This window comes from Sapajus apella, unplaced genomic scaffold, assembly GCF_009761245.1.
Source record: "Sapajus apella isolate SASKATOON/1434 unplaced genomic scaffold, GSC_monkey_1.0 scaffold52, whole genome shotgun sequence".
Taxonomy (NCBI): domain Eukaryota; kingdom Metazoa; phylum Chordata; class Mammalia; order Primates; family Cebidae; genus Sapajus; species Sapajus apella.
The window spans coordinates 2,358,108-2,430,196 of NW_022436992.1; positions in this window are offsets into that span (position 1 = coordinate 2,358,108).

A 72,089-nucleotide genomic window follows, 5' to 3' on the forward strand; every position below is an offset into this window, starting at 1 on the left:
GGAAAAAAAAATGCTTAAACTTCAAGCCTCTTGAAGCGTCCTTACTGAAGAACCTAAAATCTGTTCAGATGGTCATGCCAAAATAAGATATTTTAACTGTAAATTACTTAGACGACTGTGTCTTTCCGCCCGGGATTTTCCTACGTAACACTCCTTGTCGTATAGTTTCAGAGTGGCTGTGGGCAATTTTGGGATCTGGCTGACGGGAATTTGACTTGGTTTTACATGGCTAATAAGGAAGTTTCTGAGGGTTTATTGAGACCTGTTTATATGATTTTCAGATACTTCTTCATTCAGTTGAGTTGTCAGTCACTGTTCTGGTACGTAAATGGCTTCCAGGAATACTCCTATTTCTGGACTACCCCAAGAACTAACTCTTCCCCAGGCTTTGACTTGAGTAAAGAAATGAAAAACTGATAATAAGTATAGTGAATTTAAAAATTGTCTAAGTTTAGTCACTGCCCAAGAAAACTTGAGAGAGATTTTCATAAATTTGATAACAATCCTAAAGTTTGCAGAACATTACCATAAAGAATGTGAAGCTAAAATAAGCATTTTATACTATAAAATTTTTGGTCAATCAAATTAGAGAAAGATCAGTTTGTTTATTTTTTTGTACAAAATATAAAATTATTGTCATATGAATAGCTGATCACAGATTAAGCAGCTAATAATATAGAAAAAATACTTTAAAGGTAAAATAATCTTTTTGTGTGTGATTTTGATGGTGTTTTTCAGATTTTTATAACTTTGCGCTTTTTTTTCCTCATTTGAAATAAATAAGCATTTAGGTTATTTATTTATAAAAAAACAAATTTATATATAAAATACTTGTATTTTATTTATATATAAAATACCTCATTTTGTATTCATGGACTTGTATTTTATTTATATATAAAATATCTCATTTTGTATTCACGGACTTGTATTTTTTAAGCAGCTGCTCCCTTCACACACATGCAAAAAATGGAGTAAGCAGGTCATATTACCTGGATCCACTCCTGCACCAAGCTTATGTCCCAAACAAATTCAGAAAAAAATAAAATAATGAAATTATTAGCAATATGTTGAGACAAAAATGTACATGAGACATGTATTTCAAAGCTGAGCTTTACCAAAAGACAATGAAACATAAGACAAATAAATATAAGTACTCTTATTTGTATATAGGTTTATGTCTCTAAGCTAAAATAAATCATTCTTTCATTTATGGTTAATTATTTCCTTCCAACTGCCAAATCAGAATGTAAATGATGCAACTGAAATAATGAGCTGCAGGTATCCCACTGCTGGGGAGCCAGATGCAGTGTTATCCAGAACAAACAAAACAGTATATTGCACACAATATGGATTTATCAGATTAGGCTTCCAGGCAAGGCAAAACAAGGTGACTAGCTTCAAGAGAAAAGATAATTTCATCTCCTATTGTGCTATTTTAAAACAACACTGCTTTCTGTGGTTAATCAGATAATGCTGTACCTATTATAACTTTTATATTTATCAGGTCATTATAATAAAACAAAAACCTCCAGCAGCAGATATTCTACATTCATGCAAATATTCCTACTAATAAAATATGAGCAAAGAAAAATTTTTTAAAAATTCTGTAAGGAGCATTCTCCAAATTAAATAGCATTTAAATAATTCTCATTAACTCTGAAATGTTTTTGTATTTGTTCTTAATTTTTCTTAAATACATGGAATTGTCTTAAATACATGTGGGTGCATCTTCTTTCAGCTACTTTCCCTTTTTTTTTTTTTAGGACTTATTTCACCTTTGAAGTCAAAGAAGTATATTAAAATTGCAAACAAAGTTGATTTTTAGGAGGATGTTGGCAATTAGTTCACTCATTTATATCTCATTTTCTATATTGGCTGTTTTTAAGTTGCATATATCTTCAAATTATCTTTCTAAGGCAAATACTGCTTTCTTTCCTACTCCTTTATAGATCACTCACAAAATTATGTTGGTATAATAAAATAATTTTTTATTATAATTAAAGAGAAATCTTAATCACAACGTAGACAGAGAACTCAATTTTTAGTTGTGAATATCATGGAATAATTCATTACTAAAGATGTGTTTTATGGACTTGGTAGGTAAAAAAATAATATCTTCTTATTTGACAGAATAGTAGAACGTGTTAGTGGATACCAGAACCTCCTATTCTAAGGAAAGCAGGGTACAATAACTTGATTATTTGAATTAGAAAGATAAAAATTATAGAAATATTAAAAAGTGAAATTATCCTCTGTGATGGTTAATATGGAGTGTCAACTTGATTGGATGGAAGGATGCAAAGTTTTGTTCCTGGGTATGTCTGGGAGGGTGCTGCCGAAGGAGATTCACATTTGAGTCAGTGGACTGGGAGAGGCAGACCCACCCTCCATCTGAGTGGGTACCATCTAATCAGTTGCCAGCTTGCCTAGGATAAAAGCAGGCAGAGGAATGTGGAAGAACTAGACTGGCTGAGTCTTCCAGCCTTCATCTTTCTCCTGTGCTGGATGCTTCCCGCCCTGAACATCGGACTCCAAGTTCTTCATCTTTTGGACTCCTGGACCTACACCAGCAGTTTGCCAGAGGTTTTCTGGCCTTTGGCCACAGACTGAAGGCTGCACTGTCAGCTTCTGTACTTTTGAGGTTTTGAGACTCAGACTGGCTTCCTAGCTCTTCAGCTTGCAGGTGGCCTATTATGGGACTTCACCTCGTGATCATGTGAGTCAATACTCCATAATAAACTCTCCTTCATATACACATCTATCTTATTAGTCCTGTCCCTCTAGAGAACTTACTAATGCAAATTTCAAAAGAAATATATTTTCCAGATCTCTCACCAAAGTAGGCTAGCAGCAACTGGCTCAACAAGAGCTTAGGTGGTTTCCTGGGGCCCTAGATACTGGTCTCTGACACACTTTTCTCCACAGATTGTAGATCACTCTGTGTCCTGCACCAATAATGTTAGTGTGTTCTCAGAATATTATAGTGATTCCAGAAGCAAGAATAATTGCAAGATGTTTGGAGGCAATGAGGAAAGAAAAATATATCAGCTATGGAGCTGCCCCATGGCCCTGCTCTGACAATTTTAGCGACATATTATTGAAAATGGAGTGATCAATTTAAACTTGTAAAAAGCTATAATGATGCTGAAACTAGAGGCATTAAAGTGATGTATACAAAGTGACATTAGATGGCTGGGCATCATCCTCCTAATCAAGTGTGCCTGTCAAACTTGTGCTGCGTTCATCCACGGAGATGTCCGTTTTGGAGTTTGTATTTTGCCACTGATCACATTTCTGGTGACATTTCGATTCCTTGAACACATTTCAGAATGTCGTATAGGAAGACTGTCCACGCAACTGTCTTGCTGGCTCTCCATTTCATAGTGTTCTGTTTGTCAAATAATATGTGACAGTGACTACATATTATTAAATGAAAGTTAAATTGAGGCAGGACCATACAATGTGCACCTCACTGCCTATGTTACCGCATGAGATAACATACCAAAATGCCCCTCGGTATGCTTATTTTTATGTCATAGTTTACAAAACCCTTCTACATGCATTACAGAATTTGACTTTGCAACAATCTGGGAAAGGGGGTAGAAATAATAGTCTATCTCTATTTACAATAAAATAAGAATCTAAATGTTTAAACACTAAATCTGGAGGGGCACAGTGGCTTGTGCCTATAATTTCAGCACTTTGGGAGGCCGACGTGGGACGATTCCTTGAGTCCAGGAGTTTGAAATCACTCTGTGAAACATAGGGAGACCCTATCTCTGCAGAAAATTGTAAAAATTAGCCAGGTGTGGAGGCTCATGTCTCAGCTACACGGGAGACTGAGGTGGGAGGATGGCTTGAGCCTGGGTGGTCAAGTCTGCAGTGAGCAGTGATCATACCACTGCACTCTAGCCTGACTGACAGAGTGACACTCTGTTTCTACAAATAAATAAATAAAATACAAAGTATTCGGGGGTTGTACAACTCAGGAATAACCCTTCACTTTCATGTGGGCAGAGATTTAAATTTAGGTATGTTGATGCCAAGCCTGTGTTGTTTCCAAATGCAAACCAGTAGGTGGTTTTCCAGCAAATCCTTTTTTCCCATTTAGTCATGGGATTAGAAAACATACACTAAATACATTAAAAATGTATGTGTTCTAGGATTTCTTAATTTAAAAGAAAGGGGAAGTGTGGCTCTCTAAACACTAGCCTGGTACCAAATTGTTAAAAGACCTTGAGCTCACCTGTTTACTTCTCTCTGTTTGCATCTGCTAGCCTATTACATGACTGGAATAGACTAACTACATGAATACAACTATTTCATTTAGATCTAAAACAAATTCCATCTCTCAGTATAGTCTATGTGTCAGGCCAGTGTTTCCCAATGCCATTTATTCTCTGATATCATCTAGATCAATGATGTGGCCAGATAGAGACATGGAAGAAAAAAGTATAAAATGAGTTATCCAGAAAATGAGGGAAGTTGTGGAGCTTCAGCCATCTCAATAGGCTCTAAAACGTGACCTTATATTGACGAAGCATGCCTCCGTTTTCCTGATTTTGAGAAATAACTCTTATCTCCATACTAATTCCTGCTACTATAATTTTTAGTAATATTTGTCAGCAGATATTTAAGGAGCATTATGCCAGGGTTGTGGAATCTTGCATTTCATTTTAAGCCATTTTTTAAAATCATGTGGGTATAGGAGTCTTTTGGTGCCAGGCTCACATTCTCTCAGCTTGGCTCTGATTTTAGCCAGAGCCACGTAGACACTTTCATGTGGGCTTTAACTCTCTGCTCAACTCTGCTGACAACTGAGCTCACTTTTTGTTGTTTTGTTTTGTTTTCGCCCCCAGGCTTCTCTAGTCTATAGAAACTGGAATTACTGTCAAGCAAACATGGAAACATTAAATGTGGGAGTCTTGCAGTGGAAGGCCATGGTAGGGGGAGCAATTCTCAAACAACAAAGGATGGATCCAAGGTAGAGAATACTTTTCCTAAACTGTTCTTCGGAAGGTAGTTTTCAGAGGGTCACTGTATATTCCTCAAAATGTCCCAGTAGGGATCACACCCCAGTTGCCCTTAAAACTCTCAAACATGCTTTATATTAAATTTTTCTCTTTCTTTTACTCTCGTGTTTCCTACATACCTATTTCCTTGAACTACTTTCAATTAGAGAAACTGAATATATGTCTTTGTTTTAGGTTCTCATTTTGGGGTAACCCAAGCTAAGGTATGGTGGTCCTGACTTTATAGGCTAACTGTAAAACGTGCTTTTAGCTCTGTTCGAATATTTCAGCTTAAGGCCTGTTTTACTCTTATTATCCATTTTCCAAAGACTCATTTCCTTACTCTAAACTTCAGCCTTTTAATTGAAGTCTTGTTGGCTACTGCCTGTAGGTCTACAGTGCCTTCTGAATTTAGCCTCGTTTATTTATGAGTCCAGGGAAAACTTCATAGGCAACCACTAACTGCAGGTTACGTGGCAAATTTTTCATAGACCTGCATCCAAGTGTTAAGGGTGTAGCCCCACGCCCAGCCCCAGTTCAGTGCCTTATGTGAGGGTATAAGCATTCACTTCTAGAGCTTGAGTGGATGCCCATCAGTGCAAATAGGGTGCCAATCTTTTGAGTATTTGGGCTCTGGGCATGCATTTCTTTTGTTTACCCTGAATTGTATATAAGACTCAAAGATTGGCAAGGATCTGCACATTTTTAACAGTTGTCAATTTTGATAATTTAGAATAGTCTCTCAATTTCAGTGACAGTGTGAACAGAAAGATAAAAGAAATAAGACCACTTATTTCCCTATGTGGTATCAAGAGAGGGTAGTGGCAGCAGGTAGATGGTGTTTTCTCTTCTTAGATTGCTTGGGGAAAAAAATCTCAATGGCCATAAAGGCATCCAAGGCAAAATGGAAAATAAGGGTGCCTTTTAGAAGTCTGGAAGCATCCAGGTTTCAGGCATTTGAGAACACTTTATAAGAAGCATAGAAAAAAACACAATAAGAAGTAAGAAAGTCTTTACAATTTGGTATGTTATCACAATAGTTCCTTGGGCTTTGGACATCCAAAACTCAGAGAGAAATGGGATTGGGTTAAAATGAGATCTGATGCTAAAATTTAAAATTTATAAAAAATAAGAAGCAAAAGAGGATCAGATTTAAACTGAACAAAATGAATACCTTCATATGGTAAAAGAGGAAGAAGATCCACTTGCAATTAGTTTGAAAGAAACTAGGGAGCATTAAAGAGAAATGGAAATTGGCTGTAAAGAAATGAAGATTTGAAAAAGAATGACTTTCCTGGCCTTAAGATTCAAAAGCTGAAAAAAGAGTTTGGGAAAGAAGCACATGCCACATGATACAGTGTTTCTTATCAGCTCCTCAAGGATACAATTTCCAGTAGTACCAGAAAATTCCAGCTGGCTAACTTTTGAGAAGGATTTTCTAAGAGGAACAACAACTTGGAAAATAGGAGACAATCAGCCTAAAGACAAAATCCCCAGACTGAAGCAATTCCACGGTAAAAAGCAGACATAATACCCTTCAAGGGAGAAGCATGACAGCACAGAGCTCAAAAAGCCCTCGGATATTTCTAGGGATGAAGAAACAAGGACAGAAAACAGAGATTGTGGGACATTTAATATCATGACATTTGCTTGGAGAATTGCCTGTGATTTGCATGAGGATCCCCATATGCATAGAGATGGGATGTTGCCTCCCTAGCCAAGGCTTATTATTCATCATCAAAGTATAAGAAACAGGGGAGTTCAATTGAAAGTTTATATAGGAAATGGAGGTTTTAAATTTTGCATACAGACATTGAAAGCAAGAAGTGAGCTCCATACAAATTAAGGGGATGAACAATAAAGCCATGTTAATTTCTATAGATTATACACACACAAAATAACAAGTGTATTTAGCATACTTTCTTCGAGAGAAGAGACAGTCTAAGTAGTGAATTGGTTTTTAACCTTAAGATATTGAAAGCATAGTGTCAAATTCATCTTTTGGTAAATTTCTCCCATTAAGTGTTACATTTAGAGATATTGATTGATCTTTGCTAAAGCGGTATGGATTAGTTTACTGCTCATTGGTCAACCTAAAAACAAACACTATTTTTCATTTCTCATTTATTCTCTGTCTACCGCTTTTGTCCCAAATAATACTATTTTCTGCTCTACTCTGGTAATATTACCGTACTTGTAGGTTTTACAGGATTGAATCTTGGGAGCATGAATTTGGTTAGAAAAATGATGTTTAAAACCTGGAAGCTTGGAATGTCACCTGTTATTACTCAGGAACTTTAAAAAACGGAAACAATTTTTATAGATATAAATTAGTTGCTGAAGAGTACAGCCCTGGAGAACAATTCACATACCCTCTGTGATCCCAGGGAGATCCTCTAATTGAGATTAAATCTAATTAGAAAAAGAGGGAGATGGGATGCTTTGTCCATATTTTGTTTCTAAATTTATCTCTAGGGAGAAAGAAGGACAATTAATTTTGTTTTAGATATGATTTATAAGTAGGAACTGAGTGGGCTTATTGATAAGAGAAGTGACATATTGGAATTTTATAGGGTGTAGATAAATTCAAGGCATTGCATATTTTCAGAGCTTTATGATCGAGACTCATGCTCTCAATTGATGCATTTGGATAACCCTGTCTGGAGAACTCTATTTGGGAGCAGAAATAGTTATAATTTGGACAGGAGAGATTTTACAAGAGTATATGCTTAGGGGGAAATTTAATAATTTATTTTGATAGATTTTAGAAGATTTCAGGGCAAAAAATATACATTCATGGAAAGCCTTAAAGATCTGAGAGTTCATATCCATTTTCCTAAGCTCTTAGAGCAGTTGAAAGATTGAACAGAACTTTAAAAGTATATTTTGCTAAGTTTTTCCCTTAATAGGAAGAGCCATACCACTGACTAATAGAGCCTGAACTTCCATTGCTTTTCTTCCAAGGAAAACTCCATGTTTCTCTGCCTTGTCCATAACTCATAAGAATAAGCCTGAATTGATAATGAAGATATGTATTTGGACAAAATATAGTATTCATCCCCTTTTGTTTATTTCTCCCTATTCTTCTAGGCAGATAGTGTAGCGAAATATGTCCATAGTTGCTTCTTATGTAAGAGGTGTGGTCTAGGATGAACAGTTTAGATTGACTTTGCACAATAAAGTTGCTAGATTTAACAAATGAAACCACAGGACATAAATGTGGACATATATTTTCCTATTCCTCCTGCTAAAAAACACTAAATTTCTTAGAAAATATATATCAAACAAACATAAGAAACCCTTGAAAGATGGAAAGAAAAGGGACCTCAGGATCTAAGAAATGGCACAGTGGTAAACTGATTATCTTTTTCTTCCACGTATCTCAAACTTATGGTGGAAGAAGTTGGCAACCCAGAAACACTGATGAATGGGGACAAAAAAGCTCACCCCCACCAAAAACCTGTTATCTCTAGCAAAAATCCCAGAAAGAGGTATCCCAGTAAGACAGAAAACACTTAGATGATAATGAGTCTAACCAAACACCACAGGAAAAACTGTACACCACACCCATCCAAACCAGAAAAGGCTTAGTGGGGAACCTACACTTCTACCATCACAAGGTCACCTCAATACATTTGCTGGAGCAGTGTCAGAGAAGGCCATGTAGGGAGCCAGGATGTTAAATCCTGCCAGCTATTAAGGTGGCTCCCCACTTCTATGGTGTCAATGAAGATCACTTGGGGACATTAGACTTCCACCCCATACAACAGTAGTAAGATACGATTTTCCTCTCTGTTGATGTAAAGGAGACCTAGTGGAGCATGAAGAGTACCATTGCCTAGGGGTAATAAGGCCACCTCTGTTATGGTGTTACATGGGTGTCAACGGAGACCACATGGGAGCTGGAACTCTCATCCTCACCCAACTGCAAGGCACCCCTGTCCAGCAGTAACGAGAAATTGCTCCATCCTAGGTGTCAAAGGATGCCAAGTAGGGAAGCTGAACTTCTACCTCCACCTTGAAATAGTGAGCTACCCACTTTCCCTTGCCAGAATACTATAAAAGCCAACTAAAACAGAAGGTTTAAATAAGCTCCAGAGTCTTACAATACAAAATATTCAGATTTCAATAGAAATTTTCATTTATCATACCAAAAAAACCAGCAAAATCTCAAACGGAATGAAAAAAGAACAACGAGTAGATGTTAAGAGATGTTAGATGTATTTGATGATTTCAAAGAAACCATGATAAAAATGCCCCAAGGAGCAATTACATAATTGAAACAAATACAAAAGAGCCTTAGCAAAGAAATAGAAAGTTTCAGCAAAGAAGGAGAAAATATAAACAAGAATCAAATGGCAATTTTAGAACTGAAAACTGAAATTAAAAGATCAATAGATGAACTTAAAAGTTGAATGAAAGGAAGAAAACAAAGTAAAAGAATCAGTAAACTAGAAGAAAGAATAACATAAATTAATCTGAATGATACAGATAAAATATTAAACAAAAAGGAAAAAAAAAACAGTCTCTTAGGGACATGTGGTATTATAACTGCATATTGTGTCATTGATGCTCCAGAAGGAGAGATGAAATCAGAATTTGGAAAAATAATCAAAGAGATAATGACTGAAAATTTCCCTAATTTTGCAACAGACATAAATATAAAAATTCAAAAACCTGAAAAACATGATAAATCTGAAGAAATCCATGTCAAGGGCTATGTTCTGAATGTTTGTGTCTCCCCAGAATTCGTATTTTGAAATCGAATCACCAATGGGATGGTATTCAGGTGTTGAGCTTTTGGAAGCTGATTAGATCATAAAGGCAAAGCCCAAATAAAAGGGATTGGTGCCCTTATGAAAGAGGCCTGAGAGCTGCCTAGTTTCTTTCCCCATGTGAGAACACAGTGAGAAGGTGTCATCTATGTAACATCTGCCTTCGCCAGACACTGAGCATGCCAGTGCCCTGAACTTAGACACCTGACTCAAGAATTGTGAGAAACAGTTTTTTGTTGTTTATAAGCCAGCCAGTCTGAGGTAATTTGTTATAGCAACCTGAGTGAATAAGATACAAAGACACATTATAATGAAACCCCTAAAAGGTAAAGAATAAAGTTTTGAAAACAGAAATAAATGACACATTATCTATATGGCAAAAGCAAGTTAAGTTACAGTAGGTTTAGTTAACTGTGGAGGCCAGAAGGAAATCACAACATATTTTATATGTTGAAAGAAAAGAACTGTCAACCCAGAATCCTATGCATGGCAAAAATATCTCTCAGGAGTAAAGGATAAGGAAAAACATTCTTAATAATGAAAATCTAAAAGAATGCATAACCAGCAAACCTAAACTAAAAGAATAGCTAAAGGATGTTCTCTAAACAGAACAAAAATAATTAAAGAAAAAAATACTGAAATGTTAGGAATATATAATGTAATATGCAAAAATATGAGTGAATATAATAGACATTTTCCTGAGTTCTCTAAATTATGTTTGATGTTTGAGGAAAAAGTGTAGGACATGGTCTGATATGGTTCTAAGTAATTGTACAGAAAAAATTTAAGACAGTTATATTTGAATAAGAAAGGTAAACAAATGTAAAAGGAGGCACGTTTTCTATACTTCCCTTAAATTGATAAATAACAACACCAGCAGACTGTGATAAGTTATTTGCATATAATATTATAACTATAGCAAACACTACAAATAATGTTAAAAGAAATGCAGTCAAAAATCCTAAAAATAAATCAAAATGAAATTTAAAATATTCTAATGATGTATGAGAAGGCAAAGAGAGAAAAATAAAAATACAGAGAACAAATAGAAAGCAAAATATGAAATAAAGACGTAAGCCCTAATATATTTAGAGTTACAGTAATATAAATGGGCTAAGCATGTAAATTTAAAATTATTATTATTATTATTATTTGAGATGGAATTTCACTCTTGCGGCCCAGGCTAGAGTGTAATGGCAGAATCTCTGCTCACTGTAACCTCTGCCTCCTGTGTTCAAGTGATTCTCCTTCCTCAGCCTCCCAAGTAGCTGGTATTACAGGTGTGTGCCACCACCACCACCAGCTAATTTTGTATTTTTAATAGAGATGGGGTTTCATTATTTTGGTCAGGCAGGTCTCGAACTCCTGACCTCAGGTGATCTTCCCACCTTAAAGTGCTGGGATTACTGGCATAAGCCACCATGCCTGGCCATTAAAAAAAAAATACTGACAGAGTGTATTAAAATCTTGACACAGCTATATGCTCTGTATAAGAAAATTATTTTAAATATAATTATATAGTCAGGTTGAAAGTAAAAATATGGAGCAACCTATATAAACAGTAATTAATAATAACACATAGTAATCTATAGTACATAGAAATGGCTATATTAATATCAACAAAGTGGATGTCAGAGCAAAGAAAATTACCAGAGACAGAAATGAACATTAATTAATGATAAGCAGGTCAGTCTACCAAGAACACGTAGCCATCCTATATAGAGCTACACAAAAACAAGCTGCAAAATATGTGAGGCAAAAACTGATTGAACCAAAAGAAGAAATGGACAATACATAATTATAGTTGTAGACTTTAATACTCCTCTCTAAACAATTGGTAAAATGATGAGATAGAAAATTGGCAAGAGTATAGAATAAGTCAGTAACATTATTAACCAACAGAGTTTAATCAACATTTATAAAATGCTCTACCCCAAAACAAAGAATACTCATTATTTTCAAGAGTCCTCAGTACATATACTAAGAGAGACCACATCCTGAAACTTAAAAAGAAATGTCAACACATTTAAAAGAATTGAATTTAATAACAGAAACAGCAGAAAAATTACAAACACTTGGAAACTAAACAAGGCACACTTCTAAATGACCTATGATTCAAAGTTGAAATGTCAAGGGAAATCAAAAATATATATATTAAACTGAATAAATAATAAAAGCACAACATATCCTAATTTTTAGGACTTAAGTTAAAGGAGTACTATGAGGGTAATTTATAGAATCAAAGGTATATGTTATAAAAGAAGAAAATCTCAAGTAATCTGAGTTCCTACCTCAAGAATATAAAAAAAGAAAAATAGACTCAAAGAAAGCAGAAGAAAGAAAAAAATCAGAAACCAATGAAGTTGAAAACAGTGGTAAAAGTGATAGAGAAAAATCCCATAAACAAAGAGCTTGCTATTTGAAAAGCAGAATAAAATACACAAAAGTCAAGTAAGACTGCAGAAAAATAAGAGAGGACATAAATTACTAACATAAAGAATAAAACAGGAGATAATCACTATAGACCCTGAAGTCATCAAAAAAGGTTATAAGGGAATATTACAAACAACTGTAGGCACAGAAATTTGACAACGTAAGTGAAATAGACAATTCCTTGAAAACCATAAACTACCACAACTCATCTAATGTAAAATAGACCATTTGAAGATAATATGTAACTTAAAAAATTCCCAAGAAAGAAATGATCAGATTCAGATGTATTCACTGGACAATTCTATAAAACATTGAAAGAAAAAGATAACCCATTTGATACTCAGCAAAGCCAACAAACAAGCAATGGGAAAAGAACTTCCTATTCGATAAATAGTGCTGGGATAGCTTGTTAGCCATATGTAGAAGAATGAAACTGGACTCCTATCTTTTACAGTGTAAGAAAAATTAACTCAAAGTGGAGTAAAGATATAAATATAAGACCTCAAACTATACAAATACTAAAAGAAAACCAAGGAAATACCCTTCTCAATACTGGCATTGATGAGGAAGTTTTGGTTAAGTCCCCAAAAGCAATGACAACCAAAACAAAAATAGACATTTGGGACCTAATTAAAATAAAGAGCTTCTGCAAAGCAAAAGAAACTATCAGCAGAATAAATATAAAACCTACATAACAGACGTTGCAAACTATGCATCCCACAAAGTTCTAATATCAAGAATCCATAAGGAAGTTAAACAAATCAACAAGCAACACACAAAAAACACAACTGAAAAATGGGCAAAGGACATGAAGATGCACTTCTCAAAAGAAGACATACAGTTTGTCAACAAACATAGAAAAACACTCATCATCACTAATCATTAGAGAAATGCAAATCAAAGCCACAATAAGATACCATCTCATACTAGTCAGAATGGCTATTACTAAAAATTAAATAAAAAAAAAAAGATGCTGACAAGGCTGTAGAGAAAAGAGAATACTTATATACTGTTGGTGGGAAGGTAAATTAGTTCATCAACTGTGGAAAACAATTTGGAGATTTCTCAAAGAACTTAAAAGAGAGCTACTATTCATCCCACCAATCCCACTACTAAGTATATGCCCCAAAGAAAACAAATTGTTCTGCCAAGAAGACACGTGCTCATATGCTCATCACAATGCTATTCACAATAGGAAAGACGTGGAATCAACCTAGCTCCTCCTCAAAGGTGGATTGGATAAAGAAAATATGAAATACTATGCAGCCATAAAAATGAGTGAAATTTGTCTTTTGCAGCAACATGGATACAGCTGGAGTTCATAACTCTAAGTAAATTAATACAGGAACAGAAAACCAAATACCTCATTCTCATGTATAAGTTGGAGCTAAACATTGCATACACCTTAAACATAAACATAAAGATAGGAACAATAGACACTGTGGCTTACTAGAAAAGGGAGAGAAAAGGGAGGTGTGGTTGAAAAAATACCTATTTGGTACTATGTTCACTACTTGGGTGTCAAGATCCATACCCCGAACTTCAGCATCACACAATATACTCATTTAACAAACCTGTATATGTACCCTCTGTTTCTAAAATAAAAGTTAAAATTATTTTTTAAAGACTCAATAAATAATTACACACACACACAATGACCAAGTGGAATTTATGCCAGGGATGCAAGGTTGCTACAATATTCAAAAGCCAATCATTATAATCCAACAGTATTAACAGGCTGAAGAAGAAAAATATGATCAGATTTCTATAGAAAAATAATTAGATGAAATTTACTGATGATTCATAATAAAAATTGTTGGAAATATAGTACTATAAAGGAACTTACTCAATTTATTAAAGACTCTAAGAAGCCTACAAGTAACATTATGCTTAATGGTGAAACAAATGCTTTCCCCTGAGACTGGGAATAATATAAGGATATCCACTCTCAACCACTCTTATTCAACATAGTGTTGGAAGTTCTAGCCAGTGCAGTAAGGCAACAAAAACAGTTCCTTAAAAAAGATACGGATTGTAAAAAAAAAAAAAAAAAAAACAGAGAGAGAGAGACAAAATTGCCACTATTTGTAGATGACATAATTGCCAAAATAGAAGACCTCAAGTAATTGATACAAAAACTCTTAGAACTAATAAGTTCAGCAACAACACTAGATAGAATATAAAGATGCAAAAAAGGTATTTTTGTGTACTAGTAATGAACATATGAGCAGTAAAATTAAAAATACAATCATTCAATTAAAAAATACTTAGGTGTAAGTCTATCAAAACATTTACACAGAATAATATATGTACTGAAAACTACAAAACATTGATGAAAGAATTTCAAGAAAATCTATATAAATGGAGAGACATACCATATTTATGTATTGGAAGACCCAACATAATACAGATGTCAATTCTTTCAAGATGAATACTCAGGTTTTCTGTGATTTCTATCACATGACAAATAATTTTATTTGCAGTTATATACAAGATTATCTTAAAATTTGCATGTTAAGGCAAATTAACTGCAATAGCTAAACAAATATGAAACAAAGAATAAGGTGGGAAGTATCAGTCTACCCAAGTTTAAGACATTGTACACCTAACAGTAATCAAGACTATGTGGTACTGGTATACAGACAGACATATAGAACAACAGGTTAGGATAGAGAACCGAGAAATAGATACACACAAAAATGCCCAAGAGATTTTAGGTGCTCTTCACACAGGCACACAGTCACACAAGGTAATTATGGAAGGTGATGAATAGGTTGATTTGCTTCACTGAAGTAATGATTTCACTGTTTATGAATATTCAAACATGATGCCATGCACTTTAAATATAAACAATAAAAAAGATTAACCTAAAGGGACATATTTACAGGACAACCTTTGGAAAGGTGTTGGCCAGGCCACTCATTCTGATTTTTTTCTAGAACCTTATGGTTTAGTCTAAATCACCAGAAAACAATTTTGTCACTACAACATGCATTCCCAGTCGGGATGGCAGGGTGCGGGGTAGGGGGAGCAGTCATAGCACCATCAAGGAGCAAAAATTGATTCTTTGCGGGTAGAAAAAATTCTACTTATTTTATGTATAAAACAGTTACACATATACTACACAAACAGTTATGCAGCATATCTGTGTTAAGAAATGTAATGGAAGTGTCATTAAGAGAAAAAAAACTTCTTGAGGAGTGTGATAGAAAAATGGATTGAGAAACATTGCTCTATAGTAATGAACAGAATGAATTGATTTTTTAATATATTTTGCTTTGAATCTGTTGTGGCAATAGGTGGCTGCTGGAGGAGTTATGAATATAGTATGGAGGCCTATTAAAATTCATGTAATCCTAGTCAATACTGGCCCAATATTTGAAAATTATATAGTAAGTGATGACTAATATAGAAGAAAATAAACTTAAAAAATCTATAGCCACAGCAATTAGCTTCAAGATTATACTAGAATCATAAAATGGCTCTATTCAAATAGGGGAGGAAGTTATATTCAAATAGGGAGAGAGAGAATGAGAAAAAGAAAAAGAAAGAGAGAGAAAAGAGGTTCTCTCTCAGATTTCCAAAACTATCATGTAATTTCTAAAATGTTTTGTGTTTTACCTCCACAACATTTGTGATAATAGTTATTTCCCAAAAAGGCCTGCTTTTTTGTTTTGTTTTGTTTGCTTTGTTCTTGTTGAATCACAATTCTTTTTTAACGGAGAATTCAAGCAGATAAGAGGACTCTGAGGTAATAAATCTTGCAGCAAGCTTAGTAGGAAGACATGCTCTTTAGCGACAGGAGCAAGCTATCAGTAACACGTAGATGTGAGTGCCCTGGTTTGTACAGGTAGAGCAGATATTCTTCCCTAATGATTGATGTCACCAGATCCTACAGCCTATTGCTCCTTGGCAAGTCCGTAAGGGATACTATATGTAACCCATTAGCTTCAAATAATAACTTTACAGAGTTTAATTACTTTAAACACTTATTTAAAAAGGTGAAAGGGCTGGTCTCAATATAAATGGACACTAATGTTTTAGAATGTAAGTGAGTGTTTCTCGTGTACGTAACCTTAAGTATCCCATTTAAGTGATCTGTATCTCATTACAAATGGCAGCCTATTTTACCTGAAGGTATTTATGCCCCAAGCTAATAGGCAATCAAGGCTGTGAAAGAAATATATATCAATGTGCGGTGGGACAAATTCAAGGAACCCAAATTACATTTACATTAAACAATCAAGTAAAGCAAATTCCAACAGGGATGCAAAACACAGGGACAGCCTTACATAGAGGCCAACTGCATGAGACAGAGAGTTATTCTGAAATAAGACTCATCTTCAAACTCTCTGAGTATGCTAAATTTTAAAGGATTGTAAATTGTGCATGCCTTACAGAAGATGGTATATGGATACATGCCAAAACAAGATACAATAGTCACAGGAAATAATTATAACCTAAAGAAAGATTATGTGATGCTAAATCACTGAAATTCTCAACCAGAGTTTAGTTTAATACATTTTTTGGTTGCTGGACTCTAGGGTCCTTATAAGCAGTGAGAAAGGAGGAATACGCATACAATGTCAGTGCGATTATAGCAAAGATAAACATTACATCGAGGTCGTGGTCTTGCAGTCAAACCTGCATTCAAAGCCCAGTACAACCTCTTCCAAGCTTTGTGTTCTCGGGTAGGATCCACAAAGCTTTATTGTAAAGGTCAGATAGTAAATATTTTTGACTACGTGAACTGCATATCATCTCTGTTACACATTTTTTGTGTGTATATTTGCAACCCTTTTAAAATGTAAAAAATTACAGCCTGTATAAAAACAGACCATGTGGTGTACTTGGCCTATGGGATGTAGTTTACAAATCGCTGGTCTAAGACAGGTTACTTTTTTCACTATGCCTCAGTTTCTTCACCCTTTTAGTGGGTATAATCCTTTCCTTGCTAAGAAATATTAAATATTAAATTAGCAGATGGTGACAAAGCATTTGAAATGTAGTATTTGGGCCATACACGGTGGTAGCTAAAGTCATTATGGTAGTTGTCACAGTTGGGTAGTTCAGTTTTTTAAATTATTATAAATATTATATAAAACTATTATATTAGTAATTTTAAATAGTAATTTTATAATAATATTCGTATAATAATAATCATAAAATTGCTAGTAATTTTTTTCTCCAAAGTATTGTGAGTATTCTACTGAAGAACACTATGTCCATTCTGGGGGAGAGGAAAGTCTTTGAGAAAGGAATGCTTCAACCCTGTCTAGTAGGTTTAATAAGTAGACACAGAACGAGAAGTCATAGATGGGATAACAAGAACAAAAGCATCAAGTCATGTAAGAGATTTGTGAGGATCAAGGTCCGGGTGGCATTTGTGGCTTGTACATTAATGTGGGATTCATGTAATGGGGCATTGCCAGTGCATGCTCTCAGTGGAGTATCACAAGCAGTTAGGTAGGCCCAAATATCAGAGTACTTTTTAAACACAGTAGAGCAGTGGATGTTACCCTCTGGGGAAAGGACAAAGGAAACAGACAAAGGATTTGAAGTTTGGCAGTCACATGGGCCTTTTGATAATCAGAAAATACTTGAACAGATCATTTGTTCAAGGGGAAAAAAAGGTCTCTCTGGCTGGAAAGTAGAGAATGATAAAACAAGGGTTAGACTTAAAGCAGCGAAATCAGTTAGGAACTGTTCAGATCAAAGATTGTGAGTGTCTGAAATGGAAGGAAAAGTGGAAGAGATAGGATTGGGCCAGGCTTTAGAAAGGCTTTCAAAAATAGTTATGGATTTTATCTAGTGCTTGCCTTAAAGGTATTTAAGGTGGGTCTTGAATTTCTGGCGTGAGTGCTGCCTGGATGGGGGCACAATAAATGGAGTGTGAAGACAGGAGCAGTTACAGGTAGGACAGGGAAAATGCCCTTAATTTTGAACACATTGAGTTTGATACCTATGTAAATGACTAGACACGGCCCCTTAATTAGACATATCCAGCAGGTAGTTGTGTATTCAAGTTTGAAGATCAAGACTGAAGATATACATTTTTAAAAGACATTTTATATTTGCGAGTTTTTAAACTACGAAAGTGCATGAAATTAAGGAAAATAGGTGAAGCAAACTAACGTGTGAGCAGAATGATTGTGGGGCAAAACAAACAAACAAAAAAATATTTTGTGTGAAAGCCTAAAAGAAGGACTGATTTTTTAGTTTTGGTTCAAGTGAACCGTACTAAGAAATAAAATGGGGCAAAGATAAGGAATCATGGAGAAACTGTGAGATTAACCTATTAACAGTCCCTCAAAATACTACAGATACTAAAATCAATATATTATAGAATTTCCAGAAATGCAATTCCAATACACATTAAAGTTAATTCTGTACAAAACTTGTAACTATGACCTAAAACAAAACATGACCCAAAGGAAGTTAGCCATGTTCGTATGCAGGTGCAATTGCTATTCTTCATGGTGCTACATATGACTGTCCTCTCTTTATACATTATCCCACATTGTTTAAAAATGATTAACTTAATTAAATGCAGGTCCATCTGCTAAGGCAAACAGGAATTTTAACTGATCACATGATATTATTGGTCTTTGAACTAACCTGGAATATAGAGGCAGCTGGATCCCTTTGCCAGTGTCAACATCAATTCCATCAAAATTAGAAGTGGTGGAAGTGCAAATTAATGCAACCATTGTGGAAGACAGTGTGGTGATTCCTCAAGGACCTAGAAACAGAAATTATAAATTGTTCTATTATAAAGATACACGCACATGTATGTTCATTGCGGCCCTGTTTACGATAGCAAAGATCTGTAACAAACCCAAATGTCCGTCAAAGATAGACTTGATAAAGAAACTGTGGCACTTATACACGATGGAATACTACAAAGCCATAAAAAAGATGAGTTTGTGTCCTTCATAGGGACATGGATGAATCTGTAAACCATCATTCTCAGCAAGCTGACACGAGAACAGAAAACCATATACCACATGTTATCACTCATAGGTGGGTGTTGAACAATGAGAACATGTGGATTTAGGGAGGGGAGCATCACACACTGCAGTCAGTTGTCGGGGAGCTACGGGAGGGACAGCGGGGGGTGGGGAGGGATAACAAGGGGAGAAATACCAGATAGAGGAGATGGGGGGATGAAGGTAGCAAACCACCTAGCTGTGTATGTACCTATGCAACAATCCTGCATGATTTGCACATGTACCCCAGAACCTAAAGTACAATAAAAAAAGTGTAGCATTTACCACTAGAAATGGATACTTCTTAAATAATTCTACACAGCAGGACAATGCTTTAGCAAATGTTGCTGTTGTTTGAGCCACAGGCAGCTATTTCCATGCATGTAGCAGGGTGCTGGCATTCTTTAAAAATATTTTGCAGCTCAATAACGCTTATATGACATAAACATTTGAGGTCACATGTAATAAATATTGAGGTCAAACAGACAAAGATAACATGCTTCTTCTGCCTGAAACTTTTTAGGGTACAGCAGTCAGACAACGCTAGCTGGGATGACAGATACTTCAAAATGGTACCTGCATAACTACTGTGATGCTTGGTGACTTTTGCTCCCTTTAGTATAATTGATGCCAGCCAAGGAGAAAAAATCACTACCGTTGTAATAGGCATGGATTTAGAGCTTATTTTGGCAAGCTGTGTTCTTGAATCTTCATATAAATTTACTTATTTAGTTCTCACAATTACCCTGTTCTTTAGGGAAAATTATTATTATAATTTTCGAAGATGAGGCTTCAGAGAAAATGTAAGTGATTTGCTCAAGTATTTCCCAAATATCAAATAACTAGTAACTAGCAAGGATGGGTTTAATTCATTCATTCATCCATTTATTTATTTTGAGACAGGATCTCACTCCTTTACCCAAGCTGGAGTACTCTCAAGCACTCCTCCCACCCCAGCATCAGCATCCCAGGTAGCTGAGGCCACAGGTGCATACAACCACCACACCTGGCTAATCTTTAAATTTTTTGTAGAGATGTGGCCTCTCTGTATTGCTAAGGCTTGTCTTGAATTCCTGGGCTCAAGTGAATCTTCCTGCCTTGATCTACTAAAGTGCTGGAATTATAGGTGTGAACCATTCCCCCTGGCCAAAGGATGGGTTTTATATGTAGGTGGTATGGCTGCACAGTCTGGGTTTTAAACTACTGCATCTCACCTCACTAATACTACCTCTCAGCTCACTGTAAATGCTTTGTAAATATCCACAGTTTGAGACAGGAGACACTAGAGCTGGAATATCCCAGCAACAGAAGAATTTGTTACTAGCAAGGATAGGTTCAGAACATTAAAGGATCTTCATCTGCAGGAAGAAAGAAATTTATCCTCTTCATCTTTTTAAGGGATTCATTATCAGAAAATGGAGGTAGTTCATTTAATCCCTTCCTCTGAATGAAGAGGCAAAGATAAGTGAAATAATGAAATTTCAACTATGGCCATTTCAGAAGTCTATGTGAGTAATGCTAATGGGTACTTGAGGGCAGGTAGGGTTAGCAATTATATGTTTCAAAGCCATAAGGAAGACTGTGCAGTCTTCAGGTAATGAGATATCCAGTTTTCCATAACTTTCTCTCTGTTGAAAACAAGTAATATAACTCACCAATTTACCTACAGACATGCAGCTTAATGGTTGTTTATGAAGATGTAGAAATAAATAAAGGCCACCGAAAAGGGAACACACAGAGTCTCTTTATTCAGAGTTTGCTGTTGCAAGGAAAGGGGAAACACAGAGTCTATTTATTCAAAGTTTGCTGTTGCAAAAGCACCAGGAACCATCACTTACATCTGGTGGACACTCAAAGGCAGACAGAGGAGTGGGAAAGCTTTATAGTTTGGAGAAGGAAGGCATCAGTCATGCTCTGATTGGAAATTGTTGTCATAGGGAAGGTGGTGACAGACTATCTAGATGTTACTTTTTATATGATTGGTTTGGGGAATGTAATTGTTTTTCTCTGGGTCATCCCAAGTTGGAAGGAGGACCAAAAAAAAAGAAAAAAGAAAAAGAGGAAGCTAGCATTCATTGACCAAGTTTTGACTGCTTTGGGCTTACTGCTGCAGTGGTTGTGGGTAGAGTCGTATTACCATATAACATCTGACCATTGTTTGTTTGCACATTCAGGATCTCACAGACAGATTTAAAAGGAATATAGGGAAATTTTCAAGACTGTGTAGAAAATTCTTCAGAGATAAAAATGGCTATAATGAAAGTACAACAAAGAAAACGGCAAGAGTTAATCATTCCAAATCACAAAGTTAGTCATTCCAACATCTGTTCTAGCTCTCAGCACACGTACAAAAAAAGCTCACAAGGCAGGACATAGACGGAGCTTCTGTGTCAGCTGATACCACATTTCCCATCATAGGCATGTGACAGGTTGAGCCCCAGGTGCTAGTTGTTCTCAAGAGTGTATTTTGCTTCCCTTCCACATGAGGTGAAACCTGGATATGAGTCTATTCTGTGGAGGACTTAAAGGATGATAATAGAGAACAGAGTTTCCATAAAGCCAAAGAGTAAAAAGTTAGGGGTTGACAAAATTGAAGGTGATTTGATTAATATGAAAGAAGGATGTTAAGCAAACAAGAATGAAGTGGGGTAGCTTTGCCTGGGAGGGTAGTGGACTTTGGAGGGCTAGCGTATCAAAGAGTTACAACAAGCCAGTAAACTGTAGATAGAAATAAAATTTTGAGGAACTGACAAGGGCCTCTGTTAGCTTTTTATGAACACATGGTGGTCTTTGCTTGAGACTGAGGAAGACATTTAAAGGAGCTAAAATAACATAAATATTCATGATTGGGCGCACATAAGATGTTAAAAAATCTTAGGTGTTTCTAATATTATTTTCAATAAACAGTTATTAAACACTCAGCTAAAAGAACCACATAGATGCCACATGTATCTTTTAAGATGTTGTACAGTTGCATATTAGTGCTAATGAAAGGTATAATAAATAAAAATAATATTAATCATTCACTCTTTGTTATTCATCTCTAAAGTAGGATATTTATAAGACCTACATCATGGGGTGGTTGTGACTTTCCAATGAATCAATAATGTGAAGCTCTGAAAGAGTGCTTGGCACTGACAAAATGCTATATAAGCTTTAGATATTATTGTTATTACTGTTATTATGCAATAAACTTTGAGAACTTCACAAAAGACCAAGGAAGCAAAGACATAAGACACAGTCACAGCCAAGGAAGTTTATGGATGAGAGACAGAATGAGGGATGTAAGCAAATAATTACAACACAATCAAAGTGCCATGTTTAGGGTTATAGTCAATGTACCACAGTAACATAGAGAAAGAAGTCACAACTGGATATATCAGCCCTGGAACTAGGACACCCTATTGGTGCAATTTTAAGAATATTGAAATCACAAGGTTGCTTTCCGTTATAATATAAGCATCCCAGATGGCATCTGATTAAACTTGACCTGAGTGAACTTTCAAAAGAATTAATTCTGATATAAGAGATGGGTTAAGGGTTTGCTTTTTAAAATTTATAATTTAGAAGCTCTCTAATTTTACTCTAATTTAACTCACACTACTTTAAATTGAAACATGTCTCTGTGGGGCTGGTCTGTATTAATTGAGTATTTGCATATGCAATTCATAATTGCAGCCAAGATTTTAAAGTTATTTATGCCAGTTACTGCTCTTGCAGATGAAATTAAGGATATGCCAAAAGTTACTACTATTTATTAAATTCAAATACAATATTTAATCATCAAAATACTTACCTCCTAAAGGTATCACCAACTCCATTTAACAAAAGACATTTTATATATCAAGAGGTTGAGTACCTTCCTGAAAAATATTTATAAAAAATGTATTTATACTCATGGATATCTGAACATAAAACTTTGATATAGCTTTTAAAACCCATGCTGCTTCCTGAAACATAATCATCAACAATTATTGCCTAAATTAATAGAACTAAATAATGATAAAGATCATTCTGGTATCTAGTCATAGTATTATCATACAGGCCTATTCATTCTATTCATATTTATGCACAAGTATATATGCTATATTCAAATTAACAATTAAGAAATTATATTTAATTTTTCAAAATCATAACAGCACTCCAATATTGATCTGGAAAAGATATGTTGCTTTAAATAGATTAAAGTTTACAAGAGGCACGGTGGCTCATGCCTATAATCCCAGCACTTTGGGAGGCCAAAGTGGGTGAAAAACCTGAGGTCAGGAGCTCGAGACTAACCTGACCAACATGGCGAAACCCTGTCTCTATTAAAAAGTACAAAAATTAGCCAGGCATGGTGGTAAGCACCTGTAATCCCAGCTACTTGGGAGGCTGAGGCAGAGGAATCGCTTGAACTTGGGAGGTGGAGGTTGAAGTGAGCCAGGATAGCGCCACTACACACCAGCAAGGGCAGCAGAGTCAGACTCCATCTAAAAAATTAAATAAATAAATAAATAAAGTTTACAAGAATCTCTGATTTATTTTATTTATTTATTTTTTTTGAGACGGAGTGTTTCTCTGTCACCCAGGCTGGAGTACAGTGGCACCGTCTCTTCTCACTGCAATCTCTGTCTCCTGTATTCCAGTGATTCTCCTGCCTCAGTTTCCAGAGTAGCTGGGATTACAGGTCTGTGCTACTACACCCAGTTCATTTTTGTATTTTTAGTAGAGAGGGGGTTTTACCATGTTGGTCAGGCTGTTTCGAACTCCTCACCTCAAATGATCCACTGGCCTCGACTTCCTAAAATGTTGGGATTACAGGTGTGAGCTGCCATGCCCTGTTCTAAGAATTTTTGATTTTTTTTAATGACAATATTGATAAAATCAAATACATCAACGAATTAGAAATACAATGTACATAACCATGTCTGGTGAAGATAAAGCAGAGTCATTTTAGAAATTCTTACAGCAAAAATGCCAAATTGATCATCTCAATAATGGAAAAATACTTTTTGATAAAACTAAACACTAATTCTTGATAAAAAATAAAGCAGCAACTAAGAATAGAACAGAACTTCCTTCATCTGAAAAATGATATTTATCAAGAACTATAGCAAAACAATATTTAATGAAAATGTTAGAAGCATTTTCTTTAAAATCAGGGGGAAGATAAAAATGCAATTATCATTGTTTCTATTAAACATTCTACTGGAGATATAATAGTTACTAACTTCCCACTTTATGTGATAAGATGTTTAAAAATAAACTTATATCTTGGTAATTAAAAAGATGTCATCTATGCAATAAGTGTATTGGTTTCCTCCAAACTGGTATATTTATTCAATGTAATTTCTTTCAAAACTCAATTTTTTGCTACTTTTAAACTTATATTGATAAGCAAAACATATATGAATTTTATGGAGGAAATATAGTACTTTTTAGAGAAGAGGAATACATTTGAGAGCCCAGAAACTAAATATAATATTTTATATAAATATGCATCATAAAATATATAAATACCTATGCATATTTGGAAGTGTGAAATGTAATAGATTCAGTGATATATGACATTGAGAACAAATTAGAATGCTTCTAACAAACTATAATAATTCCAAAGAGGAGCAAAAGGTTACCCAAAAAATATGATGCAATTATAAGTTCGGATCCACAAAGAATTTTTAAACAAGATATACACACTCTAAAACAAAATGGGCTAATTTCAAATCAACAAAAGTATCCTAAATGCCAGAGATACCTTGAAAAATGGAAAATATAAGTCACAAGCTGGGATAGGAAATATATATATATATATTTTTTAAAAAGTGAATTCCTATAGAATATTAAAAAAAAGCAAAATCTCCACTATTAAAAAATAAAAAAGAAAGAAAGAACAAAAAACACAACTCAGTAGAGAATGAGCAAAATGCCTGAGTAGGTATTTCACAAAAGAGGTCATGGAACTGACCAATAAAGATGAAAATGCATAAAACATTATTAGAATTCAGGAAATCCATACTAAAATGACACTAACATCCCATTTAATGAAAACTGGTGAAAATGAAAAGATCACCATTTTTTTGGAAGGGCATGCACTAATCTAGAATTCCTGTCTACTGCTTGAGGATATGTAAATTTTCATAACACTTTTGAAAAACAGGAATTGCCTAGTAAAACCAAAGCCATGCATATCCCCAAATCCCAGCACTCCTCTTATTAGGTTTGTAGCCCAAAGAAAGTCTGTTACCTGTGCATAAAGAAAGATTCACATGAGGGAAAACTGCAGCCATGCTTGAGCAGCAAAATGCTGGAAACAATGCAAGCTTCCGTCAACCAGGAGAACAGATAAACAAATTGTGTTTCACAATGGAATATGATGCAGCAGACCAATGAATGAAATAACACCACATTCATAAACTTTAATGACACTCAGAAATAAAATGATGCATTAAAAAAGCAAATCAAAGATGAGTGTATATGCTATATAATTTCACATAAAGTTCAAAAACATCAATGTAGTTTTAAGGATGATACAAACATAATAGAACTATGCAAAAAAGCCTGGAAATAGAAACATAAAATTTAGGAGAGTCTTTGAGTTCTCCCCCTGGAGGAGAGGAAGGAATGCTGATGAGCTTTGCATCAAAGAAAGATACTCAGAGGATTTTGATTATATCAATATTATTGCATTTCTTTCTCTGTGTGGTAAGTCTTAGGTATGTGTTTTATTAATCTTAATATTTTTATGTATGTCATATTATTTTTTCTTTTTATGTGTTAATTATTTTGTAATAAATAAAGATGCTATTTAAGAAGGTTTAAGAAGTCATCTCTAAGATATATTAAGTGCAGAAAATTAAAAGTAAACAACATCAAGAAGTTCAAGCCTGGGTATATAAAATGCTCATTTTTACATGTACAAAAATACTGCACAGGCATATTTCCTCATCTATTGAAGCAAATTAGCTCTAGAAGTAATAGGTAAAAATGCATTTGTATGTCTCTCAAGACAAGCTGGGCAACAAAAAGATGAAAGTGAAAGAAAAAAAAATTCCACTGCAAACTTTTTCTTCCTGAGATATTTAAATCATATATATTCAATTATAGATAAACAAATAAAATATGAAGTTTAAGCACTGTTTTGCAGATTATCTTATTTAATAGCAGTCTTAGGTAGGTAATCACATTTTAACATTTGAGGAAATTTCAAACTAGAAAGGTTAAAAAACACACTGAACATCACAGAATCGTGGCAAAGTCAGACCCAAATTCATTTTTCCTTTAGCATATATTCATTGAGCACCGGCTATATTCCAGAAACTGACCAGGTTTTTTGGATGTATCAGCAGACAAAACAAGGAACTTGATCCTCATAGAATTAAATTATGCCTACAGGAAATGAAGATAAAATATAAACATGATAGATAAATAAGCACATAACATTTAACATACTATGTTAGAAAGTCAGAAATTGTAGGGCATAATGATGGGGACAGGGGATAAAGAGGCCTGGCAGGAGGAAGGCAGGGTGAGGATGCAGTCTTACGTAAGGTGGTCAGCACAAAGCTCATCAAGCAGGTGAGGAATGAGAAAAGACTTGAAGGAGGTAAGTGAGTGGGCCAAACCAGTAGGTATGTGGAGAGTGTGCCAGACAGCTGAGCAAGGCTCTATGAAGTGGGTTTGGCATCCAGGCTGGCAAAGTCAACTGGCGATGTGAAGGTTCATTACTATCGTCACTGCATAACCGCACCCATAGAAACATCGTGCAAGTCATGAGCAAGGACGAGGTGCAGAGGCTTGAAGTCACCCCATCCACATATGTGGTCCAAGCTCATGGGGAACATATAAAATACTTGCTGTTAAAGATTAAATGTGTTTATTCCAGAAAAAAGGAAATAGAAAAAAAAGTATTGCCTAAGTCTAGATCACTTTTTTTTTTTCCTAGCAGATTTTTAAAAAAATGGTGAGAGGTAAAATCTCCTCTTTCCAGGAAAGCTGCTCAAGGAAAAGCATATTTTCTCATTTTTTAAAAAACATATCAGCCTATAAAGAAGAAATAAGGCAGTCAATATTAAAAATGTTACTTTAAGTGAAAAGGGAAGTAAACCAGTTCACATTCTTCCTGGGGGGATTTGTAAAGGAAAAAGCAAAAATAACAGGACTTACAACTTTTATCCTTACAAAATTTTCTGCTGTAAGGACTTAAGTTGTTTAATCTCTCTTCATACTGCTGATTTTCTTGACCTTGCAAAAGTCATTCAGTATCTGTTCATGTATCTGTGAAAACAAGGGCAATGATCTCTCCTCTCTCTGGATTCTTTGTGATAATTTAGTGACTTTAATCTCTAATACTAACTACTATTATGTTCATTGCCTTTGTTCTCAAAACTCACACCACTGACCTAATAATGGACAAAATGACAGCCATGTCTATAGCCACTTGCAACAAAAGACTCTCCATAGCCTCATATTGCAGGATAATGAAGAGAAATTACAAGTGGTTCGAGAGCTGCAACTACCTAGAGAGAATCCGGGGATAGAATAAAAGGAACAGTCTCGATGATGTCCTTATAAATGTGCCACTAATCTAACGGGAGAGAAGGCATGCTTGCTAGTTAATTTTCCATATTAGTGTAATGGGAAGAAATAGACAAACTGCCAGCAGGTTCATTTGGCTAATGTTTCAGCCAGCAGACCTGGCACAGCTCCTACTAAAAGGGGTTAAAGGTGAACAAAAATATATATAATTCTAAGATGCCTCTTTTGGCCTGACAAAATAACAGAGTAGGGCCACTATGGATAGTGGTTTGGGGATGACACCAATCATTTATAGTTCATTTCTCCTACCATATTCTGATTTTTGAAAAAGAGTTTATTGTAATAAAACCCTGCTGGCTGAAATATACCTAGAGCATCAAGCCTTGCATTATACTTTTCATTTCTATGAATAGCTCCCTGGGCAGTTGAATAAATATGCATTTTTGTGAATGCTCATTCTGCTTGTTTTCAAAATGCAATACTACTTATTTTTCAAGTTAAATATCAACTATTCAACCTAAAGACCAAATTCCCTTAGAATTTTGACAAGGAACAAACAAACATAATATAAATATGCAGTAAATACTTTTCTTAACTTATAGACTGGAAAAACTGCTTACGCCCAGCCCAGCACAAATGCATCATCCTTAGAATAGCCATGGAATGACTAACTAAAGGATTTCACTTATTAAGTCTAAACATTAAAGATCCCCTGGGAATACAAGATGGGTTACGAAGCATTTATACAGCATATTTTTCTAAAATGCTTTACAATCATTAGCTATTCCTGACAACAGCTCTGTGAGAATTGTGAAGTGGATTACTATCCACCAGGTGCTGCACTGAGGAGTCAGGATGGAAAATATCTGCCTGAAAAATTACCCAGGTTGATCATCCATGGCAGGAGTTGGGCTGAGATAAAAACATAAAGTTACTTTAGATCTGCAGTCAATTCATTGACTCCCCGTTTGAGAAAACACTTACTGCTTGTTTCCCACTTTGTTCCTTTAAATTGCTACAATTCCAGGGTTATTTCAGACAGCTCTCTTTTCTCAATAATAATAAGAATTTAAAGATAGCATTATCCATCAGTGAATTGCCTTTTACTGATTATCTGACATGCCCATGAGTAATAAGCATGGCGTAATGGAAAGAGGACATGATTTGAAGTCTAGCCTGCCTCTGTTATTTATGAAAAAGTTTGGGCAAGCAACTTTACTCTTTTTATTCGTCTGAATAATAAGATATTTTGAACTACTGATTTCTAAAGTAATTTCTGGCCCTAAAATCCAGTAATTTTATATTATTCATAGTCATATAATGATATGTTCAAAAGTTACATCTTTTTCTCCTGATTATCTTCTGGAAAAAAGAAATAAGCCTAACTAATATTCAAGTTTATATTTTAGTGACTGCCATTTTTGGCAACATGATTATGTGGGCTGACTAAATCCCGGATATTGACTGTAAATTGGTTACTATAACAAATTCATATTAATGGGAAAGAATAAGATGAAAATACAGGTGACTGATCAGGAATTGTAAGTAAATACATGACCCATTGTAGATGTTAATGAAATCATTGAATTTATCCTGAGTAGATGCTAACTGGAGAGATACTCTGATATTAATTACTTTTCAAAACTATAAGTAAACAGTCCAAAATTGTTTTCAGCTTACTTTAGCATAAACAATTGGGTATGTAAGGTAAAATGCAAATACCCTTAAGCAAGGCATTAGAAGCTTCAGTAGCTGCTTAACACTTGAGTAAGAAGTAATTTCTGCAGTTTACCAATCCAACTATAAAACATCTGTCAGTGTGTGGACAGGAGCTTTACAGCTGGAGTCTCATTAAGGGTGAGCAGATATGGATAACCAGCAAGAATGCTGGTGAGGAAGTGATTCTAGAACCCTACAGATGATGCCAGAAGAAATCTTTCAATGCCCTTTTTAACTTTGGTTCAGCTTTGGAGTCACCAAATCTTATGTAGGAAATTGAATAATTGGTGTCAATTCTTCACTCTCTTATTTGAAACTTTTTCGTCCTCATCCCTGCCATGTCCTCATGGTGAAATCACATGCCTTTTTACTTTGACGTTGACTAGGTGACTTGCTTTTTTGATCAACAGGATGATTGATTTTCATTGGTAAAAGATTTTTACAAAGTATCAAAAATTCTTGTTTCTAATTCTTCAATAACTTTTCAAACTGTTCTGATTCAATAACGGAATGCAAATAGTTTTAAAATATAATGTCATAATATTATAATCAATTGTATTTTCAGCTTCACTTGCATTAATATTCTCTCCCAAGCCAAACATAGTCTGTCTTGGCTCAGCAGATCAACAATATATACAATGGACTGGGAATTAAGCCCTGCCTGAACAAGTGGCAATAACATTTAAATCTGCTGACATAGCATTTTCTTATCCTTTATACCTCTAAATATCCTTCATACCCCTATATGGGCCTTGCTTTCATGAAGATAAGATATTTGCTTTGAGGTTGACAAAGTTTCTGAGAATTCAAACTTTATTGCCGCTAACTGCATTTCTTACAGACAGAATCTCATAAATTGTGGAAGAAATTAGAAGATAGAATTTGGTCTAGCCAGGAAGAGGATTTTATTTTAGGAGTTGAAGTAGATTTATGTAGGGTCTCAAATTATAAGGCAGCTGAACCCATACCCACATATGAAGAGAAATCCTTGGTTTCTTATCCTTGATTAGGTATTCCTTTGCAGAAATGGGAATGCATTACTTAAAGAAATTCAGTGGGAAGAACTGGCTTAGAAAATGCTAAGGTCTGAATGTCTGTGTCCACCGAAATTTCATTTTTTGAAATCCTAACCCCTGAGGTGATGGTATTAGGAGATGGAGCCTTTGGGAGATGATAAAATCATGGGAGTATAGCCCTCTGAATTGGATTAGTGCCCTGATAAAAATGATCCAAGAAAGACTCCTCAGCCCTTCTGCCATGTAAGTTAGAGTGAGAATATGGCTATATATGAGAAAGAGGACCTTGATAAACATTAAACTTGCTGGCATCTTGATCTTGAACATCCAGCCTCCATAACCGTGAGAAATAAATTTCTATTATTTATAAGCCACCAAGTCTACAGTACTTTGTTATGGTAGCCCAAATAAAGACATAAATTCATTGCAGAGAATTTAGAAAGTAATTTTGTACATTCTGTTTTCCTGAATCTATAAAAAAATTAGACTTATATCCATGTTGACTTGAATCTCTATAGGAAAACAAATAAAATGGACATTATGTCCACAAAATAATTCTATATTAAATATTTTTACTCCTGTGAATAATTTCATTGTATTATAGGAATCTGCAAAGGAATATTAGAGTTGAAATTAAGCTTACATAGGAAAATATTCCTTGAGTGTGGGCTAGTAAATTATCAGGTTACCTAAAGGGTATTAAACCAAATATTGCTAGCTTGTGTGAATGTCTAGAAATAAAAAATTGTGGAATAATTTTGATAAATGGAAGAAGAGATAGATCTGTTCAACCTTCTCAGAAATGAGAACCAATAGCTATACATAATTTTCTTAGTAATTGTTTGTAAAATTGTAATTCTCATTGATTCTTTGCTACATTTTAATTTTGCATAAATATGCAGGGATAATTTATTTTGAATTCATAAGTTTAATCTGAGCTATTATTTTTAATATATTTATGCTGAGCTTTTTCCACTCTCTCAATTTGCCAGACTATATAAAATCAAATCATCTCATATCAGGAGGCCAGTGAATGAAGTGTGAGGATATGCATGTTTCAAAATATCCAAGTTATATACTGATAGAAATGATAGTAATATTAATTGTAAATGGTATCTTTGATTGCAGTTTTGCTATGCCAAGCATTGTGACAAGGATTCTAGATTGCCATTTATTTATTACAGTTATTTGAGTAGGTTCTAGTAATATGTTCATCTTATAGCTAAGGAAGTTAAGGAAAAATTCTATTTTTCTTAAATTTGTAAGGCCATATTGAAGCAAAGATGTCTGTTATCTTCTATCAACATAAGGAAAATATGATCTATTGACAAATCAACTGATTTACATAAGTGACTGCTGCTTCATGTTAAACCATCACAGAATGGGGTAGGGATTGGTGTGACCCCATGTTCCACCACTGCTACCATTGACATTATGTCAAAAGCTTTTCAAATATCTGCCTACCCATCTAATAAATACAGAGTTGGCTGCATTTTTCCTTATTTATTAGTGATTGATGGTGTTAAATGGAACAACATTGAAAATCTTGTTAACATCAAGATATATTTAATCCATTGCTTGTCCTTTATCCCCTAAATCACTATGACATATAAAGAAATTAGATTAATCTGACATGATTCATTTTTTATACAGCCTTGTTTATTACTCCCCAGTACGATATTGCTGGTGTTCATCTAGCTGTTGCCAATTGATTTTTGATGATAAATTCTATCTTCTTTTTTTAATCTTGCATTGAAATTTAGCTAAAATGTGCCATTGCTTTTGGAACCCTATGGTGATTTGAGGAAATGATTTAAATATAAATAATTGTGCTGATCAACTTTATCAATAATTCTTCATAATAAATTTCTTGATTCTCTAAAATTAATATTTCAAAAATAACATGTATCTCATCTAATTAATGTCATCTTTATCAGAGGTTATTTGTAACTATGATCAACAGATTTGAACACATAAAATTCAGTTCTAATTTTTACTTCATTTAACTTTACTTCTTGTAGTCTGGCTCAAATGTAGCATTACCTTCCTTCTTTCTTTTTTATTGTTACTATAAGGGAGTTTTAAAATAAAATAGAAGACAAAAATAGCTGATTAAAAGTTTTGCTTTTGGAGTTCTTTGGTTATGTGTAGATCCTTCAGTTGTGCTAATTCATTAAAATAACTGTTTATGGATTTTCTTTGAGAATCCACCTCATTTTCTTTGCCTTATAGGCAGGGTAATAGAAGCAAGGTGTGTAAGGCATTACCTTTGCTTGCAATGAGCTTATAATATTATCAGTCAAAATAAACCAAGTAGTTAAAGGATAGGTTGAGATATAATGAAATAGCATTAGGTCATCAAATGAGAGTAGGTCTGAAAACCTTGATAGAAAGTTAAGCTTTCACACTTACAATTTTTATTACCTTGAAAAAGTTTCCTCTGACAGCCAACATTCCTCTTTTCTTCTCTTATAGACAGAAATAAGGACATATACTTTTCTAAGAAGTAGAACAAGTATAAAATTCTTACAATCACGTTAAATCTTTCTGATTAAAAAAACCCTGAATATATCAAATAATATTGCTCCTTAGGGTAGGCCCATGGCATTTATAGCCTTCCTAATGTTCCCATTATTCATTGAATAAACAGATTGTAGCTATTTGGTCAACAACAAATATGTTTTTCCATGCAGCCACTTTCTGAATATCATTTATATTCCATAGAAGTCTCCTAGCCAGGCCTCAGGATGCCAAAAGCTCATAGGCCAAGCAATTCTGAGAAGAAGAAAAGACTTACCTAAGATAATAGTAAACCATATGCAACCATTCAAAAAAAAAGAGCAGAATAAAGAAGAGCTATTGTGTCTCAGAAAGAGTAGTGAGTAGGGATGTGCGGGCAAGTTTATGAGGATGAACAGGGAGGTCAAAGTTCTGCCATCACTCTTGCTCTGTTTTAGAACCACACAGACAAGATCCAGTTTCCAAGTCATTTCCAGATAATTCCTTGTTAATCTAATCTGCAGGCTTCATTCTATCATTGAGTCAGTACTTTTGGCTGAACTTCTCCCAATTTGGAAGCACCTTAAAAAGTATTAAGTGAAATCACGTAAAAGTGTTTGGAGAAGTATTAGTTCAATATACATTAAGTACTCAAGTATATTGCTAGAAACTTTCATTTCTTGTTTCTTTGTTCTTATTGTATCTTAATGTATTTTTTTCATTTGTTTATATTATTAGGAAAAAATGTTTTTCTAATGTTTGCTTAGTCGTATAGTTTTTCCTACCCTTCTTTCCTAGCTTGGTGTAGGTCTGGGATGTTTTCTCATTCAGCTATCAATAGTTCTTAGTTATTACACTGCAATGCTTTGATACTTAAACTATATTTTCAGGGATCATCTTGTGATTTCCATTAAGGCCTCTGAAAACCACTTTCTACCACAGCATATTGACACTTTCTAATAGTCTGAAAAATGCTCAGAATGACATCAAGTTGAAGAAGCAGAGAGGGGTGCTAAGCAAGGAAAAACATCCTCCTCCAAGAGTTTAAAGCCCTTGTATGCACTCGGTTGACTGTTTATTGAGATTCTTTTCTTCTATCAGGATGCTGAAAGTAGCTTCTGGAGAATGTACAGAGGTAGTCTCATTATATCTAGCCAAAGGAGTTACGCACATTGAAAACATACCAAAAATGATTTTATTATTGTATGTTACATTTTGTGCCCCAAAATATTAACCACAGAAGAAAACATATCATATTCCTTGGGGGCGATGAACTATTAGCGGCTAAAAAGATAGGAGGTAATATAATTAAAAATATACATGTTTCTTGAATTTTATCTTGTCACTACCACAGTGAAGCAGCTTAGAATAATTATTTTCTAACACACACACACACACACACACACACACACACACACACACGGTGCTTCAGAAAGTGCCACTGGTAGGTACATCTTTGGACAAAGAAAAGAGTATAAATGGTAATATTTATTCTATTAATTTTTCTGAATCTTATAACTACAAAATTTGTATTTCAGCTTGATTTCTTGACTTTGGTATTTTTCATGAGTTTATGAATTCATGTTTATTTGAATGACTGAACTTCTAACCAATTATATGCATTATTATCCTGGATTCCTTCCTGATAAATGAGAAAATAAATTTGCTTTGTAATATAAAGAGTTTGAGCCCCCTGGGATCTTATTAACCTAATACTCAATTTAATCACACATTATTTTAAACTTTAGCTTAGTGTTTTCAGGATAGTAATCTATAAGATGTAAATGTAGTAAATAATAATACTAATAAATAGGGCAATGGATTCATTATTGACAGTAATATTAGTTTAATAGTGTGAAGGAGAAATAGAAACCATAGATAGAAATTATTAATATTTGTTCAACAGCATTACAGGTATTTTTATCAATAGACAGATAGATAAATGTGGAAAGAATGCTAGATAAACAAAACATAATTAAGTATTTTATGACAGTTTCAGTTAAATATATTAATTTTTACATGACTGTAAGAGGAGAAAATGAACCTAAAATGGAAGAGAAAATATTGCAGAACTTAAAGTTGATAGTTCTTTAGGAGATAATAGTTCTTTGACAATAATTTCTCTGAGTTAATAATGTTACCGGATCCATGGGGTGTCACTTCACCAACCAAAAGGTTCTGTGGCTAGTGAGGCCTTTCCTCGAGTTTTGCTCTGTCGGCTGATTTCATTCCGCCCACTCGGCCTGGAACGCCACACGGCTTGCGCCACCGGCCTGGATCTCATGCCTGCCTAGGGCGAGCCAGGCGTGCAGTGGTGAGGGGCGTGTGAGTGAGCGTGGGCTCTGGCCACTGTGCAAAGCCAGGCATTCTGCCTGCAGTGGGGCAGGCAGCTCCAGGGGCCAGCATGGGACCTGGCTTCTTGTGAGGCTGCCGCTGGTCCAGGCGTACCATAAGCAGCTTCCACAGCTGACAGAGAACGTGGTGGTGCCCAGAAGCTTGGAGATGCCAGGAACTGCAGAGCCCTAAAGAGGTGTCACAGCCCTGGTTCAGGAAGCTCTTAGGTCTGGGCTTCCTGAAGAGCCAAAACTTTTCTTTCTTTCTCTCTTCAGTCCTTCTTGTTGCCCACAACGTGCGAGCAAGAGGTGTGTTTCAGCCCTGTTTGCATTATAGCACTTTTGGCCCTGACGTCCACAGGTCCCGAGATCTTGTCCTGGATCTAGGAAGAATGAGGTATGCAAACATGTGGAGGGTGAGCAAGTTGAAGAGGAACATTACTGAGCAATTGAACAGCTGAGAGAGGAGACAGTGGGCAGCTTCCCTTAGTAGCCAGGGTGTCAGGCAAGTGTTCAGCACTCAGCAGAGAAGGTAGCTCCTCTCTGCAGCTGGTCATCCCCTGGTTTTCTGGAGTCTTGCTGAGTCTGGTCCTTTCTTGGGCCTTAGAGGGAAGGAAGTGCGTGCTGATTGGTCCATGGGCAGCAATGGGCTGCCCAGAAAAACCATCACAAGTTTCCACTCCAGCCTGCAGGAGACCTACAGCCCAGTCGTGCCAAGATGAGGGTGGCACAGTCTGCTGCCTTGGGGACATGGGGCACAGAGAATGCGGGGCACAGGTGTCTCACTGCTGCCACTGCTGCTCCTGCAGCCACTCCTGCCACCATTGCCTGGCCTTTCCCATTTCCAGGCTGCAGGCTGCGTAATGGCCACTCCAGGCAGCCCACTGCTACGATCAATAATGAGTATAGAGGCCAGGCGTGGTGGCTCATGCTTGTAATCCCAGCATTTTGGGAGGCTGAGGTGGGCAGATTACCTGAGGTCAGCAGTTTGAGAGCAGCCTGGACAACATGGCTAAACCCCATCTCTACTAAAATTACAAAATTAGCCTGATGTGTTGGCATGTGCCTGCAATTTCAGCTACTTGGAAGGCTGAGGCAGGAGAATCACTGGAATGTAGGACGCAGAGGCTGCAGAGAGCTAAGACTCCAGTCTGGGTGACAGAGTGAGACTCGGTCTCAAAAAAATAAATAAATAAAAATTTAATTTTTATTTATGAGTAATGAGGATAGGGTCCTGAAAGATCTCAAAGATAGGAATCATTGTAGTTTGTCTTTCCACCAAATGTTCCCAACATTTCCAGTATTTTCAACATTTCCAATAATTTCAATATTAACTTCCTGCTATAAGGAAACAATCTGCATATTGATATTTCCTTTTACTTCCCCTCCTCCAAAACTCTGATTTTTTATGTGTATCACTTTTTACACTTTTAAAGTGCCGTAACTGTAATTTCCACAGCTATAGGGCTTTGATTTGTCACTTAATTGATTATCTTTCACCAGACTTCTTTCCTCCAACACAGACCTCTGAATATTGATATTTGTGAATCTGTCTGTCACACAATAAATGCATAGCAAGTATTCTTTTCCCTTTTCCTTCCTACTGGTAGGAAGTGTAAAGTTATTTGCTCCATTGCAGTTCATCTTTCTTTTTTTTTTTTTTCCAGCTAACATTTACTCTCCCAATGATTTCTCAGTGAGTCACTACTACAGGTTAGAAAATGTTGGTTTTTGTATCTCTCTGAATATGTTATGAGGAATCATTAGAATTTTTTTTTTTTTTTTTTTGAGACAGAGGTTCGCTCTTGTTACCCAGGCTGGAGTGCAATGGCACGATCTCGGCTCACTGCAACCTCCGCCTCCCGGGTTCAGGCAATTCTCCTGCCTCAGCCTCCTGAGTAGCTGGGATTACAGGCACGCGCCACCATGCCCAGCTAGTTTTTTGTAGTTTTAGTAGAGACGGGGTTTCACCATGTTGACCAGGATGGTCTCGATCTCTTGACCTCGTGATCCACCCGCCTCGGCCTCCCACAGTGCTGGGATTACAGGCTTGAGCCACCGCGCCCGGCCCTAGAATTTTTTCTTCTCTGTGTCATATATAAAATTTGCATGCACAACAAAAACACAGATCATTGCTATTTATTTGTTGATATAAAATGCATTTCAAACAGAAGAAGGGGTATAGAAATCTAAATTGAGATGATTTAAAAGAGAGTTCACTTCCCAGGCAACATACCAGAAAGATCATTTCATTGCAACATAAAGTTGATTGGTAGTGTTACAGGAATATATGATCTAAGCTATTTTCATCTTTGCAAGGTCCATATTAATATTATTAGTAAACATTTAGAATTTATATTATGCTTGATAAACTAAAGCCTCATAAAAATAAAACACACAGCTGATCTTCATTTCAGAAATGAATAAAAGTAATAAAAATAATGAAATATAGAAGATTCTGGAAGACAGATTTTTGCATAGTTTAGAATTATTTTATCTTAGAGCAATACTTTTGCAAGACAAATTTTATCTACACAGGAGTGGCATCTCTTTTAATAATTGTTATACCTCTCAATTCCAGTGTTGGTAACATCAATAATAACAAAGGCAAGTAACATATATTTCTATTGCTTTTCAAAAACACATCAACTTTTAATAATTGTGTTTTTACCAAGTGTGGTGCTGCTCGATTCTGCAGAAACCTCACCAAGTAAATGAGCTGCAGGAGTTCAAATTATAATAATAATTTAAAAACTTAAAGGCCAAATAAGAAGTCTCATAATAATTTATGTCATAATCTAATATTTTTATTTCTAGTTAGCTATGCAAAAGCCAAAGAAAGAGGCAAAGTAGAAACAAAATTCATACACAAAGGGAAGATAAGACACAATCACATGCACACACACATCCAATGGTAGTTTTAGTTTACACCTAAGAGAAAAATATCACATATCTTTTTCTATTATCTCTTATATTAAACATACACAACATGATAATAATATCAACAGCAAATCAAGTAAATCATGTTGCATTTTGTATATTTAAAATATCTAAGCATTTTAGGTATATAAAGGTATCTAACATTAATAGTAGTAGCAGGTTACAAAGTTTCTTAATTGCTCTTCTGGGAAAATTGTAGTATGTTTGATGTCCTTAAAGCTTTTGGAGTTCTACATTTCTGTTATTAGTCCTATGAAGGTCCTTTTGTGAAACTACCTTTGTAAAGAATTGCTACTTAACTAGTTATCCAGTAGCAGCCACTGTTTGTTTTATTAAATTTTAACACTTTTTGCTCATTCCTGAAATGAAAAAAAAATCACATACATTTTACAAACAGCTTATAACTAAATGTCAATCCATATCAAATACATTTGTGAATATTGTTAAAGTTTTCATTGGGATGATCTAACTTTCAGTTGACAATCTTAAAGCCTACACTTTTTACATTTTGTCAGCAAATATGACTATATTGCCTTTTAAAACATAGTGAAATAGCATAATGACGTTATGATGTTGAAGTATAACACACACTCTTGTGTAAGGTAATTTTGTACTTACACAATTGTCCCTTTAAACTTCTAGTATTATGAAAACATATTTTCTTAAATTTAAGTCATGGAGTCAGACCCCTCTTGCTCTAATTAGATTTTAGGAATAAGGAAGTTATTAAGAAATTCCATCTTTATTGTGATGACTCTGAGTCAGTCACATAGTGGGCTAACCCTACTCTGAATCACAGAGTTCCTTAGAAAAGCCACTGTCAGTCAAGGGCTGGTGATGTTGTAAAGCAGCAGTCCCTAACCTTTTTGGCTCCAGGAACTGGTTCCATGGAAGATAATTTTTCCACAACTGGGGTGGGAGAATGGTTTCAGGATGATTCAAGCACATTACATTTATTATGCACTTTATTTCTATTATTACTACATTGTCATATATAATGAATTAATTATACAACTCATCATAATGTAGAATGAGTGGGAGCCCTGAGCTGTTTTTCTGCAACTAGACAGTCCCATCTGAGGATGATGGGAAACAGTGACAGATCATCAGGAATTAGATTCTCGTAGGGAGCACACAAGCTAGATTCCTCACATGTGCACTTCCTAATAGGGTTCGTGCTCCTATGAGAATCTAAAGTCGCTGCTGGTTTGACAGGAGGCAGCACTCAGGCAGTAAAGAGAGCGATGGGGAGCCACTGTAAATACAGATGAAGCTTTGGCCATGTAAAGTAACTCATTTCTGTAATCCCAGCACTTTGGGAGTGGGTGGACTGCTTGAGCCCAAGAGTTCGAAACTAGTCTGCAAAACACAGTGAAACCCTGTCTCTACCAAAAATTACAAAAAATAGCCAGGCATGGTGGCACACACCTGTAGTCCCAGCTACTTGGGAGGCTGAGGTGGATGAAGCTCTTGAACCCAGGAGGTGGAGTTTGCAGTGAGCTGAGATCCCACCACTGCACTCCATCCTAGGCAACAGTGTGAGACCCTTCCTCAAAAAAAAAAAAAAAAAAGAAAGAAAGAAAAAGAAAAAATACAGATGAGGCTTATCTTGTTTGCCTGCGGCTCACCTCTTGCTGTGCTGCCTGGCTACTAACCAGGCGTCGGAGTCCCCTGCTGTTGAGTGCACCTACCTTTGTTAAGGATGGTTTAAGAGCCACCAAGAATCCTTGGCATTTTCTTCATATTCATGATCCAAGTAACAAACAAGGGAAGATCAGCAGAACCAAGGCGCCTAGAGGTTATCACAGCTCTTGTGTCTCAGAAAGAACATCAACTTATGAGAATCTTTTACCTTGGGAACGTCTGTGGGCCTTACTGGAAGTAAAGTGCCACATATATTATTTACTTTTCTCTCATACTTCCTATAAAATGCCTGGTATTCCAAAACTAACTAGATTGGACTATGGGACTAGTGTTTGTAAATTAAGCTCACCAAGAAGCCATTTTGTAATCAAGATCACATTCAGGAGTCATCAATTACAAATATCAACATACATCATTTTGATTGGACAGCTGTCCTTCCTGTGAAACACAACATAATTAACCTTGATATCACAATTATAGGTGGTTTGATATTATTTATTGAAAATATAAAGTAACATTTTATCTTTGGCTATCAAATACAACTCTATGATGAATGCCATCTAAGTATATGCTGAAAAAGCAAACTCATAGTTTTTCTTATTTCACACAATTTTACTTTTCTTATCTGAACACTCTTGATTTTGCCACATTTTAATCCACAGCAGGATACTCAGGAAGAAAAACCTGATTTGTCTCATGGGGTTTCAGCCTTTTTCCCTTACGTTTCCACAGCACTTTATAAAACAGTGTGGCTTGGATTGCTTATACTCTAGTTATTTTCTCTAATATATGATTTTACATCATTGGCTTGAGTTCTGGTTTGTTTTGCCTTTTTCTTATTTACTATCCTAGAAGCTAGCTGGGAGACAAGCTTGGGAAACATAATGAAGCCCTGTCTCTACCAAAAAATAGCCAGGCATGGTGGTTCTCAACTGTAGTCTCAGCTACTTGGAAGGCTAAGGTGGAAGAATCTCTTGAACCCAGAAGCTAGCTCAGTATACAGCTAATATTGGCTCTCAAAAATATATAAAGACTAAATGAATTAGTCCAGCAAGATCCTGAGAAGTCTAACTCATACTTGAATAAGGCACACTCAAACCATCACTGATGAACAAACAAACTTATCAAATTAATTAATGAAATATGGGGCACAGGCTTCATTTATGTACCTCCACCACTTTCCTTTCAGAAAGAGTATAAAAATCATTTGCTATGTCATTTTTCTGAGATTCCATCAAATATAAATCTCTAAAATAGAAAAATGGACATAAGGATGTAGCATGCAGGTGAACATTTGTTAGAGCTGCAGACTAGTAAGCAGGTCTGCTCATAATTAATGCATCTATTTTATATTTTATTTCCCTGGCATCTCCCAAACCCATGCTGTATGATTTTGTTTTGCCTTTTATAAATATCTTTTAAAGGAGGGAGATTATGTCTTATTTTGCATTATTTTCTCTGTATAATACAGTTACATCTGATTATTGACATTTTATTTTCCCCCGGGTGAGTCATTGAAATGGTAAAGCAAGTGAGACCAGGAAGCAGGTGCATTTCTTACATTATTCTGCAATGTTCTTTCCATATGCCCAAACTTTTGTGTTCAACTTGACAGGAATTAAATATGCTTTATTTCCTGTGAGGAATAAAGTTCTTTAGACAAGACCCTCCAACCAGAGAAGGCAACACTATAGAAGAATAAAAGTCAGGATTTTCACTTTTGCTTCCTTTGGAAATCTTGTCTCCCCAATGGCAAAAACATATTTCTGAGAAAACATCAAGAAGAATGATATTTTACTTGGCTCTATGAACTCAGAGAAGATACATGTTGATTGTCAGTATTTGCTTGCACACAGCGTTTTTAAACATAATGAGAAATACAGATTCTCCTTATTCTAAAATATTCCACTGTCCATCAAGAGGAAATGTCTGTGTATTTATTGTTTTATTGTTGCAGACCAAAAGCAGAATATTTTCAATACATTGTTATTATGATTTGAAGTCTAAGGTAAATAATACCACCCTTAAAAGGTGTTTGTGAAGGTTACTTGAGATAACACTTGTAAATTGAATGTGATATGCAGAGGAAAAATGCTTGAATCAGTTCTTCAATTAGAAAAATCATCCTGTGAATGTTAACGTCATAATTTCATCCTTTTTCATTTCTAATTTACTTATTTTTCCTCAGGAGACTGAAAAGTATGAGTGAGACAGCTCTAAGCCTCTAGACTATAAATCTGTAAGATGGAAGAAAACACCTACCAGTGTGGAGCTGCCAGGTGTCCAGGTAGTCACTTAGGACAATGAGCTGAAATGAAACTAACAATCAAGCCTTTATTCATCTATTGTGATTGTGTAATCAAGATTAAAAATAAGTGCCAGCTCCCTACTGTTAATTCTCCTCATGGGACAGCAGTGGTCAGAGTAAGATGGCATGCAGTTCAGGTGAGAGAAGTCTTCTCACTGCCCAGGAACACTAAACAAAAGACTCCTTTTTATAAGGACCCAAGATGCCAGAGTGAAGAAGAGGGACAGGGGAAGACGTAGGAGAGGAGAAATACTGAGTGAGAGTGGTTGAAAGCCAAGAACTCTTTGTAGAGGTCTCAGTGGAGACACTTGGGCTAAAATGCAGATCTATATAACAGCACTGTTCGCCAGGAGGGGCCTGAGTACTCAACTGCAACTCCCTCCAGAAGACTCTAATGCAGTGGCTGTGCACTGAGTCTGGTGTGGGGAGGGCAAGGTTTCTCCCATTATATTTGCCAGGCAAAGACTTATAATTGCTAAGGGTCAGGCATAAAAAAAATCACACAAAGGATTTTTGCCTAGAGCTGGACTCCTCAGTTGCTTTTGTGGATGTGAAGCTGGAAAACAACTCACCCATATTAGAGAGAAAAGTATGTAATAGAGAAATGCTCCTTGCACTTTTAAATTACAAAGTGGATATAAGTGACCTTGGTAAGAAATGAATGTATCTGGTATTAGGCAATAGCTAAAGGGGCTATAGTGTATCTATATGACAGTATATTAAGTAGCAGCTATAAATGATGTTTTGCAGAAATGTTTAACAGTGAGAGAAAATATTTGCAGTGCAACATAAAGTCAAGAATGTAGAGGAGCACATTTTATATTGAGTTAGGTATCAATTTATGGAATGTGTGTGTGAAAACTTACAAAGGCATATATAATGTGTAAAGTAGCTATTATGGACAGATAGATAATACAAAATTGAAATTCTACAAAATTTGACAAATGCTCAAAAAATAAGCATGCATAACTATTATACTTATTAAATACATTATTATACAAGTAACTAAAATAACTTTAAAGATATGGTGTCTGGGCAAAGGGAAAGGGTCTCTCAGAGCCAGCTCAGGGGCACTCATTACTACTCTCAGCACAGACAGATCAAGCAGGCAGAAAGAAAGAGAAGTCCCAGAGATAGAAAGGAAAGTTCATGGGAACGTCTCACTCTGCGAAGCTTAAGTTTGCAACTTTGTTGGGCTTTTAGCTCGTCCTCTTCTTTGAAAATATATCATGCTTCAAATAATAATTTAGTAAACCCATTGTGAATGAATTGATACCGCAAATAGTATGCCTGTGGGAACCTGAGAGAAGAAAACATTCACTGAGATAAGAAGTGGGATTATGACTGTCAGGGATGAATCTTTTCTTTACTCCCTCCTCATTTCCTCCTGGGCTGTATGCCGCCTTTGTTTTTCAATGATTTGTCTTAGTCCATCTGGGCTGCTATAACAAAATACCATCAACTGGGTAGCTTATAAACTGAAATTTATTTCTTAGAGTTCTGGAAGTTGGCATGTCCAAGATCAAGGCACCAGCAGATTCAGCATCTGGTGAGGGATTTATCCTGTTTCATAGATGGTTCTTTCTCACTGAGTACTCACATAGCAGAAGGTTCAACTCTGTTCTTTTCGGCCCCTTGTAAGGGCACTAATTCCATTCATGAGGTCTCCACCCTCATGATCTCACCACTTCCCACAGGATCCATACCCTCTAATACTCTGACATTGGGAATTAAGATTTTAAAATATCAATTTTGGGAGAGCAAACATTCAGACCATAGCACCATGTGTACCCAGCTGGGTTGCTGCCTCTTTTTCTGAGTGCACACCTGAGGAGCTGGTTCACACTGTATATCTCCCTGCAAATGTCACCTCTGCCATTTCATCCATGATACATGTTACTGTCAAGCAAAGGGTTTGGAGAAAATTACTGCATTTTTCCTATTTTATATCATCTTGACAGCTTTAAGCCTCCCCAAACAGCACAATCCTTTCAGAATTCTCAGTTACTTTTTGGTTTTATAGAGATTTGTTTTAGAGGATTAAGGACCCTTCACCTTGGCCTCACCTCTTTTCAATCGCTGGTCTAATTCTGGCATTTAAACTTTATTTTCCTCAAGAAATTCTAAGGCTGAATTACTGCCATTTAGCAAAGTAAGAGAAGCAGATCCTGAGATAACGTAAGTGAACAAAGCAAGTTTTTGTCCTGAAGAATTGATGCAGAAGTAAAGCCATTGTTTCATTCCAGAATGATTCTTTCTGTTCAGAGCTGTTTCTTTCCTGTTCAGAATAATCAAACCAGAATCGAGTAGATTACAGATCTACTGGAAAGCTCAGGCTATAATCACTGAACAAGTCAATCAAGAAAACACATTTACCTCAAAAGGAATGTAAGTTTTCTAAAAATTTCATGTGTAATGGATATAGACAACCGTGTACTAATGGACAATGACCAGAAGGTGGGTTATTTTAATTTCTTTTTTAAAAATTGACTTTAACTTTATCAGTGATTGTCTTTTCAATTCATTTATTTATACAATAAAAATGTTTTAACATTTTAATATATTTGTATGCACATCTCATTTGGCTTAGGCAAAGAAATTGATGCCCACCTTTAAGGTGTTTTAATGGAAGAGGTCACCTCGTAAACATAAATGATAAAAGAATCCCAAGCTATCAAGATAGATGCAGGTAGAATGTAATGTTTTCAGTTAAAGGAATTAAAGGATTTATTTACAGACATAAAGTAAACAATCTGTGTTCTCTGATTTGTCTTGACCCTCATTATTTGGTGTAGCCTGTGGTAGGGCATATTTGAAGCAACCCTCCATTGTGGGTTAAGGCATCCCTTCTTTTGGAAAATCACACAGGACCCAGGATGGAGACTGACAGAGATCAGAATCTGACCATCTATCTTGAATCCACTCTAAGCCAAAAGAGAAGACTCTTTCTCAACCTTTCTAGTATGTGATTAGGCCAGTTTACCTGGAGAATATGTGAGATCGAATTTAGAGGGCCAAAGTCATCCATCAATTGTTCAGTTTCTTAGCTTCCTAAATCATTTTAGCTAGAGGATGAGTGACTTCAAATCCTGGATCTACCACTCACCAGCAGTGTAACATAGGCAAGCTTTTAATCATTCTGGTCATCAATTTCTTCATCTGTAAAATAAGGCTACTATTGGTTTTTCTTTCATAGGGTTGTTGGAAAGACTAAATGAACTAACACACGAAAGTGGGCCTGATACAGGCTGAGCACTGGTATGTGTTTATCTTCAATGTTTATCTTCAATTATTCCCTTTATCTCTAGCTGATTAAATAATGGGGGGTTCTGTGTATTTCCTTGCTCAGAGAAATGATTAACAAATTTCAAAACGCCAAGCTAATTATATAAACCAAATCACTGAAATTTTGCATTTAACTTGGGTCTCATCTTTGTTCAACAGAAATAATGTGATACCATGAATATACTGTGGATTTATTGAAATGCAGAACAATTGCTTCTCTGATCACCCACAGATCACATTTAAAATAATTAATCATGCTTTACAACAGAGTGGTTAATTTGGAGCATTTTAATATGAGTTTTTATTTTATTATTTTTATTGTTATTGGTTTATTATAATTTATCTCAAATACATGAAGTCACATGGTGCTCTGGTAGCCACAGTCCAGATAAGAATAAAATTTATCCCACATTTTATTATTTATTATTCACTGTCTGCTTTGTTATTCTCTGTTGTAGAGACTTTATCTCACTCAGCTCTAATATCCAACTGGTCTGTTTCTTAACACAGGGAACTTTAAATCCCCAGGCTATCATACTCTTTGGCTTCCAGTTACGTTGGGTAGATAGGAGGCACTGATGGCAGAATGGAAGAAAGGAGGAGAGGAAAAAGCCAGATGGTTCTCTTCTTGTCTCTCTTTCAACAGTCTTTAGCTGTGACACCAGTGCCTGTAGACAGTCCTCTTTCCAAGGTATAAGCTCCCTCTAAATATCCCACCCCCCACCCCCAGTGACTCAGCCAGGGCCAGCTTCATGGGCTGGAGACCTGTGAAGTCACAGTTGCACAGAGCCTCATGCATAAAAGGGCCCCATGCCTGCTTAATGCTCTGCTGTCACCATCTTGAAAGTCTTAATGATTCTGAACAAGGGCTCACACATTTTCATTTTGCACTCAACCCTGCAAGTTATCTAGCCAGTCTCAGTTCCAGCACCAGTGGAAGAACTCCCTTCACATTTCCAGCTTTCCAGGTTTCACATTCACCTATAAATAGCAAAGCATGTAATTTTATTTTCTGCTACTGTAATACCAGTCTATTAATTTGACAAATGAAAGGAGCAGCTAACTTTCATTTTTTACTATCTTTAACAATTTATATAATTTAGAATTTTATGTTCCTTGAAAGGGCATGTTAAAATAATATTTATCTGTAGAACTATCTGGTTCTGAAATGGTAGGGAGTGAAGTAAGGAAGAGTATCTTTGATTATTTTAATTAGTTCAATAATTATTGATTTTATTTTTTAAGTTTTTTTGTATAAATTTTAGCATTTAATATTTTTCCAATAATGCACCTCTTCTAAGGTTTCAGATTTGTTGTTCTTTATATTATCTTTATGTTACATGATATATCAATATCATATCATATTATATCCTATATATTAGAATATTTATTATAATTATATATTACATTTTCTTACTTGTAATCTGTATATTCATTAAATATTTAATCTGTTGTAGTAAATTCTTTCTTGCTACTTTGCATTTACTTTTTTGCTCATCTTATAGCTTAAGTTCCACAAGTATTTTTCTCAGAGTTTAAGCTATATATCAAACTTCTTAAATTACTTTCATTTTATGAACTATTTCACTAAATATTTCCTCTTCAATGAAGAATAATTTAGTGTAGTTTTTTAAATATGTGGAACTTTTCAGCTATAAAATGTCTGTCTTTTTATTGTTGGTTTCTAATGTCACTGCATTATGGTAAATATCTATATTTTTGTTTGGTCTGCAATTGACCCTTGAACAACACAATTTCAAACTGCATAGGTTCACTTATATGCAGACTTTTGTCAATAAATATATTGGAAAAATTTTTGGAGATTATGGATGTGCTATATTGCCTAAAATATCAAAACATAAGAAAAAGTTAAGTCATTAATCCAGTAAAATTTATGTAGATCTTAGTCTATTTATGTGTTACCTGGCTGTTTATGTTAAACCAGTGAGGGCACTAGTCAACAGTAAACTATTAATAGTTAGGTTTTAGAAGAGTCAAAATTTATATGATTTTCAACTGTGTGGGGGATCAACACCCCAACCCTTGTGTTGTTTAAGGGTTAATTGTGTGTGTATTTACATATCTATATATATGGACACAACACATTATATCCATTTCTTTCATTAATATCCATTTCTTTCTCACCTTTTCTTCTATCTACTGAAATCCCAACCTCACCAAAACTATTTTTTTTCTGCTCCTTTCCTAGTTCGAGGACATTGTTTATTTAAACCACTAAAAGATTTGTAGACTTATTTATTCGGTGTGATAGTCTATATCTCGTTTCTTCCTGGATCTGTTTCTATTTCTGTTTGAGTACTTCCTCCAAGAGTGTTTTCAAAGAAAAGCTTGCATAGTAAATTTTACAAGTCTCATATGCCTGAGAATAATATTTTGCCCTCATATTTAAATTATAGTTTTACTGGATTAAAAACATGTTCAAATTTCTTTTCTGTCAATACATAAATATTATTGCATTGCCTTCTGGTATGCAGGGTGGCTGTTGAGAAACCTAATTTTAATCTAATACTTGTAGTTTCTAAGGCTGTCTACAATATCCTTTCTTGAAGCTTTTAACATGATCTCTGTATTGAATGATCTTAAATATCATAATAGTGTATACAAATGTGGTAAGAACCTTTCTGTTTGATATTATATAGGCATTTTTCATTTTTAAATGGAAACATTTTTTAGATGTTGTTTTAAAATATTTCCTTATCTAGTCATCTGTCAAAAAACACTTAACATAGTTTCCATATCTTGGGTATTGTAAATAATTGAAATGAGATATTCATTTCACTTCTTTGGAGTTATACTATTTAGTGGGATTGTTAGATTGTGGTTCTATTTTTGCATTTTTAAGAAAAACTGCGTACTGTTTTTCTTAATGGTTTGTATTTTCTCTGCACTGTCAATATTTGTTATCTCTGGTCTTTTTGATAATAGCAATACCAACAGTATGAGGTAATATCTTATGGTTTTGATTAGCATTTCCCTGATGATTAGTGATATTGAATACCTTTTAGTATACCTGTTGGCCATTTTTAAGTCTTCTATAGAAAAATGTCTCATGAGGCTCGTTGCCTACTTTTATTTGGGTTACTTGGTTTTGTTTGCTCTTGAGTTTTATGAGTTGCCTATGTATTTTGGATTCAACTCTTTAAAAGATAGATACTTGGCAAATATTTTCTCCCATTTTATAGAAAACCTTTTCGTATGATAGGCTGCTTTCTTTGCTATATAAAAACATTTTAGTTTGATGTAGCCTCACTTGTTTTTGTGTATTTTTTTTTTTTTGCGTTATTGTTGCCTATGATTTTGGTGGTATTTCCAAAATCATCATTACCAAGGCCCATGTCAAGGAGATTTTCTCCCATATTTTATCTGAGGATTTGTTTTGGTTTCAGGCCTTATATTTAAGTCTTTTGTCCATGTTGGGTTAATTTTTGTGTATGGTTTAAGATGAGAGCACACTTTCATTCCTTCTGCATATGGATATTCAGTTTTCCCAACACTGTTTAGAGACTATCTTTTCCTCATTGTGTATTCTTGTCATACTTGCCAAAGATTAGTTGGCTGTACACCTGTAGGTTTATTTCTAGACTTGATGTTCTGTTGCATTGGCTTAATGTATATGTTTTTATCCCAATACCATAGGGTTTTGATTACTATAGCTTTGTAATATACTTTGAAATCAGGATACCTCTAATTTGTTTATCTTTCTTAAGATTATGTCTTTTGTACTTCCATACACATGTTAAGATTGTTTTCTCTATTTCTGTAAAAAAATGTCATTGGAATTTTGATAGAATTGTCATTGAACCTATAGATTGTTTAGTGCAGTGTGGACATTTGAACAATATTAATTACTCCAGTCTCTGTCTAGAACTTTCAGTCCTACGTTGAATAAAAGTGTTGAGAGTGGGAACCATTGCCTTTTCCAGATTTAGAGGCATAGCTTTTAATTTTTCACAATTGAGGATAATGTTAGCTTTGGGCTTTTCATGTATGGTCTTTACTATTTTGAGGTGCATTCCCTTGATACCTAATTTGTTGAGAATTTTTATCATGAAAACATGTCAAATTTTGTCAAATGCCTTTTCTGCATCTACTGAGATGATCATATGTATTTTGTTCTTTATTCTCTTAATTTGGTATCACTTTGATAGATTTTGGTATGTTGATAAATCCTTGCATTCCAGGGTTAAATCCCACTTGAGCATGGTGACTGATCACTTTAATAAGCTGTTAAATTTGGTTTGCTAGTATTTTGTGAGGATTTTTGTATTTTTCTATCTATGAACATAGGACTATTGGCTTATAGTTGTCTTTTCTTGCAGTGTTCTTGTCTGGCTTATCACCCTCATAAAAGGATTTTGGAACTGTTCCCTTCCTCTTCTTCTTTTTTTTTTTGGAAGAGTATGAAAAAAGATTGGTGTTAATTCTTCTTTAAATATTTGGTAGAATTCACTGTCAAAGTCATCTGATCTTGGGCTTTCCTTTGTTAAGAGGTTTTTGATTACTGTTTCAATACCCTTACTCATTATTTGTTCAGGTTTTCTATGTTTTCATGAGTCAGACTTGTATAGGTGTAGGTTCATTTCTGAGGTTGTATATTTCTAGAATTTTGTACATTTTCTTCTAGGTTATCTGATTTATCAGCACACAGTCATTCACAGTATTCTCTTATCCTCCTTTCAGTGTATTTTTGTTGTATCAGTTGTAATGACTCCACTTTCATTTGTAATTTTATTTGAGTTCTCTCTCCTTTTTTCTTGGTTGGCCTACATAAAATTTGATTAATTTTGCTTATTTTTTCAAAAGAAACCTCAGTTTCATTGATTTTTTTCTATTGCCTATCTAGTCTTTCTTTATTTCTGTGTAATCTTCATGATTTGCTTCCTTCTGCTAATTTTGGGCTCAGTTTTGTTCTTATTTTTCTAGTCCCTTAAGGCATAAAGTTAGACTGTTTGAGACTCTTTCTCTTAATGTAGGCCTTTACCACTATAAGCTTCTGTCTTTGAACTACTTGTGCTGCATCCCACAGGTTTTGGTATGCTGTGCTTCCATTTTCATTTTTTCCATATATTTAAAAATTTCCCATTTGTTTTCCTTCTTTATCTGTTGTTTGCTCAAGAGCATGCTAATTTCTACATATTTGTAAATTTTTCAGTGTTTTGCCTGTTCCTGATTTCTAGTTTCATATCATTGTGGTCAGAAAGGTTACCTGATATGACTTCAATCTATTTATTTATTTTTGAGGTAGAGTCTCACTCTGTCACCCAAGCTGGAGTGCAGTAGTGAGGTCTTGGTTCACTGCAACCTCTACCTCCCAGGTTCAAGTGATTCTCCTTCCTCAGTCACACAAATAGCTTGGGTTACAGACGCCCACACCATGCCTGGCAAACTTTTTTGTATTTTTAGTAAAGACTTGTTTTGCCATATTGGCCTGGCTAGTCTTGAACTCCTGACCTCAGGTGATCTACCACTTTGGCCTCTCAAAATGCTGGGATTACAGGCATGAGCCACCATGCCTGGCCTATCTTAAATTTGTAAATCCTTGCTTTGTGGCTTAATCTTTTCTTTAGTATATTTTAGTTCTTTCTTTAATATTTTATATTGGTCACACCAGCGTCTCTAATTGGTTATTCTTTACACAACTTAGATGTCTGTTACCAAGTCTGGCCCTTATCTGTGAGAATATATTGCTATGCTTGGTATAAGTTCAAACTTTGCGTGGTCCACCGTTAGCTGTTTTCTGACAGGTTGTTCATTTTTTCATTTTCTTTCATAAATCTCAAGTTCCCACATGCTCTGTTATTTTTTCCTGTTGTTTCTTATTCCCTTGAGATATCAGTGATTTTTTTAGCTTTATTGTGTACATGGAGAAATGGCAAAAGCTAGGGTCTACACTTTGCCTGGCAAGATGAATTTAGAGAGTCTGTGGGGCAAGATATCAGGACCAAAAATTTCTGGTGTTCCCACATGGTCTCAACTTCATTCCCATCAGATGAACTTGTCTATTAGGGAAAAGTATTGCTTGCACTCTAGGCTCTCATATTTTCCAAGTGCTCCTTCTTATGACATAGCAATTATGAGCAAAAAGAACAAAGCTGGAGGAATCAAATTTTCTAACTTCAAAATATGTTATAAAGCTAAGATAACCAAAATAACATGATACTCGCATAAGACATATAGACCAATGTAACAGAACTGAGAAACCAGAACTAAATCCACACATTTATGGTCAACTAATTTTTGACAAAGTTTCCAAGAGTGTACAATGGGGGAAAAACAATTTCTTCAACAAATGGTGTTGAAACAACTGGATATCCACTTCCAGAAGAGTGAATTTAAACCCTTATCTCATGCCACATACAAAACTCAACTCCAAATGATTAAAGACTTAAACATAAAACCTAAACTGTAAAACTGCTAGAAGAAAACATGGGAGAAAATCTCTTTGACTTTGGTCTGGGCAATGATTTTTTTAATATGAATCTGAAAGCACAAGAAACAATAACAAAAATAGACAAATGGAATTCCAACAACAAGAAAATCTTCTGCACAGCAAAGAAAACAATCAACAAAGTGAAGAGATAGAATATGCAATAGGAGAAAATCTTTCCAAAGCATACATTTGATAAGGGGTTAATATCCAAAATATATAAAAAACTCAACTCAAAAGCAAATAATAATAATAATAATAATATAACTAAAAATCAGCAAATAATCTAAATAAATATTTCCCACAAGAAGACATACAAATGGACAACAGGTATAGAAAAAATGTTAAACATAACTAATAATTAGAGAAATGCAAATTAAAATCATAATGAGATATCACCTCACACCTGTTACGATGGCTACTGTTAAAAAAAAAAAAAAAAAAAAAAAAAAAAAAAAAGAAAAGTATTGGAGAGGATGAGGATAAAAGGGAACCCCTGTACACTGTTAGTGGAAATGTACACCCCTTATGGAAAACAGTATGGAGGTTCCTCAAAAAATTAGAACTATCATGATTCAGAAATTTCACTAGACACCTCTGACCTTTTACCAGAGTAACTATGCATTGGGAAAAGGGAAATTATCAGATATTTCAGGGACTACTGGATACTGTCTCTGAGTGACGTTGATTCCAGGAGGCCCAAAACATCATTGTGGTCCTCTAGTTAAAGTAGGGGCTTTTGGAAGTCAGGTAATTAATGAAGTTTTAGCTCAGGTCCAACTTACAGTGGGTCCAGTGCTTCCCCAGGCTCATTTTATGGTCATTTCCCCAGTGCCAGAATGCATAATTGGCATGGACATACTTAGCAGCTGAAAAAACCCCCACGTTGGCTCCCTGACTGGTAGGGGGAGGGGCATTATGGTGGGAAAGGATGAATGGAAGCCATTAGAGCTGCCTCTACCTAGAAAAATAGTAAATCAAAAACAATATTGAATTCCTGGAGATATTGCAGAGATTAGTGCCACCATCAAGGACTTGAAGGATGCAGGGATGGTGATTCCTACCAAATCCCCATTCAACTCTCCCATTTGGCCTTTGCAGAAGATAGACAGATCTTGGAGAATGACAGTGGATTATCGTAAGCTTAACCGCGAAGTCATTTCTATTGCAGCTGCTGTACCAGATGTCGTTTCATTGCATGAGCAAATTAACACATTTCCTGGTACCTAGTATCTGGCCATTGACTTGGCAATTGGATTTTTCTCCATTCCTGTCCATAAGGCCCACCAGAAGCAATTTGCCTTCAGCTGGCAAGGGTAGCAATATACCTTTGCTGTCTTACCTCAGGGGTATATCAACTCTCTGGCTTTGCGTCATAATCTTATTTGGAGAGAACTTGATCACTTTTTGCTTCTACCAGATATCACACTGGCCCATTATATTGATGATACTATGCTGATTGGATCCAGTGAGCAAGAAGAGTAGCAAACACATTTGACCTATTGGTGAGATATTTGTGTGCTAGAAGATGAGAAAATAATCAGACTAAAATTCAGGGATCTTCTACCTCAGCAAAATTTCTAGGAGTCCAGTGGTGTGGGGCCTATCAAGATATTTCTTCTAAGGTGAAGGATAAGTTGCTGCATTTGGCCCCTCCTACAACCAATAGTGGCCCTGCTCGGATTTTGGAAGCAAGATATTTCATTTAGGTATGTTACTCTGGTCCATTTATCTAGTGACCAAAAGACTGCCAGTTTGGAGTGGGATTCGGAACAGAAGAAGGCTCTGCAACAGGTCCAGGCTGCTGTCCAAGCTGCTGCCCACTTAGGCCATATGACCCAGCAGATCCACGGTGCTCATGGTGTCAGTGGCAGGAGGATTTCAATAATGGAGTGGATAGAATGACCATTCTGTGGACACCACTCAGCCTCTTTCCCTAGCCATCCTTGTCATTGCCCAATGGGCCCATGAACAAAGTGGCCATGTTGGCAGGGATTGAGGTTACACATGGGCTCAGCAACATGGATTTCTACTCACCAAGGCTGACTTGGTTATAGCTACTGCTGAGTGTCCAATTTGCCAGCAGCAGAGACCAACACTGATATGGCACCATTCCTCAGGGTGATCTGCCAGCTACCTGGTGCCAGGTTGATTATATGGAACCTCTTCCATCACGGAAAAGGCAGAGGTTTGTCCTCACTGTAGCAGACACTTACTCTGGATATGGGTTTGCCTGTCCTGCACACAGTGCTTCTGCCAAGACTACCATCCATGGACTTATGGAATGCCTTATCCACCGTCATGGTATTCCACACAGCATTGCCTCTGACTAAGGCACTCACTTTATGACCTTTATGACCAAGTTATATTTCTAAAGGAAAGTGAAGACTGACTGATATCATTTTCAATTTTCTTCATTATCTATTTTAGCTTCTGATAATGTGCAGGTTAATCATCTCATTGCTGTATTCTGCATTTTACATGATTGAGATTTCACTTTAAGAGGCCAAAGGACTCTAGTTATGTGAATATTAATGACTAGGTTGGCTTGTTAAATTATTTTTGCCAAGTTACCTTTGGCTTTTAATAATCATTAACAGTAAAAACAATGGTCATGTACTTTGCAGTTAGAGTTTTCTGTGACCTTCTCCTGGGGAATAAGAATAAAATTAACTGAGAAAAGCTATCATATGGAATGAGAAGAACTTCTTGAATGCCAAGAAAGAAGGTCATATTGTCTACAGCAGTTTGAAAACAAACTTTTCAGCCAAAGCATCCTTAATGGCAGAGAGGACTTAAACATATACTGGAGGAAATGAGACACAGAAGCCCAAAGCAGGCTTCTCCAAGATTTAATTGGCTTCTTATTTTTCTGTGATAGTTGTAAAACAATCATGAGGTAAGTGTTTAATTCTAAAAGCACACGTGCACAATTAATGTCCCCACAACTAACATATCAGTATATGTCATCCCAATCTTGTTTCTGCACATAAATACATATTCTTTATTCATTCATTATTAAGAGCTACCTCTGTTCAGTCTAGATCAGCAGCTCTTAACCAGAGCACCTTTGCCTTCAGAGGACATTTGGCAATGCCTGGATAAATTTTTTGTTGTTATAACTTGGGGGAGGAATGCTACTGATATCTAGTGTGTAGAGGCCAGGGATAGTACAGAACATCCTACAATGCACAAGACATCCTCTCACATCAAAAAATTATCCATCCCTAAATGTCAATAGTGCTGAGGTGGAGAAATTTTAATGTGGATACTAGGAATTCAGTGCTTTATAAAACAAAGTTGCTGCTTTTATGGAGATGAGTAGCACAACAAATGTGTCAAATGGAGGCAAAACGACACTTCAAAAGTATTAGAAAGTAATAGTGAAGGGGGTCGTTTTTATAAGGTGGAAATAGAAGGTTGTCCAAACTACATTTTCACCTAAGCAAACATACATGGCATGAGGAGTGAGAAATACGGCTCTCTGTAAAAAGAGTCCACTAGGCAGAGTATAAGAAGGACAAACAACAAGTAAATATGCTTAGTATGTTTCAAGAAGATCAAGAACATCAGAGTGCTAAGATTATAGTGAACAGGTGATGATTGGTAGGAAATAAGGTCAAGAGATAAATCATTTCAAGTCATGTGGTGCCTTGTTAAGCATGACAAAAATTTGGGTCTTATACTCTGGCTGAAAGAAAAATGCATTGGAAAATATTAAAAAGAGAAGGGATATGATCTGATTTGTATTTTAAAAATCACTGTCTGCCAGCAAGGCAAGGTAGCTCATGCCTGTAATCCCAGCACTTCAGAAGGCCGAGGTGGGCAGATCACGAGGTCAGGAGATTGAGACCATCCTAGCCAACATGGTAATACCCTTTCTCCAATAAAAATATGAAAATTAGCCAGGTGTGGTGGTGCATGCCTGTAGGCCCAGATACTCAGGAGGCTGAGGTAGGAGAATCGCTTGAAATCGGGAGGCAGAGTTTGCAGTGAGCCAAGATCGCACCACTGCACTCCAGTCTGGGTGAGAGACTGAGACTCCATCTAAGAAAACAAAATTACTATTTGCCATATGAATTGACTAGAAGGGAGATAAGGAGATAGGGTTTGTTAGTGAGATAGTCCAGCCAAGGAATCATTTTGATTTGGGCCAAAGTAATAGTAATGGAGATAGTGAGAGATTATTGAATTCCAGATATATTTTGATAGTACAGTCAAAGCATTTGCCTTTGAGAGCTAATAAATCCAAATCAGCTGAGCTTAAAAGCCAGAATGAGGGTAAATATTCTATGAATTGATTACTGAGTATGTTAGGGAAATAAACACTTTCACTTCTATCATTCATTGATTTCTGGATTCATGTATTCTGGCTGTGGAAAGAGAACAACCATATAATGTTTCTAATTCAAAACTTATATACTCCATTATGTAACAGAGAAGCCCATATTTTCCTGGTATTGTCTTTGTATTGGAGCTGTAACTGAGTCTGTAGTTAAGCCATTTCACTTTTCATTAGTTTAACTGCTTTGTGGTGATAAGGAATGTGGGAAACCAGTTCATTCTATGAGTATGAACCCACTGCTGAGCTTCCTCTGTTGTAAAGGGAATTCTTTGATTAGAAGCAGTGGGATGGGGAAGAGTCTGTGCATCCATAGATGGTGGTGCTGGCAGAAGCATTAGGGGCATTGAAGACAAATTTATTTTCAGAATGCAAGTCTATTTCAGTCAGACTATTCAGGTAGTCTATTTCTGCTACCAGATAGCTGGCTGTTTTCCCCCAGGAAGTGGTATGTTACCAGGAACTGCAATGGGTTAGGCATTCAGCAGTAATGTTATCCAGGTCAGCTCTGGTGAGGAAAGACTATGTTGCTGAGCCCAGTAGGTAGCTTCCAGTCTTGCCCTTGTGGTTACTTTGTGCAGAGGTCCATTTGACCCAGCAATAGAGAGACTTGGAAAAGAGGTTAATTGAGAACCACAGAGGATATATGCTCTTTTGTCCCCATGATTAGTAAGAATCTCCCATGTAGTGGAGGCCATTTGCTGGGCACTCACATGGGACACAACATCTTCACAGTCTGTGTCCATTCTGAGAGTTTAATGCATATACTTTTTCACCAGACTTTATTGGGTTAGTGACCTTTTGCATCCATGGGTATGAAACATCAATTCAGAGACAGAGTTTGGTAACCCCTGGAAAGTGCAGATATTTCTCTTTTTACTTTTTACAGTCATTTTAGCCTTTTATCTTTTTTTTTCTTTTACTTTGTACCATTTTTACATTTTACCTTGTTGCAGTCATCTTAGGTAACAGTTCTTTTGAGCAAAGATTTAGAGGAAGATTTATGGTGGGTTCTTTTGACAATTAGTGCAAATTCTTTTCTCAAAGTGACCAAGCCTTCAATAAAGGGTCTGATAATTGTTTTAAGATGGTGTATCAGTTTGTTTTCATTCTGCTGATAAAGACATACCCAAAACTGAGAAAAAAAAAGTTTAATGGACTTACAATTCCACATGGCTGGAGGGGCCTCACAGTCATGGCAGAAGACAAACAGAGGCAAGTCATCTCTTACATGGATGGCATCATGGGAACCCTGGGCTCAGCCTGTGAAACCAGTTTTTCCTCATAGGCCTTGCGCTTGTGATGGGTGGGGCTGCCATGAAGATCTCTGACATGCCCTTGAGACATTTTCCCTACTGTCTTGGGGATTAATATTTGGCTCCTTGTTACTTACGCAAATTTCTGTAGCCAGCTCGAGTTTCTACTCAGAGAATAGAATTTTATTTTCTATCACATTTTCAGGCTGCACATTTTCCAAACTTTTATGCTCTGCTTCCCTTGTAAAACAGAATGCCTTTAACAGCACCCAAATCACCTCTTGAATGCTTTGCTGCTTAGAAATCTCTTCTGCCAGATACCCTAAATCATCTCTTCAAGTTCAAAGTTCCACAACTCCCTAGGACAGGGGCAAAATGTCACCAGTCTCTTTGCTAAAACATAACAGGAGTCACTTTTGCTCTAGCTCCCAACAAGTTCCTCATTTCCATCTGAGACCACCTCAGCCTGGATTTCACTGTTCATATCATTATCAGCATTTTAGTCAAAGTCATTCAACAAATCTCTAGGGACATTTTCCTGTCTTCTTTGAGCCCTCCAAACTGTTCCAACCTCTGCTTGTTACCCAGTTCCAAAATATCTTCCACAGTTTTGGGGTATCTTTACAGCACTGCTATACTCTCAATACCAATTTACTGTATTAGTCAATTTTCATGCTGCTGATAAGGCATACCTGAGACTGGGAAGAAAGATGTTTAACGGACTTAGAGTTCCACATGGCTGGGGAGGCCTCATAATCATGCTGAAAGGTAAGAAGGAGCAAGTCACATCTTACATGCATGGCGAGAGCTTGTGCAGAGAGAGAGCTTGTGCAGGGAAAGTCCTGTTTTTAAAACCATCAGATCTCATGAGGCTTATTCATTATCACCAGAAAAGCATGAGAAAGACCCCTCCCCCCACAATGATTCAATTATTTCCCGCAGGGTCCCTCCCACAACACGTGGGATGTATGGGAGCTACAAGATAAGAGTTGCATGGGGACACAGAGCCAAACCATATCAGACATCTGAATGAGAAGCTGAGATTCAATTCTGTGATTATTCAAGTCAGATTTTTTTTTTTGCCACCTAATCTAGAGTTTTTTCCTGTTCTATTGATCAAGCAATACTCCAGAGGCTGCCCAACTACTTCATTAGTAAAGACACCCTGATCAACTAGCAACTGCCAAATAACAGCAGGCCAAAGCATTCTGATTACTGCTATGCCCCGCCTTCCCTTTCCAGTAGACACACCCCTCCTGTATTTTGTGGTTAAGTGTTGCTACTTGGCCTCTGCTACACCTGGATTTCATCAACTCCATTGAAACCAGGGAACCCATCCCAGTGGAAGGAATCTTAGGATCATACCTGACTTGCTGAAAATGCACAATTTGAGGTGCTTAGGAAGCTGTTGGCCACTAGTTGCTACTAGACACAGTGCAGTGCAGGAGTGTGGCCAGAGCCCCACATCAAAACCAGAAAGTAAATGGTCCTTTCAGGTGTCTTTCTATCGTCCTCTACTAATAGTTTTCATTGTGCTGGCTGGCTAAGATGAAATATTTACAGGGTCCATATTCTCTATCATAGAAAAGGGAATTTGAAGTGAATAGACAATAAATTGATTACTGGCATACCTTCTACTGTGAAATCTAAACATGACAATTTGGAGGCTTAAATGGAAGCACCAAATCCTTGGGGCCCCAGATTTTATCTTTACTATGCCCTCATTGAAGATGTTTTAAGAATACAACCAAATACCAGGAAGCAAGATAGGAGACAGAGAAGCATGCCCCTTTTCTTTAAAGTGGTGACTTGGAATGTGTACATGTTGCTTCCATATGTGTACCAATGTCCATAACCTACTCACAGAGACATAACTAATACTTACCTGGGAGGCTGCAGTCTTTACCTGGGCAGCTAGTGACCAACTAAAATTCAAGTTTTCAATTACTATAGAAAGAATGGAGAATGGATATTGAAAAGTAACTCCACTACTATCTCAGTGACATTAAGTTTGAAATGTTTATTAGACATCCAAATGTCTAATAAACATTTGGATGTCTAATGACTCATGCACCACCACTAAACTGATATCATACAGTACCTGTTTTGTAATTGAATTTTTTCACTTAAAATATGTCATATTTTATAGCAAGAAGCATTTTACTGCAACCTGAGACCAAATGTTACATTAGAGTTTATTTTATTAAAAGTCTATAACGTGTTTGATCAGTCCCTTACTCCTATACATTTCTGCTGCTTCCAATTTTTAGTATAAGAGTAAAGCTCTATGTATTAGATAAGACCTTGCACATGTTCTTCTTTTTTTCATTTAAGATATATTCTGAAAAGCTGTATTATCCAGTCAATAAGTATATGAATTTTTAAATGTTGTGTTTTGTGTTGATATTACTTTTCAGAGCAATATAATCCCACAGTGATGCATGAGATGCCTCTTTTATCACACCCTTTTTTTGTTTTATTTTTATTACTTCCCATTTATTTCAGTCATTTGTAATTCTTCCTGTCTATACTTTTGTAAAGTAATAAGATATATTGTAATTTATTCTGATCAGAGATTTATACAATGTATATGTAATGTCTCCATATTAATGGAGTATATTTATATATGAGAGATATTGATATTTGTATATGGGAAATATTGATGTTCACTTTTTATCTGCACAAAGTATTGGCCTCTGTCTGATTCTTTTTAGTTTTCTAGCTATAAACTCACATCATCTATAAATAATGATTAGATTGTTGTGGCTGTAAGAGTTCATATTTCCTTTTCTTTAGTTTTAGCTAAAATAGCTAAAGCACTATTAAATACTTTAGAAGTGACACCAGTTGATCTTGTCTAGTTTCTCAATGTAATTAGAATGCCTATATTATTTCACTACTAAGTGTAATGCCATTGGCTAACACTATTACTGTCCATCATAATTGAGAAGTGTCTTTCTGTTACAGATTGAATCTGTACCAAGATTCAATCATCCAGACAATAGTTTATACTACAGAAATGTGGCATCAACAGTGTTCTAGCTAATTTTAGGAGACATATATGTGTGTGTATATATATATATATATATATATATATATATATATAACAAAGTCTGCAAAAATTGATAGAGATTTGGGGTTTTGTTAGCAAAGCTTACTGCTCAGTAGGGAATTACAGGTAACTCGTTATCTGATTTTGGGGGCTTTGAAGTTTGGGGCTTGTGACGTGACACAGGGACTCATAAACTAATAAAGATATTAACAAAAATTAAGGTAGACCTGGAATTACAAGTCAGAAGAAAGTCAATCTCAACCACATGAGTAAGTCAGAAAACTTCATTTTCCATTACTCTGATATATGTCTTGCACATTAGTAGTAACTTTAATAGGTAGGTGAAGGCTATGCACATAGTAGGAACTTAATACTCATTGCTGAATGAAATAGTATAAGTCTGTAAAATCAATAGCAAGCAAGTTACTTCCTAGATACAATGCAGTTATAGGCATTCGATAAATACAGTCATTCCAAATGGGAGAAATTGTCCAAAACAAAGGGGTTACAGGGCCCATGCAAGTGTGAAATCCAGCAGGGCTGCCAAATTTTAAAGCTACAAAATGATCTCCTTTGAATACAGGTCTCACATCCAGGTCACATTGATACAAGAGGTTGGTTCCCAAGGTCTTAGGCAGCTCTGCCCCTGTGGCTTTGCAGGGTACAGCCTCCCTCCTGGGTGCTTTCATGGGCTCTAAACTAAAAGGATCTTTATCATCATATGTTTATAAATACATATTCCTCTTACATATTAAACATATGTAAACAAATATATAGTTCTATTTATAAAATATAAAATTAACAATAAAGTTGTGTCTTGAATATATATATATATATATATATACCCACAAAAGTGAATTGAAATAAATAAAAAATGGCTGCAACATGAAAGACCATTTGATATACCATGACATTAGAGTGCCAGAAGAGTGTATATTTTAAGGTTTTAACCACCTTAGCAGGCAAACATGAAACATACACACACACACACACACACACACACACACACTCTCACACACACACACTGATAGATAATAGCTATATAGAGACATAGATGATTGTTCAATGCAAACATTTTTTCACGATAATAAAAAATTATATTTACATCTAATATAAACATACACATAGATACACTATAACATATATCAACCTATTTACATCAAACATTTGTACTTTAATGAATATACTTTTGTTTACATATATCCTCGGAATAAAAATAAACCTTGGTAATGTTTTAGGTATCAGAAAAGTGACAGTACATTCACAATTTAGAAATTCTATCAACCATATTCTTCAACTTCAATTAGTAGAGGTACAATTTAACTGCAATAATTATTTATTGAGCATATATTATTTTCCAGGCAATGGATTTTCTCAGAAACTAGTGGATTTCTTGAATCAATGAAAATTGAGTAAGAGATTCAAATCATTTTGAAGTTAGTAAAATATGTCTTTTTGTAGCAAAGAATTAATCAAAACTGCAAATTGCAATTTCAAAGTAATTACAAACTATTATTAATGAGAATAACATTTACTAAAACTAACATGACGTCGTCAAAGCTGTAGCGACAACTAATAGGCTTTTCAAAATTTAAACAAGGAAATGTAATAAGAAGTAAGTATAATAAGCTAAATGAAATAAATATAGAAGGATGTAATTAATTATGAAAAAGATAAAATTAGAAGGTAGTTTATTCAATTACAGAAAAAGAAGAAGAATTGATGAAATGAAACCTAATTTTGCTTAAAAAATAATAAGATAGACAAACTCAGATACGTTCATTCACCACCAAGAAGGAAGACAAAAATTTAAAATAGTATGTATGAAAAAAGAATATATTAACACTGATATGGATGTGATTTTTAAAACATAATTCTAATGTGCTAATTTGAAAACCATAATAAAATATACTATTTTGAAGGAACTTATAATTTTAAAACATTGTTCAAGAACCGTTAGGATAATTTAAGTAAAATAGTAATAGCTGAATAATAATGCAAGAAACTGAAAGGGTTGTCAAAGAAGTAAGCAGAAAAGAAGAATCTCATGCAAATAATTTTAATACTAGGCTTTAGGAAAAATCATTTCTATTCTATTTTAACTACTTAGGGATTTAAAAAAATCTTAAGAGTCTCTAAAATCATTTTACAAAACTTGTGTAACCTGAGACAGAACACAGACACACACACAAAATTTATAGATAATGTTGGGTTTGCATATAGAGTCAAAAATCCTAACTACATTAGCCAAAAAAGCCTACTATATAATCAAGTGAGATTCATTCTGGGAGTGGGCAGAGTCTAATAATAAGAAATACACCAACAGAATTTATTACGTAAATTATACTATATGAGAGAAGGGAGACTTTGTATATTATTTCATCCCCAGTGACTATAACAGTATCTATTTTATATGAATTGCTCAATAAACGTTATGAATGACTCTTCATCATCAAAAAGTGGAGAAAAATAAATGTAAAGTTACAATAGCTAGCATTTTATTAATTGCTTAGTATTTATCAGGCACTGTATTAGGTGTTTAATCCAGTTAATTCCCACATCTGCCTGTGAAGTGGATAGAAAAAGTATGTAAGCAGACTGAGGCCCAGAGCAAGTAAATTGCTCAGTTGTGTGGTGAAGCTAAATGAGGCTCAGTGAAGGAAATCTGCTTCTGATCTAGAAGCTGCACTATATTGTTTATAATGTTTACATGCCAGAAGAGAAACTGATGGGATTCAGTATTTATTACTAAAAAAATCTGTAACAAACCTCATTGATTAATATACTATAAAGTTTTATTAAAACCAAAAGAAAAATAAATATATATGTAATAATTATAATAGCTAGAAATATGCTGAGCTGTCATATTAACCATGAAACACCAGAAGTATTTTCATTAAAATTAGAAAACAATACATGAATAATGCAACTTTATTTAGGACTTTAGGACTGTTTTGGAATTTACATTGAGACAATAATTACAGACTCTGAACATTCTAAAGGAGTCAAAATTACCTATTTGCAGGTAATATTACTTTGTTTAAAAAATTTTAATTATAAAATATTCAAAATATGTAGATGACAAAACAACCCCATTATATTGACTACCTAAAATACAGTAGTTATAAAATTTTGCCATGTGGTCATCTTATTTCTTATCTATAAAATTGTGAATGAAAAACTACAAGTAAAACTAAAGCTCCACCCTAAACTATGTGGACACTTTCCTTTCCCCTACTTCCAAGTTAGTATTACTATGTTGAAATTGATTTGAGTATTTCTTATTCATGGTTTTTGTATTTTCAAACATATGTTGGAAACATGTTGGAAACAACATGTGTATCTCATCAACAATGGATAATATGGTTTGCATTTTTTAAAACGTAGATTTTCTGTTTTTTGTTTGTTTGTTTTTTTAGGTAGAGTCATTTATATACTACATTTTGAGATTTATTCATGTTGTTATCGGGAGTCAATTTATTAATCTAAATACTATGTATACTGTTTGATGGGTTTTCATAATCAAGGTATGAGAATTTTTGTCACCCCATGAAGTTCTCAGTGTTTCTTTCATTGACTGTTTTCCTCCTCCCAGCACCAGGATTTCTGCCACTATTATGTAGACTTATATCCTACAAATTTTCTACGGTTTGTAGCTGATTCTCTGGTGCTTTTAAGATTGGGCTTAGTCCTTCAGGTTCACTGTTATGTATCTAAGTTGAGATTTATTTTTAATTATTTTGCTTGAGATTTTTAAAAAACTTTTCACCAATTTTAGAAAAATTCTCAGCAAGTCCAAATTATATTGCTTCTTTCCCCAATTTCTTTACCTCTTTCTCTAAATCCTATTATTCACAGGTAGCATCTTTTTACTTTGTCTTATATTTTATAGCATTTTTACTGCTTCATTCTTTAGTTTCTTCATCTCTCCTTGGACTTGATGAGTTCTACCTGTGTAAATGTCCAATCTATGGTACAAATATAATCTTTAAAATATGTAGATATTGTTTAGCTCTTTCTAAAATCTAACCATTTTTTATTAAAGAAATAGACATGATTCCAAAATTTAGTTTCTTAATCATTGTAAAAAGATATTTGTATTATCTTTTAGATTAATTGTAAAAAGATATTTGTATTATCTTTTAGATTATTTCTCCATTATCTGATAGTGATCCTTTCAATCACTACTATTTATGATTTGCTTACCATGCCAGTTTATTCCTTTCTTGTGCACTGTATAAATTCTGATGGTAAATTCACATTTATAGGGCTTTTATTTCTTTCTTTTAGAATTCCTGTGACTCAGGATGATCTTTCTAGAGTGATTTGTATTGCTTTCTGCAAATCAATGCTTACATAATTGGTATGGTTTAATAGCACTATCTGTATCAATTTCTCAGATTAAAAGTTTCAGGTCCACTTAGGTAGCATGAATGAGAACACCAAATTTAGGTAATGGTAGAGGTTTTAAATTCTCAGGGAAGACTTTTCTACATCAAGAGCTCAAGCAAAGATTTGCAACATTTTTGTCATCTCTGATAATTTTTTAATATTTACATTCATATCTGAAATTGAATAAACTTTCTTAACCAAGACAGATTACCATTATTACAGAAATAACTGTATCAGTTTCAATTCTTTTTCTTGAGTTATGCAGTAAAGTTGAGGAATCTTGAAATATAAATTTGGGAGTTTATGTAAGACAGATGGCATAGAACTTCTTCGTCCCCTGCAAGAGAGGAAGAAACAAAAACAACAACAACCTCTTCTGTCTATTGTAAGTTAAATCCTTTGGAATTTAAATGATAGCTCCAGGAGTCATTCTCTTTTGCAATAATACTTACAAGGCGAAGATGTTCTCCTCCATAGAGACGGAAATCATATTTTAAATTCTAAGGCCTGCCCATTAATCATTTTAAGGTTTCTCTGTTCAGAAGGCCTAAACCATGCAGAGACAACAAAATATTTTCTCTACAATACCACCATCTCTGAGAGTAGGTAAGTAAAATTTTTCTATATCTTTGTTCAAATAAGATTCATGCAGACTTTCTGATGGTCCCAAACAAATATGGGGGCCTTAATTCCAACTCCACAATTCACTCAGTTTGAAGGCATTATTATTATTACTATTGTTTTACCTACATGGGCGTAAAAACTCAGGCCTAAATTGCGAGAATCAAGAATCTCGCAAACTCCATTGTAATGCAATTGCAGTCACTTTAAGTTCTTTGTTTCTGGTACCGGAGCAATTTTCTTTGTTCTTTGCAAGTTGTTCTTATATGCATTAACTTAAAAAGAAAATCTCATATAGCATTTCTAAGGGTTTATGTCTGAAGGATATTCAGGTTATGTTTGTCACGTTGTCAGAAATGAGCAACCAATGATTGCATTTTGTAACAGTAATAATAACAGAGGTCAACAGGGTGTCTGGATAAAACACGAATGCAACAGATGTTCAATATGCAGCAATAATCAACTAAAAATGAGTGTGATTTAATCTCATTGAAAATAGTAGCAGGCATATGCCCAAGGGTATCTGGTGCTTTACAGCAAAAAAACAAGGAAAGAGAAACTCCTGTTGAGACAGCAAATATCCTGACAATATTTATACCTTTTCCCTACTAATTCATATTCTAGACATTTATTCTAAGAAACTTATGAGGGATGTGTGCAAAAATGTCTGTAAAATGATGTTCACGAAAGTCCTTTATATAGATAAGTATATATGATTGACAAACTGGAGAAAAGGAAATGTTCAATAGTAGCATATTGGTTGGGTAAATTATGCTGTGTAGTGTTAAATAGTATGCAGAATTTAGAATTATATTGTAGAACAATATTAACATGAAGACACATTCATAATACATAAACATAAAAAAGCAAGTCATTAAGTATACAGTATGTAGAATTCAATATTATATTTGACATGATAGAAGTATATTAATTATTAGGCATTGTCTATATGCCAGGCACTCTTTACCTCTATTATCTTATTTACTTGTAACACAGACTCCATAAAGAATTATGTTATATATTAAATGCCTGGGAAAGCTGAAGCTATGTTATGTGCCCAAGGATTCGCAGTGAGGAAGCAGAAGGCGAATGGAAGAACCAAGTAATTGGCCTTCAGAGGCTGCTTGGCAATAAGGGAATATTCTAAGGCTGCAGTCCATGTCACTCCTTTAATACATTAGATTTTGACTAATTGTCATTTAAGAAATCATGGCAAACAAAAAATATAATAAAGGGATAACGTGGGTTTCTGGTAGGCATTTAACAAAGATTCATGTAACAGCATAATAATATTAAAGCCACAGAAGGTTTTAAAGCATGCTGTAGTTAATGCATAAATATTGCATTTAATGAATTTCTCTTCATTTTTATTTCTTATAATTTATCGATTTGTATATACTGTCAGGTTCATTCTCATATGAGCCACTTATGGAAGTCATCATGTTAGAGATTATAACTTATTTTTATTCTGGTTAGAGATTATGCATATATCAACAAGGACAAAGGAGAAAGTATTAAAAGACATAATAACAAATTTCCAAGTACCATATTATTCCACATACCATACCTAGAAATACATGTATTTGGGGCACTATGAACTTGAGAGACTGTTAAGGAAAATTGCCTGTGATTCAAAGGCAGGAATTTTCCAGTGCCATACCTCCATCCACCCCTCCATCCTGGAATGTACAGTTCTTTGTCTAACTTTCCTATGTGGGCTAGGTAGAAATTCCAGGTGAGCTTCTGTGTTTAAAAAGCCCCTGAAAAGCTCTGGGAGGAGGGGGCGCTAGTTGCACACCTAGCAGCCAATCCAGTATCAAAGTCAAAGATCAATCACTTCAGAGGAAGTTTGAAAGCACTCCTCTCATTGGACGAGAACAGGAATGGGGCAGGAATAACTTCAGAACCCTCCTGCCCCTTACCTGTGCGGGGACTCCTTCTCTGGATCCCCTCCCAGGCAGCCTGGGAGCTATCGCTCCCTCTCCCCTTTATGGATATCCCCTTCAGATTCCCTTCCCATGGCATTGTAGGAGCTCTCTTTCTTTCCCTCTCTCTCTCCCTCTGCCTAATAAATCACTTTCTGCTAAACTCTTTGGGTGCGATATTTATTTGAAAGGTAAGCTCACTGCACCACCAGGGCCCTTTCCCCATCCCTGGGACAAGTGAACCCAGGACCCTGGACACACCCGGTTACATTCTTGGCAAGCACAGGGAAGGAGCTAAGCCCCCACACTGTGACACGGTTACATCTTTGGTGAGCACGGGAAGGCACCTAAGCCCCTGTCCTCCCGCCACCCAGTTACAAACTCGTGTGGAATTGAAATTGAGAATCTGGAAAAAAGCAGAATAGCAAAACAAAAAGGAATTAGATTTTGTTGCATTTTACTGTTTCCTATATCAAACTAAATAAGAGACAGGAGACTGTCTGAAAATGATATTTATTTGGGAGTAGCATTGCAACGGGAATACATGTGCCATAGTAAATTATGTGTGTGTTCAAAGAGGTTGAGGCAATTGGAAACTTTTAAAGGCAAAATGAGGAGGATTACATAAGTTGTTTTGAATTAATTATCCTTGGCTACAAGAATCAATAGCAAGGGTGGCATCAATCCAAGACAGGGCAGTCAGTTGCAAGACAGACACCCTTACAGAAGTATTTTCTGTGTAAGGTTGCAGTGGCCTTTGCGCAAGATTGTGTTTTTTGCATAGTCTTTTGTGATAGTCCTTATCAGGCAAAAATGGATGAAAACGCTCCCGTCATAACTTTCCTCAGCTCCACTTGTCAGGGTTTGACACAAATGACTCCATTTTGATTCTAACAACTTTCACAACCACATGTGCTTTTGATTAAACCATACATGCTTTTCATTAAACATAAAAGTACACAGCGTTTTTTGTTTGTTTTGGTTTTAGAAAAGCAGGTTATTTTAACTTTAATAGGTGGGAACAGTGTAGTTTAAAAAGGAGTGGGTGCTTCTAGCAAGGCTGGAAATTAAGGCCAGTCTGATCCTCTGAGAAGTGTCATTACTCTCCTCACAAGTAGATAGGATTCTGGCTATTCTTTGGTGCAGTTTCACTCTCCATTCACCAATCAAACACAATTTTAAGAAAAACCTAATATATTTGCTAAGACACTCTACTGGAAGCTAGAAATGCTGAAGGCATTAAGAGAGTGTTCCCAACAAGGAAGAGCTCTGAGCCAGACAGAGGACAGAGACTAGACTTAAAATCAGAAAACTGGGTCCCACTGAGATAATTACTGACAGGGGAATATAAGGAGTGCTGTGGGAGGTTGGGGAAGCCCAGCTTCTCTTGAGTTTTGGGGAATGCTTTTCTAAGGAGATGGTAGAGGTACAAAGCATTGCAGACAGTTGCCTATAAATAGCTGCTGAGGGCTTCCTGCTGGTAGATTCCTAAAAGCAGCTGCAAGTTCTTACCATACTCCTCTGTGTCAGGCACTGTAGGCATTCCCATGTGGGAATAATGCAAATTGAAAGTAATGTATTTGATTTTCAAAACCTCATCTCTCCCTTGGAGATTTCACAATTACCATCATCCCTAGTAATATCAAGTCCTCGAAGAAATGGAAAACATGTCTTCACTTTCCTTCCTGAGGGAATATCAACCTTATTAATAAACCCCTTTTTTATGTGATTCTTTCTCCAACACTCAAAAAATTAAATCTTAGGTAAGCACTAATTATAAACACACACACACACACACACACACACACACACACAAAATAAGCAGTTTATACGTAGAAGCTAAAAAATAAAATATGAAAATTTCAAAATGTCTTTTTAAACCTTTAATCAGTTATATGTCATTGAACCTCAAATATGTTTTTCCAAATAAGACCTATTTTAAAAATCCAAACTCATATATTAAAAGAAAACAAACTAAATATCTTTTTGTCCCACAGAATCTGGTTATTTGCATCAATATTTACCCAAGTTGTTAAAGTGGATGAATGTTCACCTTCCTTAGCCCCACCCAATGGACCACCTTCTCTAATTCATTGTCTTTCTTCCTTTAAATTTTTATAATCATTGACTTAGTTTGTCATCATCATTTATTTTATATTTACTCATTAGGTAGTGACTAAGATTCATCTTAACTATTAATACCTTAGCACAAATCCTTAATTTTTCCCACCTGAATTTTTATAATCACTCCCTAATTGGGCTCCAGATTTAGCACCACCCTTACTACCAAATTCAAGTATAATTAGACGATATATCTACTAAAACAATCCTATATATTGCCCTTATTTACAAAGTTAGTTCTATGTGCCTTAGCACAGCATCCAAAGTCCTCCATGATCCAATCTTTTCCGTTACATTTTCCTTCCATGAATATCATACCTACCCCTCCAACCTCTAACCCATATTGAATCTTCCAATTTCAGAATTGGCTGTGCTCCTTCTATCTCCACATATTTTTCTTTTCACTTGCTATTTTTCTGTTTGGGGGTCTCTTCTCATTTCTCAACTATTTAGCACTTCAAATGTTATCCCTAGTAAAACTCCCTTTATTTACCTAGACGAAGTTAGGTGTTTCTTTTCCCTTGAATCCAAACTGACTTGAGATTCCTTGACTGAATTTGTGTTAAGTCCTGCTTATTTTTCTCCCCAGCAGCTCAGCATTTTAAATAGGGCCACATTAGCAACTACACCTATTTTTTTTTTCTACCTTCTGTTTCAGAAACTCCGTCTTATTGCTGCCTCCTTATTATTTCTTGTTGTTCCCAGTTATCTATCTAAAAATAACAAACCCTTATGCCCTGTGTGATTTATTGAGGTTGATAACAGAGGCAAAATTATTGTCGGTTCCTTCTTCTTATCTTTGCACAGCTGGATCCATGGATGTTTTTCATTCAAACTTATTCCCACCTCAGTCTCTAAGTAAACCTTTACTCCAGTGGCCAGCAGAAAACCACGTGCAGGAGAGCTTAAAAATCTGCCCTTTAACCAAATGGGAATTTAAGTTTTCTAGTATGAATGTCAGGCTCATTCATTGCTCCCAAGAGCCCCCTTGCTTTCTAGTTAAACCTCAGATCCTGCAGACCCAGAAAAATATTCTTCACTAAATAAATATCATTACACACCCACCCTAGGTTTATAAGTTGCCATTCTCTTTTTATGATTTAAGCTGAGATGCAAGAAAAAGCACAGTGCATGTTTGTTAAAAGATAAATGATGGATATTCCAATATGTTTGGAGAGAGCAATGCTGTTCAGCCAAATCAATAAGGCCAGCTTCACTTTTCTTATCTGTGGCCAGCTTGGCTGATTCCCCAGGTCCCAATCTTCCCATTTCCTATTCTCAGCTGTTTTCTATTCCCAGTTTATGGCATCTCTCACTAACTGCTGGGTAATCAAACTTGAAGAGCATTCAAAATTCTACTTCCAGCATTACTAAAGGAGCCCATAATCTGTTTGTTGTTGCCTCATACTGACCATTAGCAAATCTTCTTCAATTTTTGCTCTCAGCTTTCAATGTTTCAAATTACAACAAACTAGGAGACAGGGAAAGACTGTAAAGAGAATCCTAAATAAATTATTTTATTAGTGTCAGATATAATTTTCCACTGTAAAAGAATAGATCCCTTATAGATCATCTTTCCCAATTTTAACTCATTACAACACAAACTCCTCAATTCTGATTTGGAAACTGCCTGCATGTTTTAAAATTCTGTGAGAAAAAAAGACGTACAATAAAAATTAACTTGTAGTTTATTTAGTTTATATACTAAAATTAACTTTTAATGAATTTAATATGTTTTATAACATACTAAATTCATCTATATATGATTTATATATTGAGGTACATATTAATTTTATTAAACAAATCCCTTGAGGCCAGGAGCACTGGCTCACACCTGTAATACTAACAGTTTGGGAGGCCGAGGCGGGTGGCTTGCTTGAGCCCAGGAATTCCAGACCAGCCTGGGAAACATAAAGAAACCTCGTCTCTACTAAAAACTGAAAAGCTTAGCCAGGCATCATGGTGCAGCCCTGTAGTTCCAACTACCTGGGATGCTGAGGTGGGGCAATCACCTGAGCTTGGGAAGTCAAGGCTGCAGTGAGCTGTGATCACGCCACTGCAGTCCACCCTGGGCAATGGGAATGAGACCCTGTCTCAAACAACAACAAAAATATCAAAACAACGACAAGACAACGAAAACCTCTTGATGACTACTATAATTAAGAACTCTGTAAGTTTAAATGAAGTTTCTAGAAGTTATCTCTCCATTACTTTCTAATAACTTGTATATCACTATACGTTAATACTACCATATGTACTATGTTTTGCGTTTTAGTACATGAAAATTAGCACCAGATCCAAAATATATGTGAAGATTAAACTCTGCATGCAAAAGAATCTCTTAAATTTTATAATTCATTACTACTTCCAGATCACTTCCTTTCTCTCTCTTTTTTTTTTTTTTTTTCAAAAAGGTGATTTTATTTAGGTAGAGAAAAGAGAAGGAAAGGAGAAGAGAAAGG